This window comes from Hetaerina americana, unplaced genomic scaffold (assembly GCF_022747635.1).
Source record: "Hetaerina americana unplaced genomic scaffold, ioHetAmer1.1.p SCAF_5, whole genome shotgun sequence".
NCBI lineage: Eukaryota > Metazoa > Arthropoda > Insecta > Odonata > Calopterygidae > Hetaerina > Hetaerina americana.
In genome coordinates this window covers 58,810,071-58,871,018 of record NW_027287095.1, presented here as the reverse complement: position 1 = coordinate 58,871,018, position 60,948 = coordinate 58,810,071, and the positions used below count along the sequence as shown (strand labels likewise).

Genomic DNA, 60,948 nt, shown 5'->3' with positions numbered 1-60,948 from the left:
AGCAAACTGCCTGAAAAGGTTCGTAGTTTTGAAAAAAATAATCCTCACGTCCCCATCTCTTTCTCTTGCGATATTCAGATTCCTGATGCACATCGCCACTTCTAAACTGAAACCAATGCACAGTTTGCATGTGGCATAGAAATGAATTAAACGAACTTGGGAAATACACCTGACGCTTGCAGGCACCCTTGTACATGCAGGAGGAACGCCCTCTTCTTTCGGCTTCTCACTTCCTCGTCTGTCACATGCGGTGCTATTTGCGATGGAAAATATGAGCCACGGGAATCGTTCAAACATTAAGTAACAGCGTTGGTGAGGTGGTTGGGTTTTATTTTTAGTGCGTGGCATGTGGAGATGGTGGGATCTAAATTAGTATTCACAAAATATTTTCGGAGTAATCATTCGGAAATCAATTTCTTTGTTCAGTGAGAAAATAACATAAATATTCGACTTAAAATAATAAAATTGGAAATCTCATCCCCGTATCACATACTTCTTAGCAGATGGGGTAGGTACAGTGTAGAAAGTACGTCCTGAGAGGAGATGTTAATCCTAATTTTCGCCACATGCACCATTCAACTTTACTATGGACTATAATGAAGCACTTGGTGCACCATTTTGTCCAGACCTTCACTTCAAGCATTGAAACCGAGGAATAGTTTATCCTCCACGGTGGAAGACAGTTTTTTCCGTTCAGAAATAGTTGCAATGGAAATATCATAAATTCAGATTGTCAGGCGTTTTATCGTTATATAAAATAGGAGAGCAGCAAAACAGAATATATGTAAGGAGCATGTCATAATGTTTGGCAAGGGGGCAAGGAGTTCAATATCTTTTACGTGAGATACATATGGTAGGGGTTTCCTGTTTTAAAACTTGTAGAAAAAGGGGGCTCGAGATGATGGGGTGGCTATCGTACTGGTTTCCCACCCAAAGGGGCCGGGTTCGAATCGAATATTTTTCAGTTGTATCTCGATCCCTACTTGAGGTGCTTTGTGGAGGGAACCTTGAGTGAGTACGCCGTCCGTTGGATGGGAAGTTGAGCTGCGGAACCGTTGGCGCCTTTCGTAAAGAGTAGGCTAATGCCGTCGCCGGGTTTCTCTCCAACAATTGTCTCCATCCCCAATGGTACAAATGATCTTAGTTGTCGGTTGCCTCCCCTAAATACTACTACTACTTGTAGAAAATGAGTTTATTTCGAGTTAAAAAAAAGCTCCTTCTGTTGCTTAAAAACGTGCTGGAAATGAACTATAGAAGTGTTTCTGTCAAAAAGGCAAGAAGAAATTCAATTTCTATGTAGGCTTCCGCGGAGATTATTGATGTAGGAAGTGGTTCTTTCGGGTTTTCTTCCGCGTGTATCCATTTTTCGGACGATATTTCGCCAACGTTCCAGTTGGCTTCCTCAGGTCCACTGAAGTGCCGATGCAGGTTTTGGTCCAATATATATACCCTCCGTTTGGCGCCTATTTTTAGGAGGTGTGCTCTGATTCGTTGAAATCCTTGAGGACACGTTTCCACGCGCTGGCGAGGGGGTAGCCGTCCTCGCGGTTGAAATTTCTGGGCGTTTTTGCAATTTCAATTGCCTCTCTGATGATCCTTGGGTAGTAGCGGCCTTCTTTATTCAATAAAGTGGCGTTGTCAAACTCAATATTATGTGTCGGTCCACTCCAATGATGTTCAGCCACCGCTGACTGCTGGAACTGTCTATTTTTTATATGGCCCCACGGAAAAGAAGAACTCCAGAAGTTCCTGCAACACCTCAACGCACAAAATGGTGCTATTAAATTCACCATGGAGATGGAAACGGACAACCGGCTGCCCTTTCTGGATGTCCTGGTCGAGAAAAAAGAAAATGGGTCTTTGGGACACTCCGTTTTTCGGAAAAAGACCCATACGGACCAATATCTCCATGCAGACTCCCATCACCACCCTCAACAAAAAGCCGGAGTAATTAAAACCTTACTCCACCGAGCATGCTCCCTCTCTGACGCTGCCTCCATTGGAAAAGAAAAACAACATCTGCTGAAAACGTTCCAGATGAATGGCTTCCGGCGTGACAACATTCTGAAGATAATGCACAGGGTGGAAGGAAAGAAGCGGATGGCCCTGGAGAGGACCGACGAGACTAGCCCTAAGGAAAAGGCGACGGCACACGCTCTCCTGCCGTACGTCGCCGGAACAACGGAAAAAATTGCGAGGGCCCTCCGGAAACACAATGTCTCAGCCAGGTTCAAATGCGTAACCAAAGTGGCCAATATCCTCGTCAACGCGAAAGACCGCCTCCCAAAAGACATCTCTGGAGGAATCTACCAAATCAAATGCAGCTGCAGCAACTCCTACATCGGCCAAACATCAAGAGCGCTGAAATGCCGAGTCCAAGAACACAGAAGGGCCGTAAAAAATAGACAGTTCCAGCAGTCAGCGGTGGCTGAACATCATTGGAGTGGACCGACACATAATATTGAGTTTGACAACGCCACTTTATTGAATAAAGAAGGCCGCTACTACCCAAGGATCATCAGAGAGGCAATTGAAATTGCAAAAACGCCCAGAAATTTCAACCGCGAGGACGGCTACCCCCTCGCCAGCGCGTGGAAACGTGTCCTCAAGGATTTCAACGAATCAGAGCACACCTCCTAAAAATAGGCGCCAAACGGAGGGTATATATATTGGACCAAAACCTGCATCGGCACTTCAGTGGACCTGAGGAAGCCAACTGGAACGTTGGCGAAATATCGTCCGAAAAATGGATACACGCGGAAGAAAACCCGAAAGAACCACTTCCTACAGAAATTCAATTTGTTTACAGAAATAAAATATAGTCAATCGCCGATAGCTGACTTTGTAAGCGAAAACTCAAGATATGAAGAATTGCTACCGATTCAAAGAAATCTTACTAGGGAATCCAGAAGCAATGACAATTTACTTATGGAAATACTTTTGAGTAATTTGTATTTGTGACAAAAATACTCTAAAATATATTATGTTAATTTCCCAAGTGGTCATAATCTGTTTTAGACATAATAAAACTGTGCTAAATGAATCAAATAAATGAAAATTCGATAAAAAATATATTTTCCTATATTGCCAAAGTAAAATAAAAATCATGTTTACATGGTTAAAAACACGCTATTACGCTATTGTTTATACACAATCACAGCAGTTTCTAGGCCTAGCATGGTCTTCCACATAAATCCTTGATTTACGAATGGTAAGAAGCATAACTTTATGTGGTACCCGGAATTCGGTCTTTCTCTGCTGCTTACTTAAGAGAAACAAATTACCGATCAACGAGGTTGGGTCGTGATTGGTGAACAGGCCTGCCCAAGCATATCGAATACCTACTCCTCATGTCCGGCAAAAGTCCTTCTGATGTGCTTTATGCTCCTTTATTTATTCCAACTTCCTCGATTAGGCTGACTGATTGAGTTAGAGGAAAATAATGAGATTATTCCTCAACCATTCCCATGAGTTTGGGTAAATAACATCGCGTCCAGTGAGGAAATACAAATGAAAGGTCAAATTTAAGGATTCTTAGCACTGTTCGTTGAAATCAGGGTCTTAATCGTGTCCGACGTCCCTCCGTTCTCTGGTATTCCTTCCTCCTTCATCCGATACCTAACACCAAGTGATTAAAACTATTATCAACGGCAAGGATGGCACAAGCTGTCGTACTATCCTCGAGAACCGTCGTGAAACACTTCGTAACCCTTGAAAAAATTAATTGGTTATAAATCGTCAAATTTGTTCAAATGTCAACAGAAAAATAGCAACTCTGAAATGAACCATTAATAAAATAGGTGTAATAAACTCAATTCATTGATTTCGTGTTAAACTTTTATTTATTTTAAAACTTTTTACAGTTTTGAGATACTTTTTCCATTGAGTGCTCACCGTTTTCTCAGAACCACTCGATATGTATTTATTTTTTACTAGTCTCCACGGCAAACACATCCTCCACATAAAATGATTCGGGGTCCAGGATATAGAACATTTTTGGTACTAATTAAATATTGGCTTCGAGGAAGTGAAGCTTCTTAAGTGAACGTAATGAACAACACTTCTCCGTAAATAATTTAAAAATCATACGACTTTTCTGAGCATTCCATTAAATAATCGGGAGGATAGACTAAAATGGAAAAAGTTTCTCTTAGGCTTTGGCAAAATATTTACATTTATATTTATATATATATACACATTTCCTTTCTTTTTTTTAGCAAAGAAAGTTCAAGGAAAAGGACTGAGGTAAACGGCCGTACGTATCTAAGCATGGAACTTGATGAGCTACACTTGTCCGTGACCGGCAGGAAGAGGGGATATAGCATATGTGATACACCATGAGGTTATATATGAAAGATTTTCCCTTTCGTTTAACTTTCCAATTTCTTTTTGGATTGAAACACTACGTTAGGATAGGAAATGTAAAATTAAAAACAAGAGACTGTATATAATTCAAGTTTCGACAAATGATGATGAAATGAATGAGGAAAGGAATACGCTCGGCCACTGGCTTATTATTCAAGCGAGTCAGAAAGTATAGGCTTGAATGCAATTGTCCGTAAGTCCAGTAATCACTATCTAATTTTCCGTCCCTGTAAACAAATCTCTGAGACACTAGCAATTGACGCTTGTCCGCGCAAAGTAACAAGATACTATGACTGCTGCTGGAGTAAATGAAAAGAGAATAATACTGGTATTTCAAACAGAGCACACAAAAACACGGTCATTTTGACTCCATCAAAGTACAGCATTGAACAAAAAAGAATCCCCACGCCTGGGTGCAGTATTTTTCAGTGAATGTGAGTATACAAAATGTACAGAGAAGCAAAACTGAAAGCCCCTTCAACTTCCAAAAAAAAATCGTTTCATGAAACGCTTACGTCGGTCCCGCACGGCAGCAATGACGACTAAAAACATTTCGCGGACCAAGTCACACTAAATGAGTAACTCAGTTGCAAAACATAAAGATCCGAATAACATCAACAGAACAATGAGCTATTTTCCATTCTGAAGTAATCTTCTCGTCACAACTCCGTTGGTTCCGTTGGTTCCGTTGGAGGAATGCTTGGAAGAGATCGAGTTGTACTCCGCCTCTTTCTCGATCTTTTTGAGATTTCGATCTTTTTCTCCTTGCCTCTTGGCGTACGTCTTCATGTAAAAATTGGAGAAGAGGATGAGGAAGAGAGCCCCGTGGAAGGCGATGAACCAGACGAAGGCGCGGGGGTAATCACAGTCGACGACCAACAGCTGGAGGGCGTGAACAATGATGAGCACGAATTGGGCCTGCACAAGAAAAAACGAGGAGGGGGAGGGAGAGAGAAAGGGAGGAAAGAGGTTGCGTAAATATTAAATCGCATTATATTTGCATTTCTGTTTTGTCGTACAAGATAATACATTTTATATATATATATATATATATATATATATATATATATTAGTATATATATATATTAGTGTATATATATATATATATATATATATATTAGTATATATATAAGTATATATATATAATGATATATCTAACGTGTTAACTTATTTAAATAATGCATATAAGGAAGAGTAGGGGCACTATCACACTTCTTTGAGGTACGCCGGATGTTACATCCACCTCTCATGATTCCATGCAACCAACTGCTGTGCGAAAAGTATTTGGGGTCTATGGGATAAAATGTTATTTAAGGAATAAGATAAATTTCAGAAATGAACAGCTAGATTCTTCAATAAATTGTCACGAAAAGAAAGTAAGCGTGATGGAGTTACTAGAAGAACTGGATTGAAACTGATGTCGGAAAAATATATTGGTACCGTTTAATTGATTGGCATGGGGTAAATAGTAAGCTGCATTGAGCATTGCGGAGGTGGCTCATAACGCCGCACGGTAACGTTCAACTCTTTTTACTGTTTAAAGAAGTGGTAGAGGGAGAGAACAGGATACCTCTGCTCAAAATATTTTCAAAGGGCACAGCACACTCAACCCTCGTCGTACTCGTGACCAAGTGCAGCTGTCCCTTGTGCTCAGGCCAAAGGCGCGAGAGACACTCCAACTGGGAGCGAGGTGCAAAGACAGACAAAATCACTGATCCGTTTTATTCGGAGTCTGACCCCTTGCCTGATGTGGAATCTTCCATTTATATCACTTTCTAAACTCTATGCTTGCTACGGCATAATTCACGTTAACCCTCAGGGGTAATTTTTGTCGAAGGGTGAACCAAAAAGACAGCCCGGACAGAAATATTTCATTGCAGCACATAAGCATTGCCAGGAAGGAGAAATTAAGCATCAAATTCCACATTTTCAATAACTATATAACCAGGGGCCTGGAGGCATGAATACCCAATGCTAAATTTAATTTAATATCAAGCTTTACTTCCAGATTTCAAACAGGACATCGAGGATGTAACCAAAATTCCACAACATATCGGTAGGTAGGACAACGATGACTAAATTAGAGAAATATTCTGTCAAACCAATGGGTACGGGAATTCTTTTTCTAATTCTCTATCTGCGGCCACGACAATAAAGTGATACGCAAACAGATGAATCCAAATATCAATTGAGACACTTCATAGTCTACTATCATTATCTGTGGCGTGTGTCTGTTTCTGCAAGCCCCTGCGACAGCTTGGTGCATGTTATGCAAACGCAGATTTTAGTGAAAGTTAACGGGTTCGCTCGTCATAAGTTTAGAGAGTGGGTATAAGTCGCCTTTCAATATAGTCCTGTAGTCCAACGGGAAGTCAAGATTCCCTATCACTTCCGAACGGCCTTGAGCGCCTTACGAAAATTGAAATCTTTAAGGACCACATAAGTCATACCAATTAGCGATGGCTCCAACTGTCCTTGAGGTGGAAGAATTGAAATTTAAAATGGACAATACATACTTACAAATTAAAATTATGTATTGCAGCTTCTTTTATCATGCCGCGAATGTTATGACGTCACTTTGACCGCTGGTGTTTTAAAACAATAGATGAAATAGAGGTGAAGATCTGGGTAGGAAAATCAAATAATTAAAACCAACTGACTCTCTGTCAAGGAGAATCTTGGGACATTCAAGGAAACGATTACGAGAATGAGTAACGGCAGCCGTATTTCCTTGTTTGATCTCAAGACTTTTTTCATTTATATTTTCATCCCTGAGAACGAAACGGATCGTGCAGTCTCCGTGCTGCGCGGAAATGCCTCGGCATTCATTACTGGTGGAAACGTCATGAAGTGAAATTAAAAAAAAAGAAAGAAAGAAAAAGAATCCATCCGATTAACGGCGTCGACAAACGGGTTGAACTGGTCATTAGTGTGCGCTGGACGTGACATTGGCACGTATATCGAGTAGGTGAATAACTTGTTCTACGGCGGATACTTACGAGCTGCAGCAGGGTGACCCACTTCTTGAACTTGAGGTATCCCTTCCAGCTAGGCTTCAGGGCCGAGATGAAGTAGTAGCTGTACATTACGGCGTGGACGAAAGTGTTCAACATGCCACAAAGTGTAGAGTGACCACCTGCGGAGAAAGAAAAGACGAAAGAATTATCAAAACTGTCTGATATAACTCGAGCAACCGCGATCGCCAGGAGCACAGAGCAGAGAACAGAGCCTTTTCTCTAAATCCCCTTTCGCTAATTTTTCAGTGAAATGCTTTTCCTGCAATTTTTTTACTAAAAAGATATATATTTAACGTATTTTGACCATTATAAATTTTTTCGTCAGAAGTAACGTACACATTCGAGAATCGGAAATACTTGAGCGATCTCTTATTAAAACTACCTTCTTCCTTTTCATAGAGAATTCTCTCAAGATGATTGAGTACAATACAATCACGGAGCCATGTAACTAGAGGTACAAGAAATTTTTGAAGACGGCTGCATTGCAATTTTATTTGACGAACGAACTCAACTATCACCATTATCAATAATTGAAAATGCCTGAATTTGAGACTTTTTACATTTTTTTCAAATGTTGATTCCCCAGTCTCTAGGCTAAATATTATTTATTTAACGCTGCTGAAAGGAATTTTTCTAGCAATAGAAACATGATAACATCTACCCGACGTACTCAAGAAAAAATGTCGATAAACTCCAACGAAAGGCTATCCATAGTGTGGGAAATAACATATGCCCACTCTTTTCCTATAAACAATCCCCCTTAAAGCTCATAACCGTCCATCCACAGTACCGAAATGCGGTTCCCGTCGACCATGTAAGTGGGATTCCTAATTATCCGTGGATGGAAATATTTTCCAAAAAAAATCTCAATGAAGCTCAATACTCGTGGATGAACTACGTATTCACTGTTCATGTAAAATAAAAGGAATGATCAACCAAATTACGACCATTCTCTTTATGTATCCCTAAAAAAATTCTTCTCAAAAATATAAACCTCTCTGTGAAAAATATGAATCTACTTACAAACAAATAGAAATGAATAATATATTTCCTTTAATCTCTGAAAATTTGACTTAAACCCCCCTTGTCACTTTATTTCTAGGTCCTCTTTTTTCTTGAGTTTTAAGAAGCAGAGAGAAGGCAATACGCACCCGATTGAAACACAGAAGGACCTTGGAGAATACGATAACCTTGAACGGGCACTTCGAAGTCAAAGCCAAAAGGGGAGATAGCCGAAAGAGGGAAAGGATGCTTCCCAGATGGAATGGAAATAATTTTAATTATTTCTTTATTCGCTAAAGGATATTTTTCAATAAAAAATAGTAGACGATATTATAAGAACGTCTGGATGAACACGTAAACCCTCTGGTAACGGGACGAAAAGCCATTCATCTTCAGTTTTTTTCGAAAGAACCTCCCTCGGAACGGGGCAAAAATTTTCACTAATAAATACCTGGAACGAATTTTGTCCCAAACCAGCAGGCCATCGGTATTCCTCCGTGATGGATCAGATGCAACACGGTCACGTGATCGTTCTTTTTTCGGAGAACGAAGAAGATCTGGAATGGAAGAAGGAAACGTTAATATAGCCATCCTTAACCCCGTGATAGCATGGTCGAAAGATAATCAGAATGGGTGAGCAGTATGAGCAAGGCTTCCTTACCGTATCACTTAACTCCGTGAACTTAGAAAAGTAAAACCACCACACCGCATTAGCCATCTGAAGAATAGAAAAAAAATTAAGGTAAGTCAAGAGTTCATCATTTGGAATAAGTAAAAAGTATATCGATTCGTAAAACAAACTAGTCTCACCCGCATGGCCACTGGATCCTTCGAGTAGTCAACGGGCTGGCACTTAAGACTGTACTTGCCCCACCATCCAGACATCAATCCCTGTAAAGTTAATATCAATTTAAAGTAAAGTTAATCAATGTAAGTCATTCTAAATAAATTCAATCTCACTGAGCACGTGTCATTGCTCTAGAGCGTGTGGTTAAGCGATGGCTAAAGAACGGAAGTAGAATTCCATTTTAACTGCCAAGTAAATTTTTAGAATCAATTCTAAATAACACTAATCCCTTTTTTAGGATCGCTAATGCATGATAACAAGAGTACGGTCGAAATTTCGTTTCATATATATATATATATATATATATATATATATATATATATATATATATATATATACATATATATACTCATATATACAGAAACAGATATAAGGAAAAGGAATAGGAACAAAGGAATAGGATTCCGCCTTCCCCACCTTTATTGTGTTCGTCCTTTATATGTGTTCCTATTCCTTTTCCTTATATCTGTTTCTGTATACTAGTATATGAGTATTTATTCGCCGTTTGGCGGGATTTCGTGTTTGAATGTATATATATATATATATATATATATACACACACATATATATATATATATACATATATATTTATTTATATAAATAATATTCAACAAAAACTAGAATTAAGACCACAAATTGATTAAAAAGAGAAGAAAAATAAATAATTGTATTTCCTACCTAATGCCTAATTTCCTAAATTTTGGCCAATAAAATAGTTCTTACCGTATATTTTATGAATAGGAGCGATCTAATCCAGAAGCAAACATGACAACACGACATGAACTGTTATCTTTGGGAAATTAAAGTGGCCAAAGACTTTTTTCCATATCCACTATCCAGTCATCGTTACGTGTAATCTTTATTTTCTCCATTCTATGTCTTTTAGTCCAACTTTAAGCGAAATATCGTAAGTGATTAAAGTAGTAGTTCCTGAAATTGATGAAGTGTACCTCATGAATATCTCACAGAGACTTACTTCTACGATAAAACGACAAAGCAACATTCGTCAACAACACGCAAGCCCTCAATTCAGTGCATTTACCTAGGAAACCACATTAATGACTGAGTGAGTTGTCATTATCACTTATTATATGAAATTAACACTTAGTGGAGACTCTTGTGGTAACCGCTTTACCATGCCGTTTCAACTTTTACCCACCTACGCTCGCCCTGAAACAATGAGTCCCAAGGATCATGAGGAATATTGGATGGGAAAAAAATCTGTAGCTTTTTCAATTTTGAAAAAAATGGGAATAAAGTGAAACTTTTGGGTCCACTAGTATCATTTGAAAGAGCAGTTTATTATGGATAGGAAGTCAACTAAAATATTATTAAACTGCTCTGCATTGTCATTGGTTTTTGCGCTATTGCATTGTTTGTCGAATACAAATGCCCACGACCAGATTTTGGTAGTAATACTTGAAATGTTAATACCTTAATTTTCTAGTGAATATTTGATTAAATTTTAAATTTAATTTTCATTCAAATTGTTATCGTACGCGTTTATTTAATTAGGAAAAATTTAATACGATACTTGGCGCGTTAAAAATCAATTCGTCAGACGAGAGGATATCCTCATAAGAATAATAGTTAGTTCCAATGCATCTCAACCTGTGTATAATTAAGTAGCGGTTTGTCAGCTCCTATGCAATTCAATTTGTCTTAGAGATAATGCAAATTTTGACATGAATGAAATATTAAAAATAATAGAGCTGTTGATTAAAAGATATTCAACTATGATTGACCCAACGTAGATTAATTTCTTCTGGATTTAAATTTAAACTGAACGCAGGCAAAATCATATTAACTTAAACTTCCCAAACTATGCCCATGATTTCTTTTGGATAGGATGACGACCACCTTACACGAGCGAACGAGCTGACACGAAGTTCACCGAAGAAATGGGTCCGATTTCAGTCTTTGACCTTATGACGCCCCAATACAGTTAGCGTTCAATCTTTTCTTAACAATTCTCTCACTGCACTTACCTCTTTGAACATCCAACAGCTGAAATAGACCTGGAAGGCGTTGTAGAAGAGAAGCAGCGGTCTCAGTTGAAAAGCTTTCCTATCCTTCATGAGTCGTGGACCAAGTCGGGTGACAAAGTACAAATAGAACAGACAAATGGCTGCAGTGGGAAATGGTGAACTCATCAACGGCCAGTCTTCCACACGAGGATCTGAAATGAGATGAATGATTCGTTTGAGCGACTATGCAGATTTATCCAACAATATTCTCGAAATTCGCAATAAAATTCTATATTTTTATAGGAGGGTATTATTATTGGATTATTCAAAAAATATCCCCGTTCTTTAGTCTATAAACGATAGTTTTGTGTTTTCAAGCGATTTTCCATATAATGTCCATATATTGAGATATTTATCTTTATGTCTATTTGTATATTATTTATATATTAAGTGACAATTAAAATCCTCAAAGGGAGAAACCTATGGGGTCCTGAGGTTATAACCTTATTTTAAGATCGTCAAATTTATGCCCTGTTTAAATTTCCCCCTGATTCTTAGGGGTAAGTGATTAGGACCAAAGAAGTTTTTGCGTTCGAACCCGTGCCACGTTTAACAGAAGTTCAACCCTTTTAAGGCGGAAGGCTTTTATCTTTTTTAGGCAATCCACATGTCCAGAATATTCAAACTGATAGCTTGCCAAAGAGCGCAATGTGAGTAGGAGTCTAAACCAGACGCTGCTCATACCTGTTTAGATATTATAAACCGCCCTTGTAACTATCGTAAATATTAAGACCTGATAACTTAAGCTTCGGGAGATAAAGCGATTTGTTTTTTAATAAATTAAGTGCATGTGCATGCATTATACAAGTCGCACGCGAATAATTAAAGCAAATACATTTAAGATTAATTTCTGAAAACGAATTTTCCACTCAGAAAAACTTTCAGCAATTTTATTTTTCAAGTTCAGGCAAAAAATCCTGAATACGGTTATTTATTCTGCATAATCTAATTGAGATGTGGTCGTAAAAAAATTATCTGCACTCTTAAGTCACTGATCGAAATATTGACGGGTATGAAAGTTACGAAAAATATTTGCAGAAAACGTATGAAGCATTAAAAAAAATCAATGTGTACATTCCGTTTGAATTGTTAATAACTACATTATAATGGAAATAATATGTTTGCTTAAAAAATTAAGTCATAAAATTCAGCGTAAAAAAATCACAATCGGGAACTTATTCAGTTTATTACGCCGTTATTTAAATGAGTTTAGAAATATAATAAAAAAAAGATTGCCGTTCACCTTCAAGTCTGATTTTGGAAAGAAATCATTTCACAGCCATTAGCGGCATGTAATTATTTTTACTATTCGTAATCTATCGTCAAAGGGAGGTTTTGAATGTGTAAGAACAAACCATTGCTACACCTCTCAGCTCCATTCAAAAAGACACAACCTGATACCCCAAAATGCCGTAAAACCTCTTTTTTTTATTCCGAGTAGAAATTACCTCCCCGTACTTTACTTGCGAAATGTTCTCCCCTCTACCACCGTCTTCAGCAATCCATCATCAATTAAAAATATTCTGCGTCCACTTTCGCTGTCTCCTTTGGACCTCTCCCGGAAACCCTCCCCTCTTTTCCACCACCACGGCTACGACTTCTTTGATGATTTTGCTTTCCATCCATCAATGCATATTACATGAACTGTCACATAAATTTTCAGTACCGCGATTTAAAAGAAATTCTATACTCCATATTAAACTGAAAGGAATAATTGCTCAAATGAGCGGATTTTGTTTCACCAAATTCCGATTACCCCCACAATTCGCGATGCCTGTCCACCATAATATACGAGTATATCCGATTGAGGAAATATTTTCATCCCTATTAACGCACATCCGAGAACGCGCACGCACAGACACAAACACGGCCCTTACCTCCACGATCCATCGTGTTCCGATAGTCGGACATGAGACTCCCAACCACTTGAGCCATGGCTGCTGCTGCTGATGCACGGGGACTCGAGGATGGAAACTCTCTCGATTTCCTGAACGGGCGACTGAGAACAGTGGACGCACCGAACACCGAAGACGACCACGAAGCTATCCAACACCCTCGGCGGTGGACCGAGGGTATATATAAAGGGAAGGTAGGGGTGTCGGAGGGGAAGGTGCTGTCTTCTGGTCGGTAGACGTGGGCGGGAGAGCGACTTCTTTCGAGTAGGGGTTGGGTAGGGTGGAGGGAAATCTCGCGACTATCGTGGATACGATAGAAGAGATCTAGGGAGGAAGTTGGGGGACGAGGGGGAACTGTTGAGAAACTCAATAGTAATATTAATAATAATCTTCCATTTTGTGAGGGGAAGGAGACAACCTTAAAGGCGCGGAGGGTGGGGTAGTAGAGCCTCGAGGTGCGATGGCTGTTCCCACTACGCTTCCTTGTCGGGCTTTGGAAGGAGAAGGAGGGAGGGCAGTGTGTCGTCGCCGCGGAAGGCGAAAAAGGGAAGGTTGAACAATATAAATCTGAGGAGAGTCGAGTCGCCGATAACGAGAATCTTATTCTTCCCGTTCCTTCTCCCCCTGATCATACCCTCACCTCCTCGTCCCCCAACTCTCTTGCAGGTGAATGCATCAGGGCAAGAAAGAGGAGGAGGAAAACTGCTCCCCTGTAATGGTTGGAGGTTAGCAACATTCCACTAAAGAGCGATGAAAATTGCGTGAACGTAACTTGTTCAACAAAAACCAGATTCCGAGTCATCTGTCACGTTGACATAGGGGGGGGGGGAGCGGAGGCGCGGCATCCATAGGGAAGGGTGCCGGGATTCAGGGTGATATCTATTTTCTCTTCTCTTTTTTTTCACTCCTTCCATCCCAGAGCCACTACGAGGTATATATGAGCGCGGGCGCCCGGTTTGTGCGGTGAGGTGGGGCAACTGTACCGGGCGTCATTGGCGTTCTTAACATTTCCGCTTTAGCGAGCCTTTCCCTTTTATTTTTTCGGCCGTTCGCCGTTGGCCCATTCGCACTCTCTCCTCTCGGCACTGTGCGAATTTCGGTGGGACGAAGACACACGTTTGGCGAAAAGTAGCCAAACGGCGCACAAATATTCGAATTCAATTTCATTCATTAGAAATTTAGCTTTCACTTGTCGGGAATAAAGAGTGTGAATTTTAGCTTCTCCTTAATACGTTCGAATAGTTGTATCAGTATTAGTTTTAGGGGAGGCGAACGACAGCTGAGGAAATTTGCGCCATTAGGGATGTATGGGAAAGGATAAAGGGTGGAGAGAAACTCGACGTCGGCATTAGCCTACTCTTGTCGAAAGGCGCCAAGGGGTCCGCAGTTTAACTTTCCATCCGACGGACGGCGTACTCACTCAAAGTGCCCTCCACGAAGTACCTCAAGTAGGAATCGAAATACCACTGAAAAATGTCTGACATTGCCGGTATTCAAACCCGGGCCATCTGGGTGGGAAGCCAATACGCCAGCCACCGCACCATCCGATCCCCCTCCAATAGTTGTAATTCCTTATCTCCTCCTTATCGAATCGTGTTGAGCTAACTACCAAGTTGGCCGTAAAATTTTTTCTAGGGATATATTTTGTGAAAAAATTAATAGATTTTCCTCCCTAGAATTTCCTCGGGGAATGTTTCGCAACTCTGGAATTCTAATATTAGGGAATAATAACTCCTGGCATATGTTTCACGGTCTTCCACAGAGTTATAAATTTTTTTATTAAACAAATATACATAAATATTCCGTAAGCTCTTGCTCGCGGAGATGACCTCTGTCTTCAGAATAGAACACAAAGAAGTTCGAATTAAGGATGTTTAGAGGGAATGTAACCTGTAGGTAGGAGTACGCCTAGTGAGCTAGCATTCTGAGTGGGAAAACATCAAGGAACTTTGGTTTTTCACGAAAGAATCGCAAAATATCCACGCATTTAGCAGGTATGGAATGAGACGAAAAAATTTGCATTGCATTTTTGTTTTCATTTCGAGAGAAATAATGAATTGAAATACTGTGTTAATGGAAAAAGATAGAATATATGAAAATGAGTATTGAGTTACAGCTGTTATACAAATCTGAACTACAAAAATGGAACTTGTTTGAAGCAAGAATTTAGTTTCTATAAGGCTTTTAGTTGGATCAAAATTGCCTTATTTTACTATCATTTGCACAATAAGAAATGCATGAAATGAATTGTAAAAAATGAGTCACGGACAGTCGCGTATTGAAAAAATCTCTAAATTAACCCCTATGCGCGGTTCTCAATACGTGGTAGGTCGCAGTCAGCACACCTCATTTGCGGATCGTCGTACGCCGTACGTCCTGTGCCGCTCTCTCGGTTTCGAATTTTTTTCTGCAGCGCCATCGAATTTTTAAAAATATCTATGGTTGCCCATGGCCTGTTGGATAATGAATCTTCCTAATTGTTCTGTTTTTACTATAAGAAAACGCACTTTATAAGGAAGATAAATCTAGCAAGTCCGTCCTTATTATATAAGCGAGTTATTTGCATTTACGCTTTGTCATCAGGTTCTGTTTTCCATAATTGCTTGATATGATATACTTATCAAATTTCTCCGTGACTATTCGTGCATCATTATTTATTTTTGTTGTTTCATAATAGTTGCGAGGGCAAAAGGCCTTACCACCGTCTAGTCTCAGTTTTTAGATTTCTTTCTTGAGAAAGAATAGTAAAGAAGTCTTGTGTATAACGCTCAATGGATTCCAAGAGGATTCAGCTTTCTTTGAGTGAAGATGAAAGGGAGGATTTAGTTGAAGATTTGGACGTAGAAAGTGAAGTGAGCATTGGATCTAATAGTGCAAGTTCAAGAGTGAGGAAGAAGGTGATTTTACAGAGGATATCCTCCACGATAGTGATTGGGAAGGCGTAAGTGATGGTGAGGTACCAAGAGAGGGCTATGTTCTCCATTCCTCCTGGGTTTTGACCGATATTTATGAGGATTTAGTTCCAAAAAAAATACCAGTTACTGGAGATGTGGTCCCGCATTATGCATATATCAACAATTTTCTTGAATCTTTTACAAATATTTTTATATAATCCTATTGGAAAAAATTATATTGGAGTCTAATAGTATGCTATTGCCTACTTACAAAACCATGCTTTATCGTCTCCCTCACGACTGTACCAATGAAAACCTGTAGATGTTGGAGATATGTATACTTATTTCGGACTGATAATCTTGATGGGCATTGTGTAGAATCCAATGATTCGTTCGTATTTTTCAAGAAATCCATTCCTGGAAACAACCACTTTCCTCCAAAATATGTCTCAGGATAGGTTTGAAAGTATCTCCAAATTTTTACATTTTGCTGATACCGATGAAATTCAAAATTATACTGTAAATAGAAAGCTTTTCAAAATCCAGCCAATTACTGTTCACTTGAAGAATAAATTTGAGACTTTATTTTCCAAATGAAATTTGTTTATTTTCCATTTTCTAGGAAAATGTTCCGAAAGAAGTAAAAAACCGCAGCGTTGAGGAAAGGAGAGCATATTTCAAAATTTTGTGACAATATTATGGCCATGTAGTGGAAGGATAAAAAGCCTGTATCATTTATCTCAACCTTCCACCACAATAACTTTCAGTTGAAGGACAGAAAATGTAAGCCGGAGTGCATTATAAAATATAATACAGCTATGAGAGGAGTAGATTTGAAAGACCAAAAACTTCAGCCTTACTTAACAGAAAGTAAAAAAATACGGAATGTTACATGAAATTATTTAGGTTACTATTAAATGTTACCGTGCATAACGCACTAGTAATATTCAGTAGCTGTCAGAATAAGGTAGATCACCTAATATTTCGCCTTAAACTAATTAAACAGCTCCTTGAGAAGTACCGAAACCCTAAAAACCCCTCGGGTGTGAAGAGACCGACAAAAAACCAGTCACCACGACGTTTGGCCGAGAGGCACTTCATTGAAAAGATACCGCCGCCCAGGAAGAAGTCCAGGCCTCAAAGAAGATGTGAGGTGTGCTCCGCACGACGTAAAAGGAGGGATACGGTGTACTGGTGCCCCTGACTGCAATGCAGGCCTCTAATTAGAGGATTGTTTCAAATTACATCATACAAAACTGAACTTTTAGAACGGAGATTCGAAACTTAAAGGCGAATGAAGAAGTGAAAATATGAAATATTACGTAATTAAAACTTTTACTAAGTAGGATAAGCAATTTTTTTTAAATTTTACAATAAATATTTAAAAATATACAAACTGTTTTCAGCAATGCTGCAAAGAGAGGTTTAAAGAAAAATTAAATACCGCGAGTAGGGCTCATGCATTTAAATTCCTATGCCGGCTTGAAGGGTTAATCTCACTTTTCTCCCTTCCTCTCTCCAATTGAATATTCAATGGTCAAAATATTTTTCCAACTTTGCAAATTAATTAAATATAGATATTATATTTGAATGCAAAATTCCTACCTGAACTTCCGACTAACACTTTGAAGATTCATCAGTAGAGCGTGAGTTCCCTTTCTTCAATTGGATTTTTAAAAATAACTTCAAAATTACATAAAACTCTCCATTTTCTGGCACTTTCATAGTATTCCCCCTATTATGCCCACCTAAAAATACACAGATCTTATCAAGATCGTCCCTTTACAATAATTCGTCTCTGTTAATCGGCACTTGTTTAGCAGTAGAGATACTTGGAAAGTAGGGAAAAAATAAAATGGGTTGGAGAAGAGTAAAAGAAAAACTTGGGAACCTCTGTCTTGAGAAATGTGGTACGATGACCAAAATCTTTTCTGTCGTACCAATATGTACCTTAGGATTGAAATTCATTGATGGAAGTGGGGATATAGAATGGAGAGAATATAGTAGTCCCGAATACAAATTAGTAGTATTGGATAACCGGTTTTCCTTTCACGTTGTTCTAAATGTGACTCCTCCTTCAAAAAAAAACAGGGTAGAGGCTGCCTGCTCTCGATTGTTGCCTTCCCAGTCTTCCCACCCGGAGTTTACGATAACCCCCACGCCCTAGATCGCATTTCGATGACCTCGAGGAAAACACAGCATAGATTTGGTAGCGAAAGTGGCGGAATCACGGAGAATGTTTGGAGTTGGCAGGTGCACGTGGAAAAACCTGATTGGTCAAGTTGAGGGATTCCCAAAACAATAAAAAATTTTAAAATCTTCGGAAGTAGTAGGTTCCAATCATAATCATCACAACCGGTGCCATTTCATGAATGTGTTGTGATGATGGTTTTGACAAGAATCGTATCATTTGAAAAAGCGAGAAAGATTGTATGATCGAAACTTTAAATTAAAAAATCTTTTCCATCCGTATGGAATTTAAGTCCTCGAATACAAGTTCAAAGTCTCTCGCTGATGAATTCAAAATTGAAAAACGCTCTCAAATTGCCCATGGAATTTTATAAATGATTTGTTATTTCGTTGCGATGCCCCACGTTCTTTTTTTAATAAAAGAATGCCGCTTCCTAGTAGTAGTTTTGAGGGGAGGCGACCGACAGCTAAGGTCATTTGCGCCATAGGGGATGGACAGGAAAGGATGAAGGGTGGAGAGAAACCCGGCGTCGGCATTAGCCTACTCTTTACGAAAGGCGCCAAGGGGTCCGCAGCTTAACGTCCCATCCGACGGACGGCGTACTCACTCAAAGTACCCTCCACAAAGCACCTCAAGTAGGGATCGAGATACCTCTGAAAAATATTCAACACCGCCGCTTCCTTCGCCATATATTTTCGCCTATGTGAACCGCCCCAAGGAATGCAAATAATTGATTACGGCGAGTCCCTTTGAATCACACAGGAACTAAAACTATATAAAAATAATAAGCTGTTTCCGCTATTATTTTTTATTGGCTTAATTTCTCTAAGTCGTATGTGTAATGAAAATTTGGAGGTAGTATCTGAAGCCTGGACCACTCTCTTTGTAACCTTTTTACAGGAAAAAGCTATCCTCGTTCAACCTGAAATTGTAGACCCTGGCAAGCATAATTACCATAACTAATTGCCGCTGTCTTAATTTACGCACTTGGCGTATTGAATAATCTTCGACCGAATACAGAATTCAAGGCAAGCCTGGTCAAGTCAGGGATACCACGCACCACCTCCCTCAGTTAATACGTCACTAACATACTCAGGTCAGCGAGGTGAATGTCATTTGGCGAATAACCGGCACCACTTACACAAGCTGTAGTCAGAAACCACCCCGAGGAAAACTTCTTTGGAAAACAACTTTCTTTGGGAATAAACTTTACAAATCTATAACTTCTTATCGATTTCATCATTTCTATCCAAGAATACCGAGAAAAGTGTATCTCTGTGAATACAATTTGCAGAAAAGAGATCCTATTCGGTTGTTCATAGAAAAGGCCTAAAACATTTGCAATGGAATATTTAAGTAGCTGGTAAAACCAGTAGAATAACGGCTCTAGGTGATTCCTTCAAGGATACCGTATTCCTATCATCAGAATACCAAACATTAGAAATTCGACTCCAATGGTAATGGGATGTTTTCATGATTTAAGGAATTTAAATAGGTCATTATATAATTATACCTACCACAGTTTATTTAAATATTGATCGGCAGTGACAGGTATTGATTTTAAGTGATGTATCGAGATTAGAAAACACTTAGAAATAATTACGTTTATGGCCTTCTCAATGAATATAAAAGCTTGATAACTCTCTCTGTATTGGAAGTGAGGGATAATGGAAAATTGTTGCTAAATATTTCGTGAAAAACGAGATAAATAAGTAATATTTGGATAACGTCCCGCGTTTATGTAGTTATTTGTACTCCCCGTAGTCTTCAGAAAGTCTTTTTTCCTGGAAGCTAAATTTCAAGTCGAAATTTATCAAATAAAATGTACTTCGGTATGTAAATCGGTATGGTAAAACATGGTATGCACTAGTAAATTGGAATATTTCAATTTTTCAATACTATAGGGGTAATATCGTTGAATCTCAATGAGTTAAGAATTTCGATTAGTTAATAATCTCAATTTCGATATGTTGGAACTTCAAAATTGAAATGGCCACTACTATTCTTAAATCATTCAATTGGAACTGTTATTTTTAAGCCAATGCAACAAACTCTCTTCAAAATGAATGCTTTCGCTGAAAAATCAATAGCGTCTCAAGTAAAGATTTTATGAATTTTCAAAGATCAATTGGCCAGGAAATTCGTCTTCAAGAGAGTAAATATTATTGTGCTGACGAAAAATTTCCACGAGTTATATGTGGTGATTGCAATTCATGCGTTCATGACTGTACAATCAAAGTTTTAGACATAATTTTGGGCACTTATTATCAGGACTTAACGATTACAGATATAAGACGACCACCCCATGAGGAGGACACCAGCGACGTAGGTTTCGCGAATGACTCTGATTATGATCATAGAGATTTCTTTGATTCAAATGGGCATAACGTTTCGTATATAGTTTCCTTAAGTGATAACGTAACGTGTGGGTTAGTTAATGTTAATTAATTTGCCCAAGTTTGTAAAATGCAAAGTAAAAGCGAGCAATGGCTACCACGGAGATGCAGATATGCTAGAGTAACAGTAGTTTATAATTCAACGATCGGAAGATAAGTAGTCCTCTCTCAAAAGATGTTGAAACATAGGTCAATTTTAATAAAAATTATCAGTTTTTAATTTTTATCCAGGAAGTTGGACAACTTTCATTCAAATGGTCATGAAACCAAACCTGGAAAAATAAACGAATGCCTTCACACTATTTTTACCAAAATACTTTGGCTTTCATTTAAGTATTAAAAAAAGGTTATCCTATAAATATTTTAAAAAAACATAAGAAATTATTATGCTTACATATCCATTCAGAGTTCCTTTATTTGCCAGCAACATAAAACACTCACGGAGATGAGTTGCACCTGAAATTAACGTATGAAGAGATGAACCTCTGTGAATCTTTCGAAATATTTCATTACTATCAGATATGCGCTCCCGAATCTTAGCATTCCATCGATGAAGTAATTCTTGGCAAAACACAAAGCTATTTTTCGATTTGCCACATCTTCTATTTGAACATAAATTTGGACAATCTACCTTACGAAACTGACCTATCGAAGAGCTGTGGAGAAAGAAGCGTCGAAATTCCCCTGCTTGTACTTATAAAGCGATGTAACTGCTGAACAAAATCAATGCATTTGGAAAATGTTCGCGTTGTCAGTAAATTGGAGATTTTGTCCTAAATTTTTAGTATAGTTCTGATTACCGAATCAGGAATGGCAAACTTGTGTGACCATTAATATATTCACGTACATGTGTAAAGCTAATGCCACAAATACGGCGTTATAATTGTAACGCGCGAAATTGAGCACCACTAAACGTCTAATAAATGCCTCAGCCCACAACTATAATTGAAATGAGCACCTATTAGTTTCTTGAGCTCTCTTATTTCATCCCACATCATCACGTATTTGTTTCCTCTTTTCCCTAATAGATTATGTAATAGAAATGCCGTGACGTTTCATACAATAATTGAAAGGAATGTAATTAGGTAATATTTTTGTCAAATAATTATACCAAAATCATGACATTAAGACACCGTCTCGCTGGATATTTTTGTTCATTGAATTTAGAGAATACGATCGATTAATTAGAGTAAAAATTTAACGTATTACAGAAAATAGGAGTACGTACAGTGGAGGAATAGTAGGCTTATCCGAAATATATGCGTGACTCAGACGATGCTAATAAGGATAACGAATTAAGAATAAAGTTGGGCAGTGTGGGACGATAACACACATCAATCATTTTCCTCCTAGGTTTTTCAAATTACACGCGGAGGAAATGGAAGGAAGTGGTGGAATAATTGAAAGCGGACTTTCGGCTAAATAAAGAAAGCTTTAAAGTGTCAGTCAACCAAAGAATAGCAAACATTGCAGAATGAATTAACTAATCAGTGTGCAAATGAGAATCAATCATAAGTAAACAAAATTACGGTATCATCAAGAGACATGAATAATAAGTTAAACATTATAATAAGTTACAATATAGACATAATAATGGTCAATAAATGATTGCAAGCAACGCAGATTCACATATTCTGAGAGGTTTAGACGGAAATGGTCATTAAAAGGAGTTTTATTTTAGGGAAAGGGACATTTACAGAGAGGAGGAAGTTGACGAGAAGAGTCTTATAAGTGAAGACGTAAACGCAAATTGGTCGTTAAGGAAAGGCGATAAACATGAACTGAAAATTTTTCAGGTGTGGATTTGAAGAAAAAAGGAGAAGTTGAAATGGACAGAAAAGAAAATAAAAGTGATTCAATGGGAGGCGTGGTTGGGTAAAAAAGACTGCTGTCGGGAGACATAAAAAAAAAGGTAGTAAAAGGAAATGTGAGTGGCATTGAGAGGAAATTAAATGTTGAAGAATGCTATGGGGAAGAACATTGGCTGAGGGAGAGAGAGATGAGATACTTCTGAAGTATTTGGAGCTGAAAACTGGATTAGTATAAGGCAAGCTGTAGGGGTGTTTAGCCTCGTGTCAGGCGGGACTTAGACGAGAGTCCCTCTGCCTCTTTAACTACCCCGGAATCATATTGATACAAATTACCATTAACCATCATTACCCTTCGCAAATACATATATTTAGCACCTATTTTTTGTTTACATTTTGGTAAACGTTCCTGAATAAAATCAGGAACCTGAATCTGAATACAAGTGTGATGACAAAAAACTTCATTCAAATAATATTTTCAAAAATTTGCATTCAATAAGAACTTCTCTTGCCATCCAAATGGTGGAGCAGTATACTCTTCACAAAGTAGTGTGAAGCAGGTCCCTTATAGGGCACACCAGCATCAAAGCTTCGCTGAATCCGGAGAATGGGTGAAGGACCACCAATCGGCAAGGTGACCTTAACCTCAGAGGAGGGAGGTAGGAAAGGAGTCTGGAGTGGGAGAGGGTCTCGCCACGACGAGGCCTCTCGCCATGAGGGAACGCTAACGCGGTCGAAAATGAAGCGACGGAGTGGAAAAGTAAGAGTTCGGCGAGTAACTTAATTCCCCTTGCCCTCCTGTCCGAGCTAATAAGTGGCCCAATAAGCTGATGGGTCAAAGTGACGATGGCAAAATGTCCGACTGATCGAACTGCAAGCTAAGGTGAAATTACGTATATGACGAACTTAGTATTGACTCACATGGAAGGATATAAATGTATGTGTAGGATACTGACAGGTTATTTCGAATCATTTGATTCAATTTGGTCAAATTTGGGACGACGGGAGAAAACGGGACGAAATACGGCGAGAAATGCATCATTGAAAAGGTGGATACAATTTTCGTTGGGAGTGAAAAAAAATATGTTGTGACTAGAATAACTGGTGATTTTATTTCTCTAAATGTCTAGCGATAAATAAGGAAGACATGGATCTATGGCGGGGGAAAATCGACATGAGACTGATGGATTCAAACGAGGCTGCGAGAGTTAACTTAGTCGACCGTAATGGCCTGAGAATTCCACAAAAACGTTAGGCCAAGGCGTGCATTGTACCGGGCCTTGAAATCGTCGGGACGGAAACTATTGTGACGAGATGCGGAGAAAATAACCGTGTGTACTAACGTGTAAAATAGAGTCCAAATTTGCAGAGGAGCGTTAAATACAACATTTCAAAGGATAAGATGAACGGATACAGCAGTTCGCCAGGTAGCCAAATCAAATATACGTAGAACAGGTCAAATAAAAACAAGGCCATCAACTCCATCGGCAAATATTTTTCCATTGATTGCATAAACGGAAATCAGATAAAAAAATTCAATGCTCCCACATCCCAAACTTCAGGGTCATCAAGAATTTTTTTTCGGAAAAACAATGTTGGTAGTTTTCTAAATACCGGTTAGAAGTAGGCAAAATAGTAGCCATTCCTAGTTCTTCGTAGGCTACTTTAAGGACCACCCCAACGTAGACGGTTTCGCCTCCCAGGGGCTCCAGGAAGACGACGTAGTCAAAATGAAAACCACAAGGTCAACTCCGTCAGTCAAAAAATACCGCGAAAGTCTGAGTCGCTTGAACCCGGATAACAAACTTCCTATGCTGCCAGTATGTCTTCTCCCACTTTTTCAAACTAAACTAAAATCAAAATTAGAGAAGGAAAAACTCCTCAAGGCGAACAACATCTGCGTTCCGAAGGTCACGCCGGAGCCATTTGACCCTCCTCCCTCTGACCCAACACAATGTACGAAGTACCAGTTCCATGGCCACACCTGTTGCCTGGCTTCGCCTTGCGTCTGGAGAGCCAGAAGGTGCGGTGGCTAGTGTACTGGCCTGCCACCTAGAGGGCCCGGGTTCGAATCCTAAAGACGATAGGTCTTTTTCAGTGGTATCCCGATCTCTACTTGTGGTTTTTTGTGGAGAGCACTTTGAGTAAACCGTCCGTCGGATGGGACGTTAAACTGCGGACCCCTAGGCGCCGTTCGATTAGAGTGGGCTTATGCTGACGTCGGGTTTCTCTCCACCCTTCCTCAATTCCCATACATCACTTTTGACCTCAGCTGTCGGTCGTAGACCCTAAAAGCCTTGAGTTCGATGCGGCGGACCCCGCGGCCATCAATCGAGCCAGGTGATCACGCCGGAAACGGCCAAATATACGATCTGAGAGGAGGCGGATTGCGTGTCCTGCTGATGTAAGCATTATCGTACACATGCAAGAAAACTCAGACCAGCCAGAGAGCCGCATGAAACACCGGGGCCAACGCCTCATCAGTTAGCCCCTCCAACCATAACCATATTCCACTGCCAAATACCGCTGCTATTACTCCTGCTCAAGCTTAACCCACCTCCTCCCACTCCATCTCCTGCTTTTAACTTCCCCTTTCCTTCGAACCTAGTCACAAAAATTACCTCGTTTTTGACAACCTAAATGACGAACCTCATATCCCCACCACCTGGAAAATCGACATAAGGCATCCTCGCTGAAGCGGTTATCCGATTAATTAATTAGGAATCACATTGTTCCTCAATAATACTCCGTCCAATCTCTGCGAGTTCTTCAATGGAACGTAAACAGTATCATCCCTCGTAGAGAATTAATTTAACAATCGGCAGTCCTTCATTCCGCAGATGTCATCCTTACGCAAGAAACGTGGCTAACGCCGAACCGGAAGCTCATCATTCCGGGCTTTAAGCGCACGTATCTGGTCCGCATACCATCCCCCGGGCCGTCTCTTCCGCACGGATGCAAAGACCCTATTCAGGGGCACCCCCTAGCTGGCGGTGACTTCAACGGAAAGCACGCCGACTCGTCCACGTGAAAAATCAACTCAGCCGGAATTAACTTGCGCCTTTTTCTATTGCCAACACACGTTTTTTTTTTTCTTTCTACCCGCTTGCATAATTTAAGCGCCATTATATATTTCAAATTTTAAATTGAATTTAATCCACAGGTAATTTCCGATCCCTGAGAAAGGGACCTCCAAATTAGAAACCGGTCGACTAAAGTCGTACGGCAGCTACTCCACCGGATGATCGAAAACGGCCGTATTCGATCATGAACTTGAATAGTTGTGCACGCGAAACCAAAACCTTCCAACAAAATACACATATTGGTCAACTCCTTTAGGTATACATAATCGTCGCTTTGGTGTGTCAAGGTCTTTATCGTGGTCAAATGCTTTAACCGTGGGAAGGTCGGCGACATGGCGAGACGCTGGCGGGCGCCGGAGAGGGTGAACGCCTTAGCGAGCGGGAAGAGATGGAATCCAATAACATTCCAACATGAAATGGGAAGAGATCGGATACGGAAGTGGCGTAGGCAAGATATGTCAATTCCCGTTGGTAGTAATGGTATGGAAACCGACATAAGTGTGTGCGATAAAAGGAATATGAGATTTTTATTTTAATCACCAGAAGATACTCTGTCCGCGTATTGACGCGACGCGTCTTTCAGTTTCATAGCCAACACTCAAATAAACTCAGTGTAAAATAGTTGAAGGGAAGTGGGCGCAAAAGAAAATTTCAGGTTTTCCGTTGGAATTATGAGTCGTTGGTTGAAGAAACCGTTTTAAAAAGAGGACTCGTTGACGAATAGATAATCAAAAGAGAGTTTTCAAGTGATTGAAATCGAAATGGTCCATCAGTCTAATTTTTAGTGCAGAGTTGACTCTAAATGCATTATCTTTCATTAAAATCTGCTGGCGAAGGTCTAGTCGTGACAGAGTCCTCCGTAAGGATTTACTGTCGAAAGAGGAGGTTACATTTGATATATGGGAGGCAACTAGACGAGTACATAGCCCACCTCTGACGATGACTAGGGATGAATATTTGTATGAGCAATGTCTAGCTTAACCCATGAAACGACCTTTCAAAGAAAAAATGGAGACGACCAAATTCCGTGCCTCCCATTAGGAAAAGAATTAAGAAAAGAAGTCCAAAGAGTACTGAAGTCAGATGATGAGGGTTTAATCGGGAAAATTAGTCGAAATGGGGATGTTCCCAGCAAAACTCCTTATGATAAATAAATAAAAGTACATTGAACAGTTATTTCGCTTGTGAATGGGACGTTTACGGTGACGGAAAAATTGCCCGATTAAATTTTTAAATGTACACTTGGAGAATTTGAAAGCACCGTTTGTCTAAACGAAGGAATAGAACAAGGAATTAAATAATATGGGGAGAATTCGTGAGCAAAAATCGTGAGTCACATTTCTTTTAGTTTTTTTTTTCTTTTTCTTTCATCACCCATGCGATCTTGGACTCTGGTTAAATATAAAAATTACTCTACCCCCGGTAGAGGGCACTTCCCGCAATCCTCTGAGAAGCAGAAAGTCCGGGAAACGACCATTCCAGTATATTAGGTTTACATAACGGATCCGCAATGGGGATTGGGATTGGCTAGCGTATTGGCTTCCCTTACAGAGGGCCCGGGTTCGAATCCTTGAGACGGTATATCTTTTTCAGTAGTTTCCCGATCTCTACTTGAGGTGCTTCGTGGAGAGCACTATATGTGAGTACGTCGGAAGGAGCCGTCGAGCTGTGGACTTCTTGGCCTGCGTTTTGTTAAGAGTAGGCTAATGACGACACCGATTTTCCTTCCACTCTTCCTACTTTTTTATTCATCCCTAATGGCGCAAATGATCTCATCTGTCGGTCACCTCCCCTACTAATACTACTACTACGGATCAACAACGTAAATACGCAACGCGAGAAAGCGATACAGGAGATGGAGCTAGAAATAAATCGAGTGTTCCTAGGATACGTATAATAAGGGAGAGTAAAAGAGAATGGAATTATTTTATTTTGCGCGGTGACGGAATTATGGCTATTTTGCGAGGTGATAAAAAGATAGGGACCGGAAAAGAGCAGTGAAAAAATGGAGAGTGGTGGAAGAAGAGAAGATAAAGGCGGATGGAGTAGGCGGGGCGGAGGAGAAAGTGTGGGAGATGTAAGATGAAAAGACAGACTGGGAGAACGACTTAAAAAAAATGTACTGTCAAGGTGAAAATGTAAGATTTTTTCCAGAGCTGCATAATTCGGCAACCGATGGATACACAAATAGCAAAAAGGCATCCACCTAGAGTAAAAAATGTATTCTCCCTGGCCCAGTACGAAAGAGTGCGTAGAAAATATAATTCGATATTCCGTGGCACGCCCTTGAATAGTGACAGAACTGAATTAAAAATCACATTAGGAAACGGTGGCGGTCTGACCTTTCAGAATAACTTGTCAAAGTTGACTCGCTGTTGCTACCGATGGCGAAACGAGATGCGGAGTCCAGAAAAATAGCCACCTAGGACAAGTTTGGCATCCCACCAATGATCCCAACCGGATCGTGGAGTCAACTCCGCGAGCGAACCGCGGGTTAGGAGCACGTGAACACCGGTGCGTATAAATAAAACTTTTCAGACTTCAGGCTTCTCAGATCTCAGCAACTCTGGAATAAGTCTTCCACAGGGGAATTGGATTCATAAAAGAAGTCGCAGAGCGCTGACGGATTGTATCCTCGTCATTTTGCCGAAGAGGATCGATCCTTCCGGGTGGGACCTCGTGAAGACGGGACCGCTTCCCGTGCCCTCATCTCGGGAGGGGGTCTAGTGAGATGGTGTCCGGCGGGGAAGCCGACACTCCAGGATTACCGCACCTTGAACTGGATTAGATCCGAGTGACGATAGAACCGATCTCCCGATTGAAAGTGGGATTTAAATCTGGGCGCGAGGGGTCACGACAAGCTTTCGTGAATTGCAGATCGAGAATTTAAAAAATATGTACATAAGGAAGAGCTATTACTGAACTGTTTCAAAAGGGAACTCGCGTATTCGGTATAGAAAGTGAGGAGAGGTGAAATTCTTTCTAAAAATATACAAAATAGTAATTCTCATTGCATTTTCTCACGTGGAATTGAAATAATCGATTCTTGACAACAGTGCATAACCGGAAAAGAACTAATCTCTCCTGGAAAATACTATTGAGTGGGTTCAAATCTACTATTTAATTTAAACTGCATCAACATTTAAACAATGCCTTGGGCGTGTGGCGGATTGCGAGGTATTGTTCAAATACTTTATTATTATTATTGCCTATTATTATCATATTAATTTGCATAAACAAATATTCGTACACACTCCTGTATACGAGTACATTATTGCCATAATTGACTAAATCATTTAATGTTTGTCTTTAGATAAATACATCCAAGTGTTTGGGTTCGGACATCCAGGTTGAGGCTATCGATGAAAAAGCTGTGACAATATTAGCCTCCGTAAGGCCGCCGTTAGACCTCAGCATAACTGGAATAAAAGCGTCCCCCGGTTTACGTGGCGATAGTAAGTACGGGGATGAGTAAGAAATTCTGAACATAATAAGGTAACAATAATTAAGGTAAAAGTGGCAAATGTTACAAACCTAGGTTATTTATAAAATATTTAGAACAAAATTTTTAATTGTAAAATAAAACTTCAAAGTGATATACTTTGAAATAAACGACGCTCGCTACTGTCTTAAACCCAGAATAGGTAGTGTTAGAGCAAAATAAAAGTAGATTTTCATTACTCGCCAATAACATTAACATTGGTCTGGTAAAATCGAGTGCTTTTTGCTTTCTCTTTTCAAGGGAGAAGATGTAACCACCCCTTGAACAAAGCATGGGTTTAATCGGGTGGATTCGCTCATTCGCTCAAAAAAGAAACGCTCATTAACCCATGGATCTCAACGCAGTAATGGACTCTTGCAGCATGGCAGGTGAGCGTTTCCCATCGACTCAACTCTATACTACCCCAATGGTATGTAAACCCCTAGTGAGGGTGATCAGTTTAAGAAAAAGAAATCAAATTGAGATAAACACACGTACACGTGCATGTATTGTTTGAAAGAGAGAATCCTTCAGCGTTACGTGAAAATTGCGAAAAATAACTACATGTTAATCGTCCATGGGTCAAGCAAATTAACTCCGTCATTCGGTTTGAGTAGATTAAAAACATGGCGGCTCTTCTGTTGAAAACAACAACTAAATAAATATTACGAGAAAGGCCTTCCAAGTTTTTATAATTTTTTGGGCATATTTCTGGAGTACACCATTGTGTACTAGAGCCATAATACCCTCATATTTCATGATTTCTGTTGAGTTAACGAGTCACAATCTTGCGGGCAAAGTTGCAGTTGGTTGAAAAATGAACAAATTTAACTTATTCCGAAATTAACCTTCACCGAGTCATAATAGGATTCCTTCTAACCAGTTTTGTCGGTTAGAAGTGATCCAGGCTTATAATACTGGATACCAGGAAATAATTTATCGCCAACTAAGCAACTCGTTTACAATATCGTTAGAAAGTTGATGCCGTGAACTGGGAATGGTGGCAGCACTATTAGTCCCTTCAGGCCCTTAGTATGATAAAAAAAAACGATTTACCTTTTCAGGCTTCCGATTATAGCTATAAACTCATGTTAATTCTCGAAAAAGCGATATAGGTATAGGAAAATAGCGGCCTGATTGTTTTACTTCCATGCAGCTTTATTAAGGAAGCAGATAATTTCTCCGAAAGGAAACTTTTATTGAAATCGCTTTCCTTGGGAAAAGATATGGTTAGAAAAGACGGCGACGGGATTCAAAACCCAAAGAAGTAACACGTCAAATATGTGAAACAAACAACTTTTATTTGACAAATAAAGAGATTTAAAAAATTACACTACTACCCCGAACTTGAAAACGGACTGCATACATCTGAACTCAGTATTAATCCTAGATACTATGTATCCAGGATTAATAGAATTTTTTTGAAAACGAAAGCTCTGAGATTAATAAGAAGTATTATCGACAGAGAGTATTATTCCGACATATAAGATGACGAATGGCCCATTGGCTACAAGAAAAATGATCGAGGTGCAATAAGTCATTGTCTAATTTATGCATTTAAAATTAAATTGTGGAAAATTTATCCTCTTCGACATTGGAAACTGAAAAAAAACACGAAAAATACCACAAATTTGCATATGTAAATTCATTTGCCTTTCTCTATGCTATTAATAACTAGATACTAGGTGTCACCTAAATTTAAAATCACCCCGATTCTCTTTTAAAATGGTGATCGCGAAAATGTCTTTACACTGACTGTCACATTCTCCATTATTAATGAAAAACATGCGCGCACTTCAAGAGTACTAGCCAACATAAATTATATCACTGAAAAGCGTAAATACCAACAATACGTATTCCAGTATCTTCGGAATATATTGAAAAAGTAAAATATTTCACTTCTATAATTGTTTATCAATTTTCTAACAGCGTTTGACTTGGAGCCTAACTACCACAACGCAACGGCTGAGGCAAAAAAATGCTGAGGAATCGAGGAAATCTAAATTCATTGGAATAGGTCAAGAACGGCAAACGGTTTGATGGTAGAATTTCTTCTATTTTCTTCCAAACTAGCCGGCGTAAAAAAACCAGCGCATTAACACGGAATGATTGGAAAATTTGTGATAACATTTTTCTGTGTGCACTTGAGTTTTCTCGTCGCTCTTGAGAGTTTTCCCTAGATGCTTATTTGCCTCAAAGCTTACTATCTTTAACGATTACTAAAATAATACCGGTTTTATGGAATAACATGTTTTTGCATTTGGCTTTTCTTCTCTCAATTAAGATGTCTGTATCCATTTGTGGTGATCGTTCGTTTAATCGCTTCATTACTCTCTCACCTCAAATTGTAACCAAAGCTTTTTACGTGCGGTGTAAAAAATATAGGCAAACAAAATAGCATTACAATATCGCATACGTTTAAAAACAGATGTTGATGGGCATGATAAGAGCCGAATTTTAAACCGTATGATTTTAGGTGTATTCATATGTAGATATTTAAAGGTAGATCGATATTTAAAGGTCCCTAACTTCGGTTTAGTACATCTACGTGACAAAAGAACTTCCTCTGTCTTGGCCCTACATTCTGCATTATTTCATCCATCATCACTTCATAATTTCTGCCTTCCTTCATGGTTTCTAAGAAGCCTACTCTCTTCCTCGCTCCACCCCGTTTTCCTAACATTCTTCCATCTCTGAAGGCCTTCAACATTCCTCTACCTTCAAGTAATTCCTCTATCTGCTTTCTCCGCCTTTTTAGGAGGACACTTAGGAACTTCCTCTATACACCAACCCTGTTAAAAACCTGAGCGTTTGCCTTCCTCTCCGTCCAACTTAACTTCTCCTTTCTTCCCCATATCCAAATATCAAAAGCCTCCGTTCTACGCTCAACCTCTTGCCTTAAAAACCAGGTCTCTCGACTATACAGCACTTCTCTCCATATTAAAAACAGGAATAGATTCATTATGGAAAGCGTATTTTCCGTGCCAACTAAATAACAAGTAGATATATTCATATATTTCGCGATGAAAAAATAAATGCTGACTTCGACTGAAGAGGTGGGGTTTATCAATTGAAACAAAAGTCATACGATGAGGTAGGCAATGATTCATTCTTGTTCTGCAAATGAGTCTAGGAATAACTTTCCATGATAATTAAGTACGGTAAATCTAAAACAATCCGAGAGACGTTAGCGATATGAAAATTTTAATTTCATTTCAACAATAGCTTTTAAAATAAGGAAAACGATTCATTTAAAAGTGTTCGGAATGAATTAACTAAAGCCGCGTGTATGTGATCTTATTGTGAAAAATAAATAATAAAAATTTCGCCCCTGAGTATTATTCATTGTGAATTTCTGAAGTTGACGCACTCATCGTGAATACAATTGAGAGGAAGTGAACTGTCTTATCATGGAAACTTTCTCGCAATGTTAAGGATATTACTTGTGCCAAAATGCTTATTTATGACATTAATAGTCTACCCAGTACGGTCAATTAATCGATTAGCGAGACAAATTATATTCATCCCATCCTCTATATTAAACTTATGAACACAACGAGATGGAAAATTAGGAACGGCCGAAGATTTGAAGTTAAATAGACGAAATGCACCACGAATACACCAAAAATATATACTCATAGATGACTGATAATAATCTCAAACGATAGTAGAAGGGCTGGCAGCAAAAACTGCATAAGCCAGTCTTAATGTACTTCTGCACGTGTTCGCAACTGTGCATTAATCGCTTGCTTCGACCTGTCCGTTGCATGTGACCAAGTGACCAGATCATAATCCACTGGAAGATATCTACTTATGAATCGCCCATACCTTGGCACATTAAGGGTGCCAGCCAGTTCAGTGTAATTTTTGGAGAATTTTTATGCGAATGTATGCGTGGATTTATAAAAAAATAGTTAGGGGATATCTCTACCTTTATGTAGTAAAATCTAATAGACGAGTTTAAGGTAAGTTTGAGATGGCGTTAAGTATTTCAGAACGGGTCAAATACTTGTGTGTTACACTGACATCAAGCCTTTCATGTGGTGCATTAGATGAATGCAAGAGGGTTAACCTTTAAAGAGTTAGGTTTTATTGGACAAGTTGCAGGAAAATGTAATAAATAAGTATAAGAGAGCTTTTACTTTACCTTTAGTTAGGCCACATTTTGAATACGCGGAAAGTATCTAGGATCCACAAGAGAAAATTTCAATAAAAGATTTAGATAAGGCTTAAATAAAATCCGCTAGGCTTGTCAAAATCGCTGCTAGAAGCAAGTAAGCGTGGCAGGTATGCTGGAGAATTTTGGGTGGGAACCTCTTTGATTCTTGAATAAAACGAGCAAGACCTAAGACTTTTAGAAAGGTAAAGGATAGAGTTTAGCGACACCGAGGGAATTATTACGTCAACAAATTATATTGGCAGATTCGATTACCGGGATAAAATATTTGAGGTAGGTTGTTTACCTGAGGATGTTACAGGACCAGACTTAATATGGTAGATCAAATCGCGTTCGTAAAAAAACAAGGGTGACAGCAGAACGAATAGATTTAAAATATCACTTTTTTCCTCGCACCATTTGATCAAAATAGATATGACAGCAGGCGCGAAGGAGATAATTAGCATTGGCAGTGTATATATTTTGTCCATATCCCGCAAGTTTTTTTTAATGGACCCATCTTTTTTACACTACTCCCCGCATGATTTGAATGTACGTATCCTGTTATTTAATATTGTTAAATGCAAATATTTTCTTTCGTATGATTTACTTTGTTCCAGTGCACGATTAAACTAATAGTATTGTATAGGTTGTGATTGGGAGTGTGCATGCATGGCTGGTGACTTAATATCGCCGCCATACGCTCTTGTGGCGGCTTGCGGGGTGTTACGTAGATGTGGATTGAAATAAAAGAGGCACTGTCAAAAACACATTAAATTAATCGTTCTCCCCTCGCGCGATACGGAATCGTAACAAATTCGAATCCAAGGGCCAGAAATTATTAAATTAACCTTGATTACAAGAATTTAATGAATTGGTTCAGCGCAAGACTTATTTCAGGATGTACATAGGCATGTGTGGGTACGAGATTTTTATATGAGATAAAAAATGTACTCAAGTGTTTCATGTTCAAGTGTCATCGTGCATTAACTAATAATTCTGGATGGATTGAGGTGTCCTAACATCCCCCGCCACAAACCCTTGGGGTGGCTTCTGGGTGATTGTGTTGACCTAGATGTATGTAGATGAAGGTCAATTTGAAGAAAAGGCAAAGAGAAAGTATAACATTCTTTCTGTTTTCGGAAGGATTAAGCTGAAAATGTGTTATCTTGTGGTTTAAAAAGCGTTTTAAACTCTTGCGAGGGTACGATTTCTCAGTTAAGTTTCATTTACGGCGATCTAGTATGTTTAGCCCGAACAGACGAGTTACTTTCTCAAAGAAAATTGTAATCGAAACAAGAGACAGCCTGGAATCGCCCCCGTCTGGCTATTTTGGATTTTATTCGAATTCACTGAGACACAGGCTTAGAATCCTTGTATATACTTCACCATTCAATTCGCGTTAGGCCAAGATGCATTAATAACTAAATCATCGGCAACCTTGCTCATCGCTTTCGTAAGCTTTCCATGATGGACAACCCTGAAAATGGATAAATATACGTTTATGAGCGCTGTCACTTTTAAAATGGGTTTTACATATAATCTAAGATTCATGATTAATTATTATTTAAATTTCGTATTTTAAAAATTTTAACTTTATAAATTATGAATATTTTTGTCAAAATATTAAATAAATTTGAAATGTTTATGTTACTAGGGGTTTGGTTATTTTTTTTACAGCTGTAGTACGAAGCATATGCACTGGGTCTTAACGTCCTCGGTAGCTTTTTATCCACGCATACTCAATACTCCGCAAGCCGTCGCAAGTACGCGTGACAGGGGATGATAAGCCACCAGCCATTCAATTTACTCCATTATTTCCATACACACATGGCATCCCACGATCAACCGAAAGGACAAGTGGAAGGTAGTCGACCGAACACCAATATGCAATATCCGTTTCACACATTACGAATAGTATTGTGACGATTGTAATATGTATTATTAACTACTCCACGGGCTGCACGAAGAAGACAAATAAAGAAACCCATTAAAAAGGCAGATCTAACATGCAATGCAGTCAGCAACCATCAGGTAGCATTATACGTATGTAGGACGGACAATTCACAAACACATGAGCTATACACCTTTACCTACTCGACGACCCGGCACAAGTGCACGTGGCGTTTGGCGTTAGGACGCCAGCCATTTACTACCGTGCATGTCAAGGAGCACGTACTTGCTTCGACACAAAAGGCAAGAGGAAATTCTCGAAACCTTGTATACACCTTCCTCAATCATACCTTTCTTCTAAGTACTCTTTGGTACCGATATGTCTTGGCCCGATGCCGAGTATCCTGAGAAGGACGGGCGAAGGGGGGAGAGCAGATCCTAGATCGGGGACAAGAAAAAAAATAAGGGCAGAAATTTATAAATCCCCGATTTAGGTAATAGTTCCGTAAATAAAGAATATATTTGCTTTTAGGTGGACACAAGGGTTAATTTAGAGCCATATTGGTAACACGAGATGAAATAGGAGGTCCTTAAAGTTACCATTGCCAAATAATTTGGCTTTAAATAAAGTGAGGATCAGTGCTAGAATTTCACAACAATATGAATCAGATAGCACCGTATGGAAAATTTTACAAAGGATCCGATAATTATGAGAAATACGAGAAGTCGTAAATTCCCCGTAAAATATTCAAGTTACCCTTATATCAAGGACACAATTTTTGAATCATTACTTAATTGGCGGCATTTGAAAAATGAAGTCGCTCAACAACATCACCTTATCTAAACCACATACAGATAAATAACTGTTGGAAATGGAAGTTGGTTATCCACAATAGCCGCCGGAAGGGGAAATTTTCCAAAATCCTTCACCGATTTCAGAAATGACCGAGTAAATAGAATATGGGGCGGTGTTTTTAATATAGCTTAGAACCATTGCGCCATTAGGGCTTAGATATTTCCAGATAACGGTTTGGAAGGTCTTTGGTGTTCATTTAAAACTCATATACCCAAACGCACCTATGAAATTTTACGGGCCGCCGGACGAAAAAGTTAATTTAATACTAGAACTAAACATGCAAAGTTTTCTAATCCTAAAATGACGAACTAGACATTATAATCTGAGGGGAGTTCTCTGTTCAATCTATTGATTGGGACACATATAGTTTTAAAACGAGGGATTAAGGCGAAAATACCTGCAGGTCGCTATTACATTCTTTCACGTTGAACTTCATGCACAAAATTGTCACCTCATCTACTAGGAGAGATTATATTCTTGATTTTTTAGCAGCGAACATGCCCAAAATGTTTTTAATATAGAAACTACAGGGAGCGGCAACATAACTTCCTTTTTTTAAAAACAGAACGCTTTCAAAAAAGGAAGTTATGTTGCCGCACCATATATCAAATGAATTATTGACCACAGAGCAGTGAATCTTAAGTTTTCCCTACAAGGTCTGTCCCAAAAGTAGTAGAACTGAGCTGAGTAAAAAATGTTTTGCCAGAATTGATGCATTCACTCAAAAGTCTTCGAAGTAGCCCCCTCGTACGTCCACACACCGCTGCCAGCGAGTTTTCCACGCCTCGTACACCTTCTGGAAGGCGACGCCCGGAATGCTGATAAGCTTCGTCGTCACGGCCTGTTGTGAAGCCTCCACCGAGCCGTGGTGACGTCCTTTCAGCACAGACTTGAGGCGGGGGAAGAGGAAGAAGTCTCGTGGGGCATTCTATAAAAAAATTGGATCCTTGCTCACATGGTCGAGAAGCTCTTGTCAGATCCGCGTGCGAGTTTCCTTTTGCTCGTCTGAGACACTCGCACTTGCGGCACCAACTTCGTCCGCACCTTTCTCATGCAGGTGTTTTAGATTAAATGCAATAAACACTTTTAGGGATGTCAAGTTCATCAGAAACCATGTGAACACATAATCTGCGATCCGTCTCCAGTTCGTTCTTGCAAGATTTTCGTCACTTTTTGAGGGCGAAGGACGTCCTGAACGTTCGGCGTCTTTAACATCTTCTCCACCCTCCCGAAACAACTTGTACCACTCGAAAACACCCGATCTACCCATGGCATTCTCACCATAAGCTGTCTTGAGCATGTCATGAGTATCTTTCCCGGTTTTGCCCAGTTTCACGCAAATTTTGATGGCGTAGCCTTGCTCCGATAACCAATTTAATGACGGAGTCACGTTATAGAGGTTTCGCAAACGGACGATCCGCACTCCGCAAAGGTTGGAACTGAGGCTCTCCTCCCTCGAAAACAGGCAGAGAAACCGCCGCCCGTCCATCCGTCTACCCGGGAAAAATAAGTCATCAGCCTGTCAGTCAAGAACAAGTCAATAAGTCATAAGCCAAAAATAAGTCAATAAGTTATAAGTCAAGAGTCAAAAATAAGTCAATAAGTCAAAATTAAGCCAATGAGTCATAAGTCAAAAATAAGTCAATTAGTCATAAGTCAACAATAAGATTTAGCATATGCTGCCAGTATATGGGATTCTCATGAAGTTGAATTGATTGCCGCATTAGATTACGGGCAGCGTAGGGGTGCTGGATTGGTAAAACGTTGTTATGATAAACAGAGTAGCATACATAAATTATCAGAGGAACTAGGTTAGGAACCGATCACGTAGCAAAGGTTCAATTACAAATTAAACCTCTTGCATAATTTGAAAGGCCTACTTAGCAAAGATACTGAAAATGTACTATTAGCCCATCGTACTTAAGTAGGACAGATCATGACAGAAAAGTAAGAGAGGTCGGGTGTAAAACGAATAAATTTAGGATGTCACTTTTCGAATTTTCCGGATTTTTTTAGGATATTCAATTGAGGACATCATGGAACGATAATGGTTGAGAACAACCATATTCGAGCGCGCTAGGGGAGACAATTATTTTTTTATCATTATAAGTAGCCCAGTATGTATTCATCATCCCTTTCATTTAAGTTGTTGTCCTTGTTGCTAACAGCTCCTCTCGTATATTTAGATAAGCGTAACCAACTTAGATATCGTAGTTTATGTACGAGTAACCTCAGGATCTACATTACTTGGACTATTTTACCTAATAATTAAGAAAAACATGATTTCTGAAGTTGAATGCCACACACCCTAGCAGTGTACCATACTTGCAGGGTACCATGTAGACATAGTAATCAACCGACAGGGGAACATTAACTCCAAGGAGGACAGAAAATACGTGGATAATCTCATGAAAATACATTAAATTGAGTAACAATCAGTTGCACATGACGCAAAATAACCATAAGAATGGCGAATCCATTTTAAATGCGTTCATTCCAGGCAATGGAAGAAATGCTTCTACGAGGACGACCCTCCCCCCCCCCCGCCACACGCCCTTGTGGCGGCTTGCGGGGTATTATGTAGATGTAGATTTAAGATCGACAGCAAATTCGAAGCCGCCATTTTTTTTTGAAAACCTGTTCCGTCGTCGATTTAAATGAAGTACTTCTTTTTTTTCCTTTCAGTCATATAACGGAACCACCGACATCCCTTATTTTAAGCATTGAGTTAAATTATAAAGTGCCCAGATAGTCCATTGAAAATACTAATCCGTCGTCAAGATATCATAGCTTCTCCATGAGCGTGACAAATACGCTATCCGTGACTAGAGTCGCCTTCAGCGCAACGCTCTTGTTAACCTATGACTTTATCTTTATTAGAAAGGGTAATCGAAGGAAATAGAGAAAAAGTTGATAGATGAGAGAGGTCACGTTGCCATTTTCCTCCAGGCATTAAAAATATGATTTGCTAGCTGGTTGACTGTCGCGGCCGACATCAGCGTCCGTGAACCACGCCTTCGCGCGCGTTTTTTTAACGATCTTCGTGTTGCCTTACACAGCCAGATTTTTCGTCATAGAACGAGAGAGTAAATTAAAGATGGCTTGGGCATATGAATTCTACGTTATAGGATTTATTTTTGGATTTTACTCTGCGGCAGCGGTTAAGGACGGCTCCAAGCCTGTCTTCCAGAAGGTGACTACCAATGTGGGAAAAGGAGCTGTTGACACAGGATACCGAAAAGGTGCTAAGAAGAACCGTTAGGATTATGAAGAAATGTTACGATAAGAAACGAGAGTAACGCGGTTGATAGAGGAACTAGGGTGAGTCCTTCCAAGCAAGAAGGGAGGAGACTGGGTTAGAAGGAGTGAGACTAAGGTTATCATACACTCCATTTAGCATATGACACCGAAGAACTCATGTAGACCCCTCATTATATCTGCAGATTGGATCATTCGAATAGACTGCAGCATCAAAGGTTTCGGCGACTCTTTCTTTCAATGTTCGATCAGCTATCACGATCAAAATAACGAAAAATGTCTTTGAATGTAGCTGCTAAACAATACTGCCACGTAGCACTATCGGTACCTTTTACCTTTGAGAGTATTTTAGCTAGCTTGAAATTTACGATATGGCTGTGGGGAGCTGTTAGAGTGGTCTCGCAAATACGAGTCCGCCTATTACGGCTACACGAAACAAGTCCATTTAAGAGCAAAGACTGACGGCCCTGTTTAATACCTCCTATATTTTAAAACGAAAAGACAAGTGCTTAAATGACAGCAGTTCCATTGCTAGATAAAATTTAATGAACGTGCTTTATGGAGTGATAATTTAGTTTTTACAGTTCTGTTAATATTAATATTTTATTCGAATTCGAAATTTTCTCAAAATGACACCAATTATAGTATCACTAAAGCACTTAATATTATTAAATAAGTATCTTTTAATATAAAATAATATTTTTCAGCAAAATTACGACAGGACTTAGGTATTACATCCGATACTTTAAGCTTGTTAAAGCACCCTGAAAGTTAATATGCAAAAACGGCGATTGAATGGGTAAAAAATTTATTAAGTAGCTGGAAAATGGTGTCTAAATTAAAAAAAATAGGGCTATAAAATTTGGCGCCGATTAATGACAGAGTCGTATACGTTTTCACTAAGTAGATGTAGGAGTTATCACTAGGAATACTGCAACGAGATCAACGCCGCCCAAATCAAAAGGTACTCGGCATTGAGAGCCGTTTTTGGTTTCGGTGGCAAAGTTCCCTCTAATTACATGAAGATGCTTCTTTTAACTGACGCCAGAACGTCGCTTATACTCGTACTTCCATTCCAGGCATTCCTATGGAATCTAATGGCCAAGAGATAAAGTAAACCATTGTTCTGCTCTCCATTATTCCGAAGAGAATGCCCATGAAGCGTGCGCGCTGCTGATTGGGTGGAGAAAGGGGGTCAGTTGGTTCGCAATGGTTTGGCGGGGACGTACGTGTCTCAGTTTATGCGTACCTCTTTCTTCCAATGGGATATGAAACGTGCGCTGTGCCGCGTCCCCTCCTGCTGATAGAGGGACTGTTGAAAGAGGGGTCGGAGGGGGTTGCACGCGGCATCGCCGCGGGGTATCGATGGAGGAAATGAGATGGCGGAACTAGACCTAGGTTTACATAGCTAATGAACCAATTCTAAAGCACTGAATCTATTAGTGGTAATATCATCATGAATTTTATTATATACAAATATTTGTACCGACAAAAAATAGGGATGTCGAATATGCATATTGAAATGTCAATTGGCATATCCCGTTTGATTTCTCTGTATGAAGATATAAGTCGACCCCCAATTCTGGGCGATTCTGACTCTGAGGACAGCGTGTGTCTATATGTACCATAAGATTTCGAATCACTGGAATTTTCTGAGGAGCCTACGTCAAATATCATGGGAAATTTTGACGTAGGACACCCCTTAAGAGTCTACCAGAGCAGTGATACGACTTCAAATACGGGGCAGAGTCCCGGTTAATCGAGCAGTGATGCCGGCACCTAACCTTAGCTCCTGACTAGCCTAGCTAACATTTCTCTCATGTCAATGTTGACGGGTCAACACAATTAGGTGTGAGCTCTATGGTGTTAAGGGGGGAAAAAGAAACATTTTATTTTTGGTGAACTGGGAATCAGAAGTTTATTTTGGTAGCAAAGTTTTAGATTAGGTAGGCCATAGACGTGACGAGTTGCTCTGACGCCCAAGATCATATCGAGGAGAAATCTGTAATCACCAACCTCATGTTCGAAGGTCAGATCAGATCACGGAACCCTTTAATTCTGCCAAAGAACACAGCGCCTAAATCGTTTCTGTATTGGATGAGGAAAATGACGGCTGATAATATATTTCCGTGATCGTTAGCATTATCGAGAGTAGACTTTATCTGAGAGGGCGGCAAATACGCGATGGCTACAGCGTGCATGGTCTCCGATAGCTCACCGCTGTCCACTTTCGGGATTCACTCACAATAGCACTATCGATAGCACTACGTGGTGTGGTCAAAGAGTAAGGTGACTATTCAAATTTCGCGGGCAACATACATGCGATTTGTTTTGTTTTGTTGTGTTGGTACTCATGTCCCAAACTTTTGTTCACTCTATCAAAAATATAACATATTTAGTTTGCTATTGACGGATACAAATGTTAGACGTGTTTTGGTGTGCTCGGCGATTTTCTGCTATAAAAAAATGGATCAAAGAATTTACATAAAATTTTGTGTAAAAAATGGAATTAATTGCTCAAAAACACTTGACGTGTTAACAGTGGCACACGGTGAGTCTGCTCTGTGTGAAAAAAATATTTATAAGTGGTAAAAGCTCTTCCAAGATGGCAGAGAAGATGGCAATGACGAACCTCGCTCTGGACGCCCCAGCACGTCAACAAGAGTTGAACACGTTGAAACAGCGAAGAAAATTGTTTTGAAAAATCGTCGAATCACTAATGGAGTAGTTTCTGACAATGTTGGCATATCAGTTGGCTCGTGTCATGCAATTATTTCGGATGTTTTGGGCATGAGGCGTGTGTCAGCGAAGTCCGTCCCGAAACAGCTTAATTTTAACGAGAAAAACCGTCGCATGTGCATCGCTCAGGAGTGGTTGAATGTCGTCAATGATGATCAAAATTTGCTCAAAACGATCATAACTGGAACGAATCATGAGTTTATGGCTATGACGTTGAAAGCAGAATCGTCACAATGGAAGAACCCAGGAGAACCGAGACCGAAAAAAACACGCCAAGTTCGATCAAATGTCAAGGTTTTACTCACTCTTTTCTTCGATTACCGGGGCGTAGTGCATCTGGAGTTCTTATCACAAGGTTGCACGGTCAATAAGGAGCATTACCTTGAAGTTATGCGCCGTTTGCGAGAAGCAATTCCACAAAACCTCCGGAACTGTGAAAAAAAAATTCATGGCTTTTGCATCACCTGCTCACTCATCGTTGCTTGTGAGAGAATATTTGGTCAGAAATAACACCACAATCATGCCTCAGCCAACATATTCACCAGATTTGGACCCATGCGACTTTTTCCTGTTCCCTAAACTGAAAAGAACTATGAAAGGAGGGAGATTTGCAACGATTGAGGAGAGAAAGACTGCATCGCTGGAAGAGCTCATGGCTATACTATAAAGTGCTTATCATAATTGCTTCGAGGACTGGACGTTGGCACAAGTGTATTATATCCGGGGGGGGGGGGGGTTACTTTGAAAGGGAAAACTTGAATATTGAAGAATAAATAAAAAATTTTTCATAAAAATATAAAGTCACCTTACTTTTTGAACATACCTCGTATATATAGCATTAATTTCCTGTTTAATATTCCTTATATTTTAAAACGGAATGACAAGTGCTCAAATGACGCCAGTTTTGTTGCTAGATAAACGAGTGTGCTTTATTGAGAGAGAACATGGAGGTTGATTTTTTACTATATTTTATTTGTTGATAGCATTACTCCTCGAGAGTGTTCGAATGAATTTTAAAGGCAGGTGTAGAAAAAAATGTATGGAATGCCTAAACTATGTAGGAAACAACGTTTATTCCCGATTCATGGAGAAATATCCAAGAGTTAGTTTGCACTTATCTGCCCAAATTATAATACATAAAAGAGGACACAATGTTATACATTGGTTCTGATCGCCGAAGAGGTTTTATTAATCTAATTCATTTCATTCGTCATCAATAGTGTGCCGTTGAAGGAATCAGGTCGCTGCAAGGTGAACGAGTTGGAAATCTCGTCCCATTTTTTGCATCTTTCAAGCAAATATTTTACTTCGACATTTTCTTACTCCTCAAAGAGATCAAATGAGTGTTTTTCAGTAAAAGTTGTACATTTTTGGACGGAGTGCGTGACGGAATGAAATTTGAGGACAAAATTTCGCCATAATTAGAGCGAAATGATTGTATTTATTTTACTTTTTATCGAACATTACACGGGAGATTACACATTTCATTATTTAACCGCTATCAAATAATTTTTTTTCGGGCCAGGGGGACTTGCATTGCCGGTTGAGAAGCTAGAGAAGGTTTCGCTTTTATAGGTGAAATTAATGCAATATAATTCGTAAGAAAAATGCGAGCCAAGAATTAAAAATATAGTGTAGTATTTTCGTAGAAGTAATTAATCATTTGATGTGATCCCAAGGATACCTAATGGGAGGGTGTTTAATGCGGATTACTTGAAATTGCTTAAGTGTGCGAAGTATTGGTGAGTTCACTAGTAGGAGGGAGTCATTTGAAGGTCAAGTTGACATTTCTTGTTGTAGATACCATTACTGATCACTTCCTCCCGTGAGTATTTTACTATTTCCGCCGTCAACTTTATGAAACAAGGGATGATTCCATGTTCCACGGGAATATCTAATAATAATCGCTGAAGGGCATTGTCCCACTTTCTGGAAATATTTTTGTCGTTTCAGAAAGCAAACTAATGCTGTAGTATTCCTGTTTGTCTTTCGCATATACAATTTTTTTTAAATGCTTTCTAGTACCATCTCTTTCACCAGGGAAATGGATAGAATGTGGTGGGCCCTCCGTTTCTTCGATTGAAAATTTAATTCATGAAAATAAAGGTTAGATGGAGTTAATTAATATACCAATTTTTTAGACAAATGGCTAGTATTTTAATCTCACTGCCAGGGCTTAAGCCATAATTATATTCGAAAAGAATGCTGTGCCAATTATGTCCTTGAATACCACTGGATCAACCTATTTATTCAGTTAAATTAAATATGGGATTTTTGTTGTCATATTGTTCATAATGTCCTTTAGGTAGTCTCCATTCAACTGAAAAGCATATGTATCCCGAGTTATGCAGACCTTGTTATAAAAAATCCACCCATAGGTTGCTCTATAATCTTGTCCGAGGCACAACCTTGCGTCTTCTCTACCTCTAGTTGCTTAAGATTGCGAGATGGTTACGAGAATCCTCCCGCATGCACCCCCAGTCTCCTCGCATGCATTCTGAGGTCTCCAGGAACAGGAATAATTGGGATGATAGGCTTGACACGCATGTGTAAGGTCGCCCATATCTCTTACGTCTCCCATTTACCTTACGGTTTGAGCAACCGCGTAGAGGACGCCATCTCTTCTCTTCCTGTTTCCCCGCCTGGAGAAGTGACCTGCGATTAAAAATTGAAAGCAACTTATCAAAAAGACTACACATCAGTGCACTTGATGCATATGCACCACAATGCATTTGTCCTCAAATGCTTCCTTGTTACGAAACAAGTTACACTCGCATTCGCGATGAAAATAAGTGCATCCATTAATTGCCTTCGTCGATTTCCGAAATGTCGGCCAATGTGTGTAATTATCACATCGAGCCATACTGAGTCTTGTATGGAGGAGAGGAGTCTATAGCGGGGCCGACTCTGGTGGGTCCAGGCTCAAATCCGAACTCTGCTTCTGAATACTCTCATCGAATATAAGCTTTATTTTCTGCGTAGGTTCTAAGACCAAAGACAACACAGGGAAAGGAACTATCCCCGTTGTCCTGAATTCTGGAGTTCAAAGCGCCGTGTGGTAGCATGCAATGAGCGTTCAATAAGGTAATGAGTGGTCAAACCACCGTCAGGTTGGGAACAGAGCTTTGATATGGAGACTCAAAGAAATACTATCTTCTGGATATTTAGAGCACTTTGGATACATGCGGATTCTTCATTCTGAACGCTTAGGAAGGAAGTTTAAGTAGGAAAAGTCAAAATAACCTGATTTAAAGTTATTTCAGGGATATTTTTTCCTTTCATTACTATCCTCCTTATTTTTCTGCCGACGCATGTTTATTTCATCTCAGTGACATGCACGCATTGTTTCCCACACACTCTTTTTTCCTGATTAATACTTCTTATTCCGATAATCTCTTCTACCACATGACTTTCTCGTTCGACTCCTCCCTCTCATCTAAAATATAATGTGTACTAGATATAATATAATGTATTTACTCTTCTCTTTGATATTTGCTTGGTAACTCGTCTCTCATCCATTCTCTTAGCATGACCAAATTAGCGTATCACATTTCTTTCGCACTTCTTTCCAATCGGTTCATACAATCCATATTGTTTCTTGTCCCGTTCACTCCTAATCCTAGCTCTACTATTTTCACCATATTCATCAAGTACCAGGCTCGTAACTCGTCGACTTTTATGCTTATCCTGGCATGCCCAAGGAATAAAAGGAACATTGTGACATTTTACTAATGAACTTCCTTCCCTAAGATGGTTTTATGGCGCATTTTTCGGAAAAAAGTATCCTCTGGTATCAACACGAATTCTCGACTAGCGATGAAAATCCCCAATTTGCCCGGCTCATGTAATTTCAAGAAACAATTGCGCTTTTCCTGCATTGCACTCGATCCAGCGGCGGTGATCGCCAGTCGTGAACCACGCTCGCTTTCAACCACGAGAGAGGCGAGAGGGGGAAATAGATTTTCGTCCCAGCATCCATCCGGATTGTGCTGAGCCTCTTGTTCCCGAAGGCCGACACGCGCAGAGAGGTTGAGCACGCACATGGCTCCGTCTGGTTCAGGCAGGGATCCAGTCCATCTCCTCCCCCGTTCCACCAGAAGAGGTTTACCTCCCAGTGGCGGGACTACTACTAGTGCCTGCGGGAAGCAATTGCCGTTCTCCCATGTCGAAAGTCATCCAAACTAGTTTCGCCGATTGAGGGACGACGCCTTTCTTCGGCCGCCGTGGATGAGCGGCCCCCTGACCGAGTGGTGACGTCGCCGGAACTGCGTAGGGAGGGTCGAGCGGGCATCGTGATTCACCGCAGTCAACGCGGAAGATGACGAAAGAGCCGCGGATTTGTTCAACACGAGCGAAGAGTATCCTATACCAACGTTTCGACGATCACGTTTTGCCGAAACGTTGGGAAATAAGGAAGCTAACAAAGGGGGAGCTACCACTAAAGAAATACCTACGTCTTCCAATCGACAGAACTAGTAACAGGATCGATTGGTCAGAGGATGGGGATCAGTCAGGGACAGAGATAACCTCATGTGGTACATTCTGACCTTAAGCATTAATTGATAACTTTTCTACTTTTTTAAATTAAAAACTGGAACAAAAACGTCTGTTGCCTTTTTGATTTCAGTTGAAGAGAAAATAATGAACCCAGTTCAATGTTTTTCCATTGAAATCACATTATTTCAAATTATGTACCGATTTGAACGGTTCAATACAAAGATTTTATTGACAGAACTTTATCAGCTGGTTTTGGATAAAATTGCATGTCCCCAAAATTGAGAATATTAGGCGTAAAGAGGCCGATCCGGTTTTTCTGAGATCGTAAAAGATATTTCTGATGGGTTTATAAAATTATTTGTTGGGATGAATGCTATAGATTATTCCAGTTAGCTTCAAATTCTTAGGAGTCATGCCTTTTAAAATTGAGCGAATGAATATGCATTAAATAAACTACGCAATGTCAAGGGAGAGCTCTTTTACATATCTCGCTGGTTGTTATCCTGTTTGAGGGTTTTGTTCGTTTCAATCAGAGGGATTTGCTGAATGCTGCGATGCAATTAAACTGCTCATTTTTTTGCGTTAAAAAAGATTTTCCCTTTACTGAATTTTCTCATAGCACCGGTATAGGCATTAGAGCTTGTTTGAAACGTTCGCCTTTTGAGCACAATCTCTAAGATTATATCACCATACTGTTTTGCGAAATGGAAAACTTTATTTCAAAATAAGATCAATATAAATCAAAATTATTCAAAATGGGAATACATTAGTTTGATCTTTGATTAGTCTAGTTTATCGAAAAAAATTCACCCAGGCGTTCACGAATAAATAATCCCCTATCATTATCTAGTCTCCAAATCTAATGGCCCGGGTGAAATCATAGAAGATATGTTTCCCAAAAGTTCTCTAACGTTCCATGGATCAACCTGCGGCACTTAAATAGAGCCGTGCGTATCCCCAAACAACCAGTTTTCCCAGTGATGCACAACAAACAGTATGAGTTTCTACTTCCTTTGTGTCACCGTTTTGCTCGAATTTCCATCATCGTGGTTGTTTCACTTTGATTGACTTAAAGGAACCATTAGATTAAATTGTGCTTGAAACTTCGACGAACAGAAGTTTATGACATCCAGCATCAACCATAAGATGGCGAATCTTTAAGAGGAGTGCAAACCCACGATTGTAAACTTTTAGAAAATGGACGCAGGTCAGGTACTCACTACTAGTGATGAATTGTACGCCCTTCGAGCAGCACCACGCCAGAAAACTTAATCGAAGTACATTCAGCCATCTTAAAGGACCGTAGGAGGATATTCCATCAAGCTGACGGCATTGTAGGATCAACCTATGGCTATTGCCAGGGCAACTTACTGGACATCCTTAACCTACGATGGATGGCTTCCAAGCTTTTGCTGAAATCGTGAATGAAGAGCGAACATAGCAGCGGCTGTAAATCTGCATATAATTCAAAAAGCAGGGACGAGATCGTGGATTTACTCATCTGCTTTAACGCTGTCGCAACCGAAGCTGCAATGGCCATGGTGACACCAGAGATCGTGTCATTTTGGTATCTTGACCGAAAATCAAATGAAGACTGTTGGCAAAATCTTATCCATGGCGTTAATCACCATAACCCGCATGCGTTATGAAGGTCAATGATCGCACTCTAGGCCAAAATTATTCAAATTTCTTCTCCTCGGACATTACTGTAAACGGTTATAAAATTGGGGTTCACGCTACATCAGGACACAAAAAGCAGTTATATCAGAGAAATACCCCATATTCACCCTAATTGTAAAGTGGCGATAGAACAAGAGAAAAGGAAAATGAATTCTAATTTTATTTTTAACATTGCAGAGATTGCCCATTATATTGTCTCTTTCTACCAGAGTCTGTCAATTCAAAGTTTCGCAGAGAAATTCTAAAGCGAACTAGGAATGAATGGAGCTTAGACGACTCACGTTCCATCACGGCAACGTGTCTGTTCAAACCGCCTTTCCCATTCAACTGTTTTCGGCCACGAAAAACAAAGTGGTCGTCCAACCAACCTCGTATTCAACCCCCTTTTCCCCCATATAAACAAGAGCTTATGGCTCACCTGCCATATTCAATTTTTCTTCAATGACATTTTCATTAGCTACGTGATACTACAACAAACGTGGTACTGCAGACATTAATTTTTTTGCGGTGATTTTCTTGTTTTTCTAATTGTTGCATGCAACGTTTCACGCGGCAGTCCTCGTTAGAAACCAATTACTATACTAATGGAAACGGATACAGGTTTAGAAATGCATAAAATCGGGCATTGAAATCCCCGTTGTCCTTCGTGCCTCCAAACAAGCGACCTTAATGAGAGATAAATGTGAAAATTATAAGGGAGTAAATGTAAAGCCGGTAAGGTGGTATACCTGGGATTTGAAGCACGTCTGACTTCTGTTGTCTGCTTCTATGGCTTAAACCCCTTAATCGATCATAATATGAAAATGATTCCTTTGTGTTCAAAATGACACATTTGTTATAGCAATTATATCTGCCATCAAAACATTTCATGGGAAATAATTATTGATAATTACCCAAATAGCTTGAAAAAATTTATTTAAGGGAGATGCAAGGGCAGAGAGAAAGGAATTGAAATTATATTTTTCATGTTTTTACGTTAGTAACTCGTAATATGTTAGTTTCGCATAAAAATAGTAGGTTCTCAATGCAAGACCAATGAACTTCCCTTCCATAAAAGTAAGCCTGACTGAAAATCAATGCAAGTAGTTGAATATCCTATCAAAAACGCAATGAAAACTAATGTTAGCATTAAGTTATGAATAATTTACATAAAGGATTGGCTAATTTAGTTCATGATATTACCTGGTCAGTCGTCAATTGATATAAGATCATAAAAATTATATTCAATGTTCATACAAAGAATGTAAAGACACCAAGATGGAAGAAGAAATGTTGGTAGAACATCAATCCTAACGCGAAGAACCAAATAAATATCCTTCATTACTTGGCAAGCTGTCGCAAGAGTGCCTGGTATGCGGTATAAGGACACCAGTTATGGAAAATGTGGGGAAGGAGTCTGTGAAGGAGAGATACGACTCACCTTATTAATATTCCACCTTTGGACGTTGTGTTGGTGAACCTAGAGAGGGAAACGAATCCTTGAATCTCTAATTTCCACAATCTATCTCTCTAATATTTTCGTGGGGATCGAGATGGTGCGGGGGCTAACGTACTGGCTTCCCACCCAGAGGGCGCGGGTTCAAATCCCGGCGGTGTTGAATATTTTTCAGAGGTATCTCGATCCCTACTTGAGGTGCTTTGTGGAGGGCACTTTGGGTGAGTACGCCGTCCGTCGGATGGGACGTTAAACTGCGGACCCCTTGGCGCCTTTCGTAAAGAGTAGGCTAATGCCGACGCCGGGTTTCTCTCCACCCTTCATCCTTTCCTGCCCATCCCCTATGGCGCAAATGACCTCAGCTGTCGGTCGCCTCCCCTAAAAACTACTACTAATATTTTCGTTACTTTCCAACCTGCCGATGCATATTAATTATTTCCTCGAAGTCATGGCAAAATCTACGGTCAATACTTTTTGATAAGTTACGATTTGTCATGGAGACTCCGAGTTTACATTCCCTCCCAGATTACGTGGTATTTTGCAATGCACTGCGTTATTTCACGGATGCTATTTTCGCGAACCGGACGATTTTCTCTGTAGTTTGCTCAGTACTCGAATCCATAATTTTGGCTTTATTCATTGGGCAGTAACGAAAAACAATAATTTCACATTCACATTTCTACCACTATACCTATACTAATTACGTGTTTCACAAATGACAGTTTTCTAAAAGCGACATAATGCATGCATAATGCATGCATTCTAATTTAAAAGGCCCGATGTAATGGGGTACCCAAATATTTTACATGGTCAATTGTACATCTCAGAGTGTGTTGGAAGATGCATGTTCTTCAGTAATGTTTTTAGGGGTGTTTTAGGTTCCATGCATTTTTAAGCATTTAATTCACTATTCGGTTCATTATTCGTAAACCCCCTTTAATCTCTCTGAAAGTACGAACGTAACTCGTATTCCTAAATTTGACTTAAACCATTATGTTGCTCCAAAATAGAAACACAAGAGACACATTTGATTTTTTCTTGATACATATGCAACTCTCTCCTTCAATGGAAGTAGGATTTAAAGTAGGCTAGGAACTTATCAAATCGGGTCAACAAGCTTTAGTTAGACGATCAGGCAAGGAATTTGATGACCGCATTACAAAACCAGTGGGATAGGTATGGGATAAAACAAATCACAAGTAGGATTTAAAGTAGGCTATGAACTTATCAAATCGGATCAACAAGCTTTAGTTAGACGATCAGGCAAGGAATTTGATGACCGCATTACAAAACCAGTGGGATAGGTATGGGATAAAACAAATCACAACAAAGTCAAAGGCACGAGGCTATCAAGAAATAAAAGGGCCTAGTTAAATTTGTAGATCATATATCAGAACGAAGAGAACAGTTCACATATTTAGGAAGTATTATAGAAGAACCTGGACAGGGTAATAAGAACATTAGGAGAACTGAATTAGGTTAAGAAGCATTTACAAAGAGAAGGGAAGTAATGGCAAGAGCGCAATTAAAGGTATTAAGGAGATACTAATGCATTAAGAAAATACTAAAACTTTGACTAGGCTTTACTGATTTGACTTCGAAACTTGGTCTTTGAGGATACAAGATAGGCTTAGATTGGAAGTTTTTGAGATGCAAATGCGAATATATTGGAAAAAGCGTAATGAATAGGGAGGAAAATAAACGAAGACGTTCCTGTCATATTGGGGGAAGGAAGAAAGGCGTTGAGAACATTTGAAGAGAGTGGAAAAAAAGGATGCGAAAATCCCGAAAGGCAAAGGGAATAAGGTCAAGTGGACGAAGTAGGTACCGGAAAATATAAGTTATACTGAACTTATAAGAATAGGAGTTAGATAGTATGTAGAGTTTAAAAAGAATACTTTATTGTTATTTAGAATAGAGGCTTAGTAGTGAAGCTGTGGAGTGAACCCTGATTTGAAGTTAAATACGCTACGAAAGTCTCCAATCCACGCCTATCGTTTTGTTTCAATCATATCTTGCTTTATAAATCATACCAAACTGCACTTCATAGTTTTAACGAGCGTTTACTTAACATCCTCACCAAACGTCCTTGTCATCAATTACCTCCTCCTGGTGAAAGCTTTTATTGCCTAACTCAATTCTTCTTCTTATCTCCAAAGTACTTTGATCATTATGGCCCATTTGAGAGACGTAGGTAAACTGTTCCACCAGTACATGTTTATGAGCTCCTATTTTAAAAATTAACTTAGCCTTTCTCTTCCTCGAAAACCGCATAACCGCTGTTTCTTTTACATTTATTCACTTCCAATACCTATCGCACTGCCTTATCAATGCCCCCAACAGTTATTGCAACCCCTCGGCTGGCAGGTTTACTGAAGCTTAATCACCCACTTAACTTACAACCTGATTTTATGAATTACCCACCGACTCTCATTCCGATCACCAGTTTTTCCCAAGCCTCTTAAGCCAATTCCTCTTCGTGTAATTATAAAATCACGAGTGATAATGGACATCTCGGTGCCATTTCTCTTCCTAACACTACCTGCCGTATTAACTCTCCGTACGCTACTCACACTCCATAAATCTGAAAATTTTACAGGTTGCGGTTAAGTTTCTTTCTTACCCCTCCAATCTACTCCAATTTTTGCAGTGCATTAATGAATTCCACCCAATTCTCTCTATCTAACGCTTCCTCGAAATCTTGTAAAAACGAATAAACCCTCTACTAATAGAGAGGAACATAGGATACAATGAGGATAACTACATACATAACTGATATGGCATCACATACACACATAACTTATATGGCATCACGCGTGGCCTCTCGTTATGGCGACATGGCCTCTCCCCTTCCTGGACCCAAATTGATCATCCCCTAATGAATCATGCTATTTCCCCTCCATCCTCTTATCTTGAATACTACTTTAATTGAATGCAAAATTTAACTTATTGCTCTACAGTCCTCACATATGGCTGTTTCCCTTTTTTGGGACGGAAAGAGCACTGTTCTCACGAAATGTTCCGGCCAAATCCTCCATCATGAATGCTACGAATCAGCCAATAAAAACTCTTCCTTCTACATTTTTTATGAATCCTTAAGTAGTTCCTCGGGAATTTAATTAACCCCCACGACCTAATTTGATTTGGATGCCCTTTATATCTCGCCATAAGTATCTCTGGACCTAAGCCATTCTCATCTTTGTCGTTTCTATTTCTATGTCTAATCTTGCTGTCCAAATAGCTTTACCATCTAGTTCCTCTTTACATTATTTCCATCTCTCTTGAATCTTTTTTGCTCAGTTATTAATTTCCTGGACTTATCTTTCATTGTTTGCACAGTTTTTTCCTTCTTACTTCCTGATAGGTAATAAAGAACTGACAGTTGCAATTTTCTCTTCATCATTGGGTTCGAATTCCACCACGTCATGCCTGAAACATCTCAATTTCCTGATAGATCTTCCACCTTTCTATGCAGTGCACCCATTTCACGCTTCCTTTGCAAACATTCCATATCCTGGCACGTCATTCAGCACGCTTCTTTCGCTCCATTTGTTTCCCGCCTCAGGTTATTACTCCTTTTTTTATTCCTCCTTCCATCAAACTCTTGCATTCTTTCATTACCTTCTCTCGTCTGTCTTCCTAATAATCTCCCGTGAAATCCATGGTTTGGTCTTTTTCTCATTAACTGTTCCTATATTTTCGTTTGCGACCACAATATCCCTTTTTTATGTGTCTATTTTTTCTTCAATATTACCCAGTTCCCTTTCCTTTTTCATGATTTTCTCTATAGCTTGCAGATACTCCTTTCTTGTCATTAATTGCTTCTAAAACCCATTTCCTTGACCGTCTTCCTGTTTTATCCTCTTGAATATAACGTTGAATTTCATTAGTACTAAACATGATCAGTATCCACCTCCGCCAAAGGGAAATTGCTAATTAATCACGCTGTTCCTAAATCTGTGCTTAACCATAATGTATTCTAACTGATAACTTTCTGAACCCCCGAGAATTTATCATTTATACATATGCTTATTGTGGTGTTTAAATCAAGTGTCCGTTATGACTAAGCACTACCTCCTGCAGAACTCTATTGCCTCTCCTCACGGACATTCCTTGTTCCTGAGCCGCAGTCCCCTCCCTCACTAACATTTATTCCTTCGCCTACCGTCGCGTTACAATCCCCTATAAATATTAAATGTTTACTTACTACAGTGCTTTCAATTTTGCACGAAAAATTGGGTGTGAATAATAATCTCGGCAAGATGGGTGCCGCGTGAGAATAAACAGTCACGCGGTGGATTCGGAGGCCGGTTTGGTGCTTTTTCGTCGCAATTAAGAGAAGTTTCCGCGTAGATACATTGCTGGGATGGGTATGGATATATGGATACACTATTGCACCGGATAGACAAAGGAACAGTTGAAACTGTGGGTTTCCAAAGGCGATCCGATAACAAAGAAGGCGAAGACAGTGAAGGCGGTCGTCAAAGTGATAGCCAAGGTTTTTTGGGATACTCGCGGAATCATCTGCATCGATCATTGCAAAAAGAATCAACGGTTAACCGAGAGTATTATGTATCATTTTTGCACCGAATACGCGAAGAAATCAAGAAAAAACTTTCTCGTTTGGCAAAGAAAAAATTCTCTTCCATCAAGACAGTTCACGCCTGCACACCTGCGCAGTTTCCGTGGCGAAAATTATCGAATAAAAGTTCAAATTATTGCGTCCTTCGAATTCACCATATTTGGCACCCAGTATCTATTTTTTATTTCCAAGCTTGAAATAATGGTCGTGAATCGTCGGAAGACGATTCACGAAGAAAGAGGAAGTCATCGACAACACAGTCGCCTATTTTGAGAACATTCCGTAATCATACTTTTTGGACGGCTTAAAAAGTTTGGAGAAACCCTGGAAAAAATTTTATCGAACTAAAAGGAGATAATGTTGAAAAATAAAAAAATCTGCCCCAAGTATTTTTTTTTCTATTTTTTCCTAAGGAATTATTGAACGAAACGTATCTTAGATCTTTCGTCTTCCATCACGGATGAACCCGCAGGATTAGTAGCAAAAATATTCCATTGTTTCAAGCATGTCCCTCTCAAGCTTTAATTTTAAATTATCTTTCTTCGCTCAGCTATTAACAATCACCGCAGTAGAGATTGTAATTTCATCATTACGGTTGAGGCTATTTGCATGTATTGATCATTATCTTCGCGTTGCATAAGTTTATTGTACGATAATTGTAATTTTTCATCCCCTTTTTTTGTAAAATCTAGCATTCTTTCGAGATGTACTTTTCTGTATGTTTGGTTAAAATTTTCTGGCCGCAGTGGGCTTATCCACGGAAAACCTTATGCAACTTGTGCTTGAAGTCTTGAAAAATACAAATATACTACCTTGATGTTATTTGTAACGCAAAGATACCAAATAATCAATATGTGCCAGACATAATATCATCCGTAGCGAACGCGTATTTTTTTCGAAAAACCTGTGCTGCAAGAGATGACGGAGGTTTTCCTACGCTAGTTGTTGAAACCGTGCGTCAAAGGATAAGATAATTTTCCATTATGGTTTTGCTCTTTTCTGCCAAGAATGTTCAGTTAATGATAATAAAGCTTTTAAATTCAAATGCGTAATACCAGGAAGAAATGCTTCCGATTAGTTTATGTCCATGTAATGGAGATTGCACCAAATGTTGCTCCTCCTCAATTGAAATCGCCGAAAAGTTGTTTTCTAGGAGTGTCATTTTACATTTTTAAAAAATTGATTTTGTGGTACTCTTGAGAAAAGATTTCATTTCTAGCTGTTAAAATAATACAAGAAAAAATCTCGTGAAGCACTACGAAGTTACATCCGCGTCTGAAAGCAAAGTTGTATCCGGTGACTTCCCATGTATTATTATTTTTTTTTAAGGTAATCTACCGGTTAAGGTAGGTTTTTGGATGGACACAACTACCAAACAAATATTTTATTACTCCTAACAAAACACAAAATCCATCATCCTACTCTATATAAGGTCCCTCTTCATCTCTGAGTACTTTCTTCCTCCCTTCATCCCGTCCAACATCCCTATCCTGTTCCTTCCCTTTCCTCGTTTGCCTAACATTCTACCCTCTATCACAGTCTTCAACATCCCACTGCCGGTCAACACCCCCTTCATCCACTTTTCCTGCCTCCATAGATTTCTCCCAGCAAACCCCTCTCTTCGCCCACCATACCAAGTACTTCCTCATTTGTTTTCTTCTCTGTCCATTTCACCTTCTCCATTCTTCTCCACACCCACATTTCAAAAGCCTCCAATCTACGTCTATCCTCCTGCTTCAATGACCACGTTTCCGCACCCTACATAGCAACGCTCCATATCAAAGTTTTTACGAGTCTTTTCTTAACGTCCTTACTCAAAGTCCATGTCATCAACTCCCTCCTCCTTGTGAAAGCCTCTTTGCCTAGCGCAATTCTTCTCCTTACGTCCCTACTACTTTGACCTTGTTGGTCCAAAACACTACCGAGATACGTAAACTGTTCTACCTGCTCTATTTTTTGCCCACCTATTTTAATATTATTATTATTATTAAAAATACACATGTGCAGATAGACAGTGTCAGGTGGCCCACAAGTCCCAAGTAATCACAAAAGGTAATAGATAAAATCAGTCAGTAAAACAAAAGTGCACTTAAAGGAAACTTCCAAACACTTATCTCTTTCACAAAACAAGAAAATCCCCATCTCATTAAAATCAATCAATCAGCAAGAAAAAAAAGATAAATTAAAAAAAATTAAGCTGTTGCATACATCTTTTCCCATCAAACCAATCGAGTCAAGATAGAATGTTGCAGTAATAATAAATATTACGAGAGGCCACTGATAGCCAAGATCAATAGTACCATTAAGGATATGTGAGTAGTTTGATCGATGTAGGATTTCCAGGGAATGTGGGAGGGCGAGAGAGAAACCTAGAACAGAGCAGGCATTAGCCTAGATAGTTAGTTAATTGTCTTTTATTTGGGGAGAGAGGGATACTCTTAAGTAAATATGCAATTTATGTACCAACAAGTAATTTTCAAAAGCATTTTACCTGTGAATGCATCTTAAGTATCTTACATGTAGTTCTCATGTTACAGATATTCAAGCAATATTTTCCGTAATGGTACACCACCTAATTGCAAAATGTCAATATAATAGAGGGCATGACCTTGAAACTAAATAAGCTAGATTACTTCTCAATATTTCTATTTGTTCAGTAAAATAGTAATTTGCTGGTTAAATTACATACTGATATGTTTCAATGTCAAAATTAATTAGCATGGAACTGTTGAATTATGGTTGCTGATCACACCAGTTAAAAATTTTTGTTTCCAAGATAAAGTAAATGAGAATTTGATTTTAATTCACTGATATATATTTAACTCTTCAAAATTCAGCATTTAAATTTTTTGTGGTTAATATTATCTTTATATAACAAAACCATTAGCCAGCACTTCCACGGCTTTTATTTTTAACACTAACATTCATTATTAATTAAGCATTCTGATGTGCCAGTTTAGTTCATACCTGTATATGCATGAAACTCCTAGTGGAGGGGTGTGTGGGCTTCGGTATAATAACTATTAGAGTTAGTTCCTTCAGAATAGATTCCAGTTTATTTGAAGTAGTGAAAAAGAGTTTGCGGTATTAGTAAGTTTTGGACTCATTTGTGGCATGCTAGGGAAAAGGTACTATAACTGACCAGTCATAACCACTAGAGGGGAATGCTCCAAGTGGCAAGGATACTGCAAAGGCTGATAACCTAGCTACCTTTTAATACTTCCCAATATTGACAAAGAGCCTCAGATGGTTGAAGTCATAATGAACAGTGGATCTCTGGTAAGATTGGCCCATGAAGGCATGGACCCGACAATAGTTATTCTTATTGCACTTGGAATGTAGGAGGGCATGGAAAACAACAAGAGTGGATGAAAGAAATGATTTTAAGAAAAAAAGATGCCTTGTTTTTAATACAAAACTAAAAGTAAATGTGTGACGTTGTTGAAATTAACTGCAATGGCATAGCCCTATGTTCAAGAGTTCATTATGGTATGCATGGGAGCAAGGTTGTATGCTTGATTCTGAGTCACAGGGCTAGGATAGACATGAGAAAATATGAGTCAGTAACCCATGTGTTATTATGAAAGTAGGTTTTCAAAGAGCTCTGATTGTAGCTTGTGGTGCAATAGTGGATAGCGGGACTGGAAGTGTGAAGATTTGATTAGTTTTGGGGTTAATGGGGAGAAGTAGTATGACCTTGGTGAAAGAATATAATACTTTCAGAGACATAATTGGCTTGATTGGAAGTAGAAGAATGTAATTATTGTTATTACATCATGAAAGAAGGAATGCTACAATTTAGTCATTTTGTGAATTGGTATCAGTTAAGTGTTAAGTAAGGAGTACATTTTTGTTTGCTGATTGGAAGAGTGAAAATCATAAAGAAGTGAGGAGAACATAAAATTTGGAAAAATCTGGATTACAGAGCAGTTTACTGAGGTGACCCTGGTAGGGGATGCACATATCATCTGACTGCACTTTAAAAAGTATAGGAGAAATATATGAATGAACGAGCTAAAATTTTTTCAGGCATCTTTTGATTTGGGCAGGATAAATTGAGGAAAAGTGTGAAAGGTTTATCGGGAATGTGGAGTGAAAGAAAACATATGTAATGCTATAAAAAAGATGTATAACAGGACAGCAAGTCGAGTGTAAGAAGAAACAATCAAGTAATTGTAAGAGTGAATGGGGCTTTGAGTGACGGTGGAAAATAAACCAAAGTGTGGGACATAGATTTATTGTAACTTGATGGTTATATTAAGCTTTAATGGTTAAATAAGCTAAGAGTTGGCCACAAGGGTTGAGTAAGTCTAAGGATTGGAGCTGAAAATGTTCCTTCTGCATGTTGAAGATTCAGTATTACTGTCTGAGAGCCTTTTTATTGCTTAATCGAGGTAAAAGAGGGAATAACTTATGAAACTCTCATAATTTGGCCAATTCCACCTGCTTTAATGTTTAACTTAACATGCACACTTCTTGAGAATCTCATTTGATACTTTCTCTCCTGATTATCTTCATCCCATGCTTCTCCCATATATCCTATGACGCATACAGAAGTAACTGCCTGGCTAATTATCAACTGCCCAACATTATTCCTAACTCAAATATCTACCAAGCCACCCTTGGTATTTTCTTTGCCATTTAAACTGAGAAGCCCTGGTAATACCAGGAAACCCTGTCTTCAAACCCTTACCTATTCTGATTCTTCCTTCACTAAACTTAAATTTTGCCATCTAATTAAAATACTACAAGTTTCTGTCTAGTCACCCACACATCAGTCTACTGCTAAATTTTTAAATACTCACATTAGCAAAATCTATTGTGCAAACAATGGCATCCAAGTCATTTTTTATATTCCTTTCTCTGCTTAATTCAATTTCTTTAATGATCTCATTATTGGAATGATATCAAGTGTTTCCTTCCACTTACTAAACCTAAACTAATCTTTGCCCCAGTGGGCAACATTTGATATATTTGAGACCAACAAACCTTTTTCAACACACTAGTCAACTTTTCCCCATTAGGTACCATTCACATGAGGGTTTCCAAAAGACCCTACCACTCTTTGTAATTAACTAATAGTAATTGACACCACAGTACTTAATACCAACCCAAGCATTCATGTCAACTAAAATGGACTCTAATTCTTTCACTAGGGTCACAATTGTTATTTGATTTTAGCCCAGCATTAAAGTACTCCACCTATTTTCAACCTTGCCATTTTACTGAATAATAATAATAACAACTCGTACAATACCAACTTTCATATGGACCCCAGGCAACTCAAAGGATGCCAACTTATATTTCCTTGCATGCATTCATCCTCAATTAAAATCAACATCAAACTATAACTGCCACGCACACAATAATGAGCTTCTGATCATAATCCTCTTTCATTGCCATTAATTTCAACAAAATCAAACCTTTTCACTTAGCTTTATATAAGAAGACCATATTTATTCCTCTTACAAGTATTTCATCCATCCAATCTTCTTTTCCAACCCACCTCTTACACTCCAAGTATCAATATTCAAGTATTGCCAGCAGACAATCGAAAATTTTAATTTTATGTAATTGGCCTCATCCCTTTTGCATATCCCCTCCTAAATCAAGTAGAAAAATATGGGATTTCACAATTTGACGAAACATTTTCATATTTATTTAACAAATGAAAAACTGCTCAATAGCTTGATTGCCCTGATGTCATGTATTTTTCTTGAAACCAAAGACAGTTTGGTTGTCTGCAACTCCCCATTTCTCTCAAGCCACTGAGTACTTACTTCCTGAAAGCTCTTCCTTTCTACATTTCTCCTCATTTCATCTATGCACTTATCTCCTGGTCTCCTTTGTAGGATCTTCACTTCTAATATGCTACGTTGTAGCAAGAGGTAGTATCTTCATCCAAAATTTTAGCATCGATTATTCATCTGTCCTGCATTTTCATTATCAAAAATCGTCAAATGTCAGATAATACCTCTGATACTTGAGTTCATATTATGGTTTTCTTAACAAGCATATTTTCTAAGAGTATGATTAGACAGGGAATAGCCACCACAAATGTTCAGTTCTACCTGAACCTAAATTGGTTTTCCAAAGAGTTGTCTTCAGTTATCATCTACCTGGAGGTATATTTATTCATGTTGGTATGGTTTATAAACTAAACCCCATCAAAAGTCAGTTCATTACAATGAGATACCATAAACTACATTCTAAAATAAGTATTAATGAACTTCCACCACTAACATTGCAAAGATCTATCATACCATACCTAAGGACAGTAAATAATTTAGGCATAACCATTAATGAAATTTTATCTTGAACTGCTCATACAATTGCTATCTGCAGAAAAATAAACTCATCCCTGCATTCACTGAAAAGATTAAAGCACATTTCCCCCCTTTCCTTATAGATGCTTCTTGTGTCCTCTCTTCTCATACCCCATTTTGATTACTGTGATGTGGTATACCAAGACCTTTCAGGCCAACTGAAAACCAAACTCCAGAGGACCCATAATGACTGTGTGTGGTTCATATGTTATCTTAGAAAATATGATCATATTTCAAACTCATTTACAAGAATACCCTGGTTAAAACTAAAAGGTTGCAGGCATGTATATATTCTTTCAATTTTCTGGAGGATATTTTCAAACCGTACACCTAAAAATTTATACAAAAATTTCCTCCCCATCTCAAGCTCAATCCACAACAGATCACTATCGGTAACAATAAGCTTCTTGTCCCACACCATCACATGGAAATCTATAACAAATCTTTTCATGTTATAGTATGCCATCTGTGAAACTCACCCTCAGATGGCATAAAACACACTCCATCCACAACAAAATTT

At 39.1% G+C, this 60,948-nt stretch overlaps 1 protein-coding gene across 1 annotated transcript; it reads right to left on the bottom strand.

Annotated features, from left to right (window-relative positions):
* Positions 1-4,995: 4,995 nt before the first annotated feature.
* Positions 4,996-13,193, bottom strand: LOC139694075 (very long chain fatty acid elongase AAEL008004-like). Its single transcript, XM_071592499.1, has 7 exons — positions 13,136-13,193; positions 11,220-11,410; positions 9,195-9,275; positions 9,046-9,102; positions 8,836-8,941; positions 7,365-7,501; positions 4,996-5,283 (listed from the first exon to the last, which is right to left on the bottom strand). The coding sequence occupies exons 1-7, from the start codon at positions 13,191-13,193 to the stop codon at positions 4,996-4,998; spliced, it is 918 nt and encodes a 305-aa protein (XP_071448600.1).
* Positions 13,194-60,948: the final 47,755 nt, after the last annotated feature.

What these genes read in the sequence shown, in the direction of transcription:
- LOC139694075 (XM_071592499.1), bottom strand. Translation starts at nt 13,193, where the DNA reads ATGGCTCAAGTGGTTGGGAGTCTCATGTCCGACTATCGGAACACGATG. An exon ending in GAACACGATGGATCGTGGAG is followed by an intron (nt 11,411 to 13,135) that starts GTAAGGGCCGTG and finishes ATCTCATTTCAG; the next exon opens with ATCCTCGTGTGGAAGACTGG. An exon ending in AGGATCCAGTGGCCATGCGG is followed by an intron (nt 9,103 to 9,194) that starts GTGAGACTAGTT and finishes TCTATTCTTCAG; the next exon opens with ATGGCTAATGCGGTGTGGTG.